Source organism: Oncorhynchus gorbuscha, linkage group LG21, assembly GCF_021184085.1.
Source record: "Oncorhynchus gorbuscha isolate QuinsamMale2020 ecotype Even-year linkage group LG21, OgorEven_v1.0, whole genome shotgun sequence".
NCBI classification, from domain to species: Eukaryota; Metazoa; Chordata; class Actinopteri; order Salmoniformes; family Salmonidae; genus Oncorhynchus; species Oncorhynchus gorbuscha.
The window spans coordinates 14,799,947-14,872,035 of NC_060193.1; the positions used below are offsets into that span (position 1 = coordinate 14,799,947).

General features: G+C 42.5%; 3 protein-coding genes across 3 annotated transcripts; 1 reads left to right on the forward strand and 2 right to left on the reverse strand.

Moving 5' to 3' along the window:
* Positions 1-4,335: 4,335 nt before the first annotated feature.
* LOC124008886 (fucolectin-4-like) lies at positions 4,336-5,086 on the reverse strand. Its single transcript, XM_046320482.1, has 2 exons — positions 5,071-5,086; positions 4,336-4,753 (listed from the first exon to the last, which is right to left on the reverse strand). The coding sequence occupies exons 1-2, from the start codon at positions 5,084-5,086 to the stop codon at positions 4,410-4,412; spliced, it is 360 nt and encodes a 119-aa protein (XP_046176438.1). The 3' UTR covers positions 4,336-4,409.
* An 8,972-nt stretch (positions 5,087-14,058) lies between these two features.
* LOC124007639 lies at positions 14,059-36,910 on the forward strand. Its single transcript, XM_046318300.1, has 6 exons — positions 14,059-14,474; positions 16,521-16,703; positions 16,990-17,079; positions 17,208-17,388; positions 17,600-17,683; positions 36,678-36,910. Exons 1-6 carry the CDS (start codon positions 14,334-14,336, stop codon positions 36,734-36,736), a joined length of 738 nt encoding a protein of 245 aa, XP_046174256.1. The 5' UTR covers positions 14,059-14,333; the 3' UTR covers positions 36,737-36,910.
* Positions 36,911-57,611: 20,701 nt separating this feature from the next.
* LOC124007637 (putative ferric-chelate reductase 1) lies at positions 57,612-62,778 on the reverse strand. Its single transcript, XM_046318299.1, has 7 exons — positions 62,639-62,778; positions 60,546-60,814; positions 60,093-60,284; positions 59,858-59,953; positions 59,367-59,508; positions 59,023-59,187; positions 57,612-58,683 (listed from the first exon to the last, which is right to left on the reverse strand). Exons 2-7 carry the CDS (start codon positions 60,810-60,812, stop codon positions 58,640-58,642), a joined length of 906 nt encoding a protein of 301 aa, XP_046174255.1. The 5' UTR covers positions 60,813-60,814; positions 62,639-62,778; the 3' UTR covers positions 57,612-58,639.
* Between the last annotated feature and the right edge of the window lie 9,311 nt (positions 62,779-72,089).

Consider the following 72,089-nt stretch of genomic DNA (forward strand, 5'->3'; position numbering starts at 1 on the left):
AGCTGCCAGTCTGCATGGAGCAGCCAGAGCTGCCAGTCTGCATGGAGCAGCCAGAGCTGCCAGTCTGCATAGAGCAGCCAGAGCTGCCAGTCTGCATAGAGCAGCCAGAGCTGCCAGTCTGTATGGAGCAGCCAGAGCTGCCAGTCTGTATGGAGCAGCCAGAGCTGCCAGTCTACATGGAGCAGCCAGAGCTGCCAGTCTGCATGGAGCAGCCAGAGCAGCTAGATCCGCCAGTCAGCCATGATCTTCCAGTCAACCAGACTCTTCCAGATCTGCCAGTCAACCAGACTCTTCCAGAACTGCCAGTCAACCAGACTCTTCCAGATCCGCCAGCCAGCCAGGATCTGCCGGAGCCAACTACCTGCCTGAGCTTCCTCTCAGTACTGAGCTTCCTCTCAGTCCCGGGCTTCCCCTCAGTCCCGGGCTTCCCCTCAGTCCCGGGCTTCCCCTCAGTCCCGAGCTTCCCCTCAGTCCCGAGCTTCCCCTCAGTCCCGAGCTTCCACCTCAGTCCCGAGTTGCCCCTCAGTCCAGTGGGGTCCTTGGTGAGGGTTATTAGGCCAAGGTCGGCGGCGAGGGTCGCCAATCAAAGGACGCGTTACAGGGGGACTAAGACTTGGTTGAAGTGGGGTCCACGTCCCGAGCCGGAGCCGCCACCGTGGACAGACGCCCACCCGGACCCTCCCCTATGGGTTCGGCCGGGAGTCCGCACCTTGGGGGGGGGGGGGGGGGTTCTGTCACACCTTGGTCTTAGTATTTTGTGTTTTCGTTATATATTTGGTCAGGCCAGGGTGTGGAATGGGTTTATTTTGTTGTGTTTCGTATTGGGGTTTTGTAGGCATTGGGATTGCGGCTGAGTAGGGGTGTCTAGCATAGGCTTGGCTGCCTGAGGTGGTTCTCAATCAGAGTCAGGTGATTCATATTTAGGTAGCCTAGGTTTCACTGTGTGTTTTGTGGGTGATTGTTCCTGTCTCTGTGTTTGTTGTCACAAGATAGGCTGTATAGGTTTTCACGTTCCGTTTGTTGTTTTGTAGATTTAGTTATGTCATGTATCGTTCATTATTTCATTAAAGAACATGAGTAACCACCACGCCGCATTTTGGTCCACTTCTCTTTCAACAGACGAACGCCGGTACAGGAGAATGATTTATTTCAGCTTTAATTTCTTTCATCACATTACCAGTGGGTCTGAAGTTAACATACACTCAATTAGTATTTGGTAACATTGCCTTTAAATTGTTTAACTTGGGTCAAACGTTTCAGGTAGCCTTCCACAAGCTTCCCAAAATAAGTTGGGTGAATTTTGGCCCATTCCTCCAGACAGAGCTGGTGTAACTGAGTCAGGTTTGTCGGCCTCCTTGCTCGCACATACTTTTTCAGTTCTGACCACACATTTCCTATAGGATTGAGGTCAGGGCTTTGATGGCCACTCCAATAGATTGAGTTTGTTGTCCGTAAGCCATTTTGCCACAACTTTGGATGTATGCTTGCGGTCATTGTCCATTTGGAAGACCCATTTGCAACCAAGTCACTTTAATACTGATGTATTGAGATGTTGCTTCAATATATCCACATTATTGTCCTCCCTGATGATGCCATCTATTTTGTGAAGTGCACCAGGCCCTCCTGCAGCAAAGCACCCCCACAACATGATGCTGCCACCCCAGTGATTCACGGTTGTAATGGTGTTCTTGGGCTTGCAACCCTCCCCCTTTTTCCTCCAAACATAATGATGGTCATTATGGCCAAACAGTTCTATTTTTGTTTCATCAAACCTGAGGACATTTCTCCAAAAGGTGTGGTCTTTGTCCCTTCTCCTTTACCCAAATCCAGATAGCAGATGTTCTGAAAGAGCTGCAAAACCCGGACCCGTACAAATCAGCTGGGCTTGACAATCTGGACCCTCTCTTTCTGAAACTATCCACCACCATTGTCACAATCCCTATTACCAGCCTGTTCAACCTCTCTTTCATATCGTCTGAGATCCCCAAGGACTGGAAAGCTGCCGCAGTCATCCCCCTCTTCAAAAGGGGAGACACCCTGGACCCAAACTCTTACAGACCTATATTCATACTGCCCTGCCTATCTAAGGTCTTCGAAAGCCAAGTCAACAAACAGGCCACTGACCATCTCGAATCCCACCATACCTTCTCCGCTGTGCAATCTGGTTTCCAAGCCGGGTGCACCTCAGCCACACTCAAGGTACCAAACGATATCATAACCGCCATCGATAAAAGACAGTACTGTGCAGCCGTCTTCATCGACCTGGCCAAGGCTTTCGACTCTGTCAATCACCATATTCTTATCGGAAGACTCAGTAGCCTCGGTTTTTCTAATGACTGCCTTGCCTGGTTCACCAATTACTTTGCAGACAGAGTTCAGTGTGTCAAATCGGAGGGCATGTTGTCCGGTCCTCTGGCAGTCTCTATGGGGGTGCCACAGGGTTCAATTCTCGGGCCGACTCTTTTCTCTGTATATATCAATGATGTTGCTCTTGCTACTGGCGATTCCCTGATCCACGACACCATTCTGTATACTTCTGGCCCTTCCTTGGACACTGTACTATCTAACCTCCAAACGAGCTTCAATGCCATACAACACTCCTTCCGTGGCCTCCAACTGCTCTTAAACACTAGTAAAACCAAATGCATGCTTTTCAACCATTCGCTGTCTGCACCCGCACGCCCGACTAGCGTCACCACCCTCCTTCCAGACTCATATCAACCATCTCCAATCTAAAATCAAATCTAGAGTCGGATTTCTATTCTGCAACAAAGCCTCCTTCACTCACGCCGTCAAACTTACCCTAGTAAAACTGACTATCCTACCGATCCTCGACTTCGGCGATGTCATCTACAAAATAGCTTCCAATACTCTACTCAGCAAACTTGATGCAGTTTATCACAGTGCCATCCGTTTTGGTACTAAAGCACCTTATACCACCCAACACTGCGACCTGTATGCTCTAGTCGGCTGGCCCTCGCTATATATTCGTCGCCAGACCCACTGGCTCCAGCTCATCTACAAGTCCATGCTAGGTAAAGCTCCGCCTTATCTCAGTTCACTGGTCACGATGGCAACACCCACCCGTAGCACGCGCTCCAGCAGGTGTATCTCAATGATCATCCTTAAAGCCAACACCTTATTTGGCCGCCTTTCCTTCCAGTTCTCTGCTGCCTGTGACTGGAACGAATTGCAAAAATCGCTGAAGTTGGAGACTTATCTCCCTCACCAATTTCAAACATCTGCTATCTGAGCAGCTAACCGATCGCTGCAGCTGTACATAGTCTATTGGTAAACAGCCCACCCAATTGACCTACCTCCTCCCCATACTGTTTATATTTATTTAGTTTTCTGCTCATTTGCACACCAGTATCTCTACCCTTACATGACCATCTGATCATTTATCACGCCAGTGTTAATCTGCAAAATTGTAATTATTCGCCTACCTCATGCCTTTTTGCACACAATGTATATATATTTTTTCTACTGTGTTATTGACTTGTTACTTGTTTACTCCATGTGTAACTCTGTGTCGTTGTCTGTTCACACTGCTATGCTTTATCTTGGCCAGGTCGCAAACCATAGTCTGGCTTTTTTATAGCGGTTTTGGAGCAGTGGCTTCTTCCTTGCTGAGCGGCCTTTCAGGTTATGTCGATATAGGACTCGTTCTACTGTGGATATAGATACTTTTGTACCCGTTTCCTCCATCATTTTCACAAGGTCCTTTGCTGTTGTTCTGGGATTGATTTGCATTTTTCACACCAAAGTACGTTAATTTCTAGGAGACAGAACGCGTCTCCTTCCTGAGCGGTGTGACGGCTGCGTGGTCCCATGGTGTTTATACTTGCATACTATTGTTTGTACAGATGAACGTGGTACCTTCAGGCGTTTGGATATTGCTCCCAGGGATTAACCAGACTTGTGGAGGTCTAGCCTCGTTATTGTTATTCTTATTGAGTTATTAGTGTGCAAAGCTGTCATCACGGCATAAAATATATTTGGATTTGTTCAATAGTTATTACTATTTCATAGTTTTGATGTCTTCACTATTATGCAACAATGTAGAAAACAGTCCAAATAAAGCCTGGAATGAGTAGGTGTGTCCAAACTCTTGACTGGTACTGTATGTAATGTATTGTCATAAACAATAACATTTTAAAGGCTAATAAGGCTGTTCATTGGTTCTAGGAAAAACCGTGCAAAGGTAAAAGGGTTCTCACTTCAAATTTTTCTTCCACTTTGACATTAGAGTAGGGTTTTCCAAACTCTGTCCTGGGCAGGTGTTCATAAAGTTTTGTACACTCAGTGCGTTTCACATACAGCCACTGAATAGCTACAGAAGCACGGATGAAGACCAATGTATCCAATACCTTCAAGACAGGACATAAAAGTGTACAGATGTCTAGGTATCACCTGGGGTTGTTGATGCCAGTGTTCTCCAGTGAGTTACCAATACGGATCTCAGCACCAGCAAGTCTCTCAGGAACAACATCTCCTCTGTTGGTGATGGTGACAGCTGTCACTCTGTACAGATCCAGCAGGTCCACTCTCCACCAGGGGTTGGTGATGGTGACAGCTGTCACTCTGTACAGATCCAGCAGGTCCACTCTCCACCAGGGGTTGGTCTCCTGTTCAGTGGGTGTGCAGGATATTTTGTGAGAGTTTGAGTCTCTGTTGCCATCAATGGCATTGTTAGCCTGGCCATGCCCATACAGTGATGACTGGGTGGCCACTCCTTTCACCTCGACATTTACTACAGGGATAAAGAACAAAAACATTTTAACACAGAAATGTCAAATGAAATCACAAAAATCACACGTGACACGACATATGGTTCATTTAATCCTGGTTGAACCTTTGCTAATAATCTTACAGTGTTCACATTTAACATTGTCACGTCTACTCCCGCTCCACGTCGCTGGTTCACTAACCACCGGTCCAGGAAAGCCATCATTTAGGCACACCTGGACTTCATCACTTCACCCTGACGACTCCCCTTTTATTTAGCCCTCAGTTGTCATCAGTCATGAGGTGTTGTTTTTTCATGTCCGCGGTCAGTACGCTTCTCACGTTCGTTCCTTTGCATCCGTTCATTGTCAAATTCACCTTCCGCACCTGCTTTCTGACTCCCGCTGTGTACGTTACAAACATATTGTAGATATGTCAACTTCCTATTTCCCAATGACAACCTATAATATCCTTAATAATATCATATGAAAAAGTTTTCAATCTATTGGGATTTAAAATAATAATGTATAATAAAACAATATGACAATAAAATAGACTGTTGTATATCACCTGTTGAAGCGCTGGCCATCCGGGCTAGCGACACAACACCTGTGAATAAGTAATCATTTGCAGACATCAAAATCATCTTACTAGCTTCACCATACAGTACGTCATTTTGCACAATTGATAACAGTAGTTGCAGAGGCACTATAGTGACCCAGAGGTGTGATTACCAACTGTTGCTATGTAATGTAAAAACAGGACAATAGTAGGAAAAAAGTAATTAATAGTAATAATAATAAAAATGATTATAAGGATAAGTGATAATCATCCTCAGTGAACCAGTATCTGGGCAGAGGAGGAATATCATGTTAGAATACGTTCATCCGAATACGTAGTTTTGCTGAACAAATATCATAATTTACATTGCCCTGTGTAGGGTGCAGTCTTTCGCATGGGACATTAAACAGGTGTTCTGACTCTCTGTGGTCACTAAAGATCCCATGGCACTTATAAGAGTAGGGGTGTTGACCCTGGTGTCCTGACTAAATTCCCAATCTGGCCACCTAATCATACCCAGCTTCCAATTGGCTCATTCATCACCCCTCCTCTCCCTTGTAACTATTCTCCAGGTTGTTGCTGTAAATGAGAATGCATTCTCAGTCAACTTATCTAGTAAAATAAATAAATAAAAATATATACACCTGCAAGCACACATGCATGTCCAAAGGCCTGCCCACATTCACAACCACTCCTGCACCCAAAGCAATACAGTTTAAACAAGCTAAGGAAAAACAGCAACATTGGTAGTAGAGGTCAACCGACTCTGATTTTTCAACACCGATACCGATTATTGGAGGGCCAAAAAAAGCCTGATACCGATTAATTGACCGATTTTATATATATATATATATATTTGTAATAATGACAATTACAACAATACTGAATGAACAATGACAACTTTTATTTTAACTTAATATAATACATCAATAAAATCAATTGTCTCAGATAAATAATGAAACATGTTCAATTTGGTTTAAATAATGCAAAAACAAAGTGTTGGAGAAGAAAGTAAAAGTGCAATATGAGCCATGTAAAAAAGCTAACGTTTAAGTTCCTTGCTCAGAACATTAGAACATATGAAAGCTGGTGGTTCCTTTTAACATGAGTCTTCAATATTCCCAGGTAAGAAGTTTTAGGATGTAGTTATTATAGGACTAATTCTCTCTATACCATTTGTATTTCATATACCTTTGACTATTGGATGTTCTAATAGGTACTTTAGTATTGCCAGCCTAATCTCGGGAGTTGAAGCATTGCGAAGAGCTGCTGGCAAACGCAGTAAAGTGCTGTTTGAATGAATGCTTACCAAGCCTGCTGCTGCCTACCACCGCTCAGTCAGACTGCTCGATCAAATCATAGACTTAATTATAATAACACACAGAAATACAAGCCTTAGGTCATTAATATGGTCAAATCCGGAAACTATCATTTCGAAAACAAAGCGTTTATTCTTTCAGTGAAATACAGAACCGTCCCGCTGCATAAACCCTGACTCTGTTGCACAGAACGCAAGAGAAGTGACACAATTTCCCTAGTTTAAAAAAAGTAATGTTAGCAGGCAATATTAACTAAATATGCAGGTTTAAAAAGATATACTTGTGTATTGATTTTAAGAACGGCGTTGATGTTTATGGTTAGGTACATTGGTGCAATGACAGTGTTTTTTTTCGCAAATGCGCTTGTTAAATCACCCGTTTGGCAAAGTAGGCTGTGATTCAATGATAAATTAACAGGCACTGCATTGATATGTAACGCAGGACAAGCAAGATAAACTAGTAATATCATCAACCATGTGCAGTTAACTAGTGATTATGTTAAGATTGATTGTTTTTTATAAGATACGTTTAATGCTAGCTAGCGCCAAACCTGGCCCTAACCCTAACAAGTTGCTGCACATGAACAGAGTTGCAATTGTTAGTTGATTGACATTGCATTTTACACCCTAACTAGTTTTAGGGTGAGCCTCTGGAGCTACACAGTGCCTCTCTATGGCCGTCTGCTGCTATAGACAATCCACACTGTTTCAGGACCTGAGAGGGCAGAGAGAGAGAAGAGAGGCAACTTGGTTTCTAAACCATATAGGGGAGGAAATTTGGCATAGAGAGTACGGTGAAATATTCAGAGTCCTGGAAAAAACATATTCCAAAGGCTAGAAAATAAGAAGAAGGTGAAGAATGAAATAAAAAATATAAAGAAAAGGTATACTTGTGTCACGTTCTGACCTTAGTTCTTTTATTATGTCTTTGTTTTAGTATGGTCAGGGCATGAGTTGGGTGGGTTGTCTTTTATTATGTCTTTGTTTTAGTATGGTCAGGGCGTGAGTTGGGTGGGTTGTCTTTTATTATGTCTTTGTTTTAGTATGGTCAGGGCGTGAGTTGGGTGGGTTGTCTATGTACCTTTTTCTATGTTTTGGGATTTCTGTGTTTGGCCTGGTGTAGTTCTCAATCAGAGGCAGCTGTCAATCGTTGTCCCTGATTGAGAACCATACTTAGATAGCCTGGTTTCACTGTTGGGTTGTAGGTGATTATTTTCTGTGTCAGTGTTTGTGCCACACGGAACTGTTTCGGTATTTCACGTTGTTATTTTGTAGTTTAGTGTTCATGTAAATAAAGTATCGTTATGGACACTTACGACGCTGCACACTGGTCCGATATCTCTTACTCCTTGTCAGAAGAAGAGGACGAGCGTTACAATTTGGTGGGAGGAGATTATATTCTGTTGCAATACAATTCAAGAGTGGAGTTACTTTGCTTCTGGATTCTGATCATAAATCATAATGAGGAAACATTTAATTAGAGCTTTCTTGTTGTGGGTTTTCCAAATGTGTTGCATGATTTGTCACTGCCGTGTCAACAGACTTGACGACAAAGGGAATCTATGTGTCAGTGTCCTACCATTTGGTTGTTTACTTGGTTCTTCTATTAGATAAAAATGTAAAACCAACCAGACTTGACTCAGAGTCAGACTGGAATTCTTCCTGCGTAAGGTATGTCAAAAGTAAATAAAACTATATTTGGAAACAATGCAGCTTTTATTGCTTCATAGTGCAGGACCTACATTAAGATCCATATATAACACCTTACTGTAGGACCTCCTTGGTTAAATATGTCTTCAACAGCTACATGAAACATTTTGCAAGATAAACAACAATCTACTGTGATATTTTAACATGAACATTTGTCATGACACAGCTAAGGAACCTTGCCAAAGAGCACTCAAAAACATGTCAAACAAGTGTGTGTGTGTGTGTGTGTGTGTGTGTGTGTGTGTGTGTGTGTGTGTGTGTGTGTGTGTGTGTGTGTGTGTGTGTGTGTGTGTGTGTGTGTGTGTGTGTGTGTGTGTGTGTGTGTGTGTGGTGTGTGTGTGACATTAGGTCACAAGGAAGTGGAGTTCTTGATAAGTAGATGAAGACAGGTATTTATTTTTGTTACCATGACGTGGGACCTGATATATTTGGTCTCTGTGTGCCAAGCTCTGATTCACACTCGGTTGTACATCACGTCCTTGAAACAGTTCAATTCAACACTCGTCTAGCTGAAGTTAAATCAACCTGGTAAGCCATGGTTTATCTTTTCATGAACTACTTTCACTACTAACTATTTAACAGGCCTATGTTAATCACACTAACAATTTAATTGTCAGTCACTAGTGAATGGAGGGAAGTGTTGCAGGAGAAAATAGTAGGATGATGATTTACTGGGAAAGATGGGTTGATCTGTGACTGTCTGAAGGTTGGAATTAATGAGTGTTGAAAATAAATACATAGACACATGAACAGTATAAATGTTTAAGCTCCACCAATCAGGGTGAGAATGTGTGTTTAGTTATATATGTTTTGTGTTTTGGTTTCACTGTCTGAGAGGTGTGTGCTGGTCGTCGTGGTTATGGTATCAGGAATCAAGGTAAAACCCAAGTGCAGACGGTGTGAAGTAACAATGTTTATCGTAACACTGAAATCTAGAAGAAAAAGAAATGCACACCTATTTAGGCGAGGTGCTGGCTAGCAGAGTAGAAAACTTGAAAATAAAAGAGAGCTGCACACTCTAGGAGCTCAGATGCAAAAACTTAATTACCAACGTTTCGACAGCCAAGCTGTCCTCATCAGGGTACGATCACAAACATCGCGGGATGACTCGTCCGCACAGTGCCAAAAGACACAGGTGTCTGCAATCATGGGACAGACAAACGACAGGTCAAAGGAAGGCAGGGGTCGATAATCCAGGGCAGGAGCAAGGTACAGGACGGCAGACAGGCTAAGAGTCAGGGACAGGCAGGAGCAAGGTACAGGACGGCAGACAGGCTAAGAGTCAGGGACAGGCAGGAGCAAGGTACAGGACGGCAGACAGGCTAAGAGTCAGGGACAGGCAGGAGCAAGGTACAGGACGGCAGACAGGCTAAGAGTCAGGGACAGGCAGGAGCAAGGTACAGGACGGCAGACAGGCTAAGAGTCAGGGACAGGCAGGAGCAAGGTACAGGACGGCAGACAGGCTAAGAGTCAGGGACAGGCTGGAGCAAGGTACAGGACGGCAGACAGGCTAAGAGTCAGGGACAGGCAGGAGCAAGGTACAGGACGGCAGACAGGCTAAGAGTCAGGGACAGGCAGGAGCAAGGTACAGGACGGCAGACAGGCTAAGAGTCAGGGACAGGCAGAGGTAAGGCGGGTGGGTACAGGGTCAGGACAGGCAAAGGTCAAAAACCAGGAGGACGAGAAAAAGAGAGGCTAGGAAAAGACAGGAGCTGACAGGACAAACGATGGTAAGCTTAAACAAACGAGACGAACTGGCAGAGACAGACAGGACACACAGGTATAAATTCACAAGGGATAATGGGGAAGACGAGCAACACCTGGAGGGGGTGGACATATGGTGAAACTGATCAGGGCGTGACATATGGGTGCGCTCGCTTCCATACCAGCCTGGGCATCAGGCAGGGCTTGGTCCTACCTGCCCTGGAAAATCCCTTTGGGCAGGGGGCTTCGCCATGCTGGCATCCCACTGACCAGAGCACCCACTGATGCGAGCACCCATTCACATTGTCTTTGTTATGTATTTTTGTTGTTTTAATAGCAATAATTGTAATCGTCCTCAGTAACATTAGAAATGAGGGTTTAAGACGTCATGCTAGAGATAGATAATAAATAGACTAATACATCATTTGGCATCAAACAATTCACCTGAATACTTGTCTTTTTTTGGGATGAAGTTCTATTGAACAAGACTGGATATTTGTTTCAATGTCTTCTAACATGGAGGCTCATGTATGCTCGTATATTAAGATAATTCCAGGGGGTTTTCCCTACCTTTATTTGTTAACATTATAGATTGGTTATTTCAACGTAATTATTATTACAGTGTAATTATGACTAGTTATATAGTTGTTGCTACTGTTAAACGTTCTGTATGAACAAGAGAGCTTTAATGACAAAAGGTCAGAGTTTATATTTCCACAGGTGTTTGAGTTCCATTGTCTGTACTGCCCGGGAAACATTACCTATATACTGTATGTTTGTAGTAACAAAACGGCTATAATCTCATTAGAAATATTATCATTTATAGACGTGTCTTTGTAAATGGATTCATTTATCCTATGTTTTCTTCCTCCTATTGTTTGCTCTCTACCTCTCTCTCTCACACACACACACACACACACACACACACACACACACACACACACACACACACACACACACACACACACACACACACACACACACACACACACACACACACACACACACATCTGCTATACAGAGAAATGATGGGTTTTCTCTGCCTTTTCCTCTCTCTGACTGCTTTACAAGTGGAGGCTTTCAGTGGGGGAGGATCTTCCATTGCTTCTCAGTGTGGTTTAATGCTACCTGGTAATGGTTTTCATGGCAGCACAGGGCAGAGCTCTTCCTCACCATACACTGTCACTGTCAACCAGACCACCTACCAGCCAGGAGACACCATCAAAGGTGAGTCACCGAGATGGTGGAAACACACTATTGGGCTTACCCAATACATACCGTATTGGCTCAGACGAAGGAATGGAGTGGGAACAGTAATCTGTCTGGACATTTCTAATATTTTGTGTGTAAATTTAAATAAACATTTTAACAGGGCTTAGTGTTACTTTTTATTGTTACCTTTTATTTTTAGTCTACTTGGTAAATAGTTTGTTCTTCTTGAACTGCATTGTTGGTTAAGGGCTTGTAAGTAAGCATGTCATGGTAAAGTCTACACTTGTTGTATTCGGCGCAAGTGATTTTATTTGAGATAGACCATTTACCAGAATTGACCAGAATTGACCTTTGGCACTCTGTCCCTACTCAGACGTAAACTTTTCACATAGCATATTCCAGCACAGTTAATATGACAATACAAGATTGCTAAGAGGCAGGGAATCATGACTTAGTCCAAGGACATGTCATCCAGAGATTCAGCACTCAATTTCCCTTTCTTCCTTTCTCTCTTTCTCAGTGACTCTGTCAGGAACCTTCACCTATAAAGGGTTTCTTCTGGAGGCCCATGAGGAAGGACAGAACAAGGCTGTGGGAACATTCTCTCTCGGCAGTGGAACTGGGATCGTTCTTGTGCCTTGCAATGGGATCGCAGTGAGTTACTGTTAGGGTTGTAAAATTCCTTAAACTTCCCCAGTTGGAGGATTCCCACCCTGATCCTACCCTCCTGAATCATAAGATCCTCCAACTGAGATTTCTGGAAAACCTGGAACATTTTGGGAGAGTTTCTGGAATTTTGTAACCCTAGTTACAATACAGCACAGGACATTCTGTCCATATTCTTCACTGTTACCAATTTACCCACTGATTTATTGGACTATATTGACTCATCAATATGTCAAATGAAACTGATTTGAGCCCAATAATAGGAGAGATTTTACTGGTCCGGCTACACAGTGCTGAAAGAGTTGCAAAGATTCCGGTAACTTCCCAAAATTCCAAGGTTTTCCAGAAATCTAGTTGGTGGATTCCAGATTTACTGCTTCAAACCTGGGCATTTTGGGCAAGTTACCGTAATTTTCCAACCTTAAACAAGAGTTTGTTAACTTTACGTACTATATCTAGAACCACCAATAAGAAATTAATCAGTGCCCTACCTGCCATTAAATATACCAAGATCTGTAACGGTTTTATAGGTGTGAAGGAGAGTCGGACCAAAATGTAGATTGCGATCCATGTTTAATGAACAACATAAACACGAATAAACACAAACACTACAAAAACAAAGAACGTAAATAACAAAACCGAAACAGCCTATACTTGTGTCAATTAACACAGGAACAAAGACACTAAGGACAATCACCCATAACAAACTCAAAGAATATGGCTGCCTAAATATGGTTCCCAATCAGAGACAACGATAAACACCTGCCTCTGATTGAGAACCACTCCAGACAGCCATAGACTTTGCTAGATCACCCCACTAGCTACAATCCCAATATATACACACCACATACAAAAACCCATGCCACACCCTGGCCTGATCCAATACATGAAGATAAACACAAAATACTTCGACCAGGGCGTGACAAGATTATTATCCTCTATTGATTGACTTTACTGTTTGTTTTATTGTTAGGCCTCTGGAGTGAGTCAAAGCAACAATCTACCTAGATCATCAGTAACAGTCACCTGGACAGCACCATCCACATCCTCATTGGGAAACATCATAGTCAAGTGAGTCTCTACTACAGTTGAACAATTACAGTAACTTTCCCCAAATTCCCAGGTTCTCCAGAAATCCTGGTTGGAAGTTACTGGAATTTGCAAACCAAAGTCCCTGCTAAAACCATCACAAACACGACACAGTTCTTTTTTACATGATTTTTCTGTAGGACGCAACTGAAATAACATATATTTTGCCAAAAATGTTTGCAGAGGTGCCATGCCTATTGAAAGCACGACGGTACTATATAGCTATTTGTAGTATTAAAAACATTTCGGTGCATTATCCAACGGCACAGACAACAGTTCAGCATCTAGATTTCATTTACCTTTGGTTGTGTTGTCGAAATGACCTTACGTTGATGCTCTGGATAAGAGCGTCTGCTAAATGATTTAAATGTAAATGTAAATGACTTCCTCCAAACCCATTCGATTTTTCTATGGTGATTCAGTGTCATCACAGATATTTGGGGTTGAAATGACGAGAAACAACGTTGATTAAACTAGTTTTACCCAGTGATGAGCCTCTAAATGTTTGCTCTGGGTTGCAAAATTCCAGAAACTTTCCCAAAACTCCCAGGTTTTCCAGAAATGGATGATCTGCAGAATCAGGATGGAATGAGCACTGGGAATCCTACAACCATGGGATTTTGAAAAACATGGGTCATTTGAGAACAGTGCAGGAATTTTGTGTGCAGTCTAATATTGGTACTATTATCCGTCTTCCTCTTCAAGGTCAACATTTATGCAGACCTCCAGTGTATTTTGGATTGCAGTGCCTAGTGTGACTGTAAACCGAGCTCAAGCAACTACAGGCCATCCTACAACAACTACAGCTCCTCCTACAACAACTACAGCTCCTCCTACAACAACTACAGCTCCTCCTACAACAACTACAGCTCCTCCTACAACAACTACTGATCCTACTACAACAACTACTGATCCTCCTACAACAACTACAGCTCCTCCTACAACAACTACAGCTCCTCCTACAACAACTACAGCTCCTCCTACAACAACTACAGCTCCTCCTACAACAACTACAGCTCCTCCTACAACAACTACAGCTCCTCCTACAACAACTACTGATCCTCCTACAACAACTACTGATCCTCCTACAACAACTACTGATCCTACTACAACTACTGATCCTACTACAACAACTACTGATCCTACTACAACAACTACTGATCCTACTACAACAACTACTGATCCTACTACAACAACTACTGATCCTACTACAACAACAACTATTGCTCAACTAAATCTCCAACCACTGCTCCTACTACAACAACTACAGCTCCCACTACAACAACTACAGCTCCTAACACAACATCTACTGGACCTATCCCAAACAGCTCTGAACAGCACAACTATGACTCCTACTGCTACATCTGCTACTCCAAGTCCTACTCCTATGCCTCCTACTGCTACATCTGCTACTCCTAGTTCTACTCCTCTGACTCCTAATATGTCAACAACTCCAACTACTGCTACAACTCCTCTTAGACTTACGGTAATGTCCTCAGACACAAGTATAGATACATAGGACTTGTACTATTTTAATTCAATTTAGCAGGCATTGTTGAGTGTTGCGCTAAGTGTTGCGCTAGTGTTGCGCTAGCTCTCAACATGAAATTAAACTTTTTCTTGTTGAGAGCTAGCGCAACACTAGCGCAACACTTAGCGCAAATTAAACAGGACCACTTTATCTTTGTCACACAGGGACGAAAATGTTGTGCTTAAAGCCAAGGTTGTAACGAGTCGGCATGTATTTGAATCGTGACTCTGTGTCGCGTGAGAGGACGCAGGACAGAATATTCTGTCATCAGTAGTATGAAGTGGTGCCAATTTTGTACTGTCACTAAGTGCTGAGATTTTCCTGTTCAGGCTGTATGTCCAGGTTTAGTCAAGGCCCAAAGTGTATATAGTCAAAACCCCCAAAAATCTGTATACAGTTCCTTCGGAAAGTATTTGGACCCCTTGATTTAAAAAAAACATTTTGTTACATTACAGCCTTATTCTAAAATGTATTAAATCGTTTTTTCCCTCGTCAATCTACACACAATACCCCATAATGACAAAGCAACAACAGGTTTTTAGAAATGTTCGTTAATTTATACAGGTAAAATAAAATGGAAATATCACATTTACATAAGTATGCAGACCCTTTACACAGTATTTTGTTGAATCACCTTTGGCAGCGATTACAGCCTCAAGTCTTCTTTGGGTATGACGCTACAAGCTTAGCACACCTGTATTTGGGGAGTTTCTCCTCATTCTTCTCTGCAGATCCTCTCAAGCTCTGTCAGGTTGGATGTGGAGTGTTACTACACAGTTGGATGTGGATTGTTACTGCACAGGTCTGTCTGTCTGGGCCACACAAGGACATTCAGAGCCACTCCTGCGTTGTCTTGGCTGTGTGCTTAGGGTTGTTATCCTGTTGGAAGGTGATCCTTCAACCACAGACTGAGGTCCTGAGCTCTTTGGAGCAGGATTTCATCAAGGATCTCTCTGTACTTTGTTCCTCTTTGCCTCGATCATGACTAGTCTCACAGTCCCTGCCGCTGAAAAACATCCCCCAGCATGATGCTGCCACCACCATGCTTCACCGTAGGGATGGTGCCAGGTTTCCTCCAGACGTGACGCTTGGAATTCAGGCCAAAGTGTTAAATTTTCGTTTCATCAGACCAGAGAATCTTGTTTCTCATGGCCTGAGTCATTAGGTGCTTTTTGGCAAACTCCAAGTGGGATGTATTGTGTATTTTACTGAGGATTGGCTTCCGTCTAGCCACTCTACAGTAAAGGCCTGATTGGTGGAGTGCTGCAAAGATGGTTGTCCTTCTGGAAGGTTCTCCCATGTCCACAGAGTAACTCCAGAGATCTGTCAGAATGACCATCGGGATCTTGGCCATCTCCATGACCGAGGACTTTCTACCCCTGTTGCTCATTTTGGCCATACGGCCAGCTCTAGGAAGAGTTTTGGTGGTTCTAAACTTCTTCCATTTAAGAATGATGGAGGCCACTGTGCTCTAGGGACCTACAATGCTGGAGAAATGTTGTGGTACCCTTCCCTAGATCTGTGCCTCGACACAATCCTGTCTCTGAGCACTTTGAACTCATGGCTTGGTTTTATCTCTGACATGCGCTGTCAACAGTTGGACCTTATGTAGACAGACGTGTTCCTTTCCAAATCATCCAATCAATTGAATTTACCACATGTGGACTCCAATCGAGTTGTAGAAACATCTCAAGGATGATCAAGGGAAGCAGGATGCCCCCAAGCTCAATCTCGAGTCTCATATCAAACGGTTTGAAAACTTTCTTTAGCAAGGTATTTCTGTTTCTAATTTGTAATAAATGTACAAAACAACAACAACACTGTTTTTGCTTTGCCATTAGGTGGTAGATTGATGAGGGGAAAAAAATATTGAGTAAAATTTAGAACAAGGCTGTAACGTAGCCAAATTTGGAAAAAGGCAAGGGGTTTGAGTATTTTTCCAATGCACTGTATGTATATACAGTGTATATATAATATTTTTGATTTATTTTTTACGCACAGAGTTTGAGAGAAAGAAAGCGCTACTCTAGACCAATGGGCTGCGATGTTAGAGATGACCCCAGGAAATGCACCTACATCTCTGTCACAACCTACCCTCCTTTCATAGTGGAGATTAGTGCACCTGCAGACACACCTAAGGGGTACCTGGGAATCATCACTGAAATGCTAACTAATCAAATCAAGGTAACACAACACATCCAGATTTCCTTATATACTTTTATTCGAAGGACAGCAATGAAGTGGTAAAGTTTAAGCAAGTATGTTTAGGGATTGGTTAAATAAAGGCAAGTAAATCTAATTTGTTAATCTTAGGATGGGATTCAAACCAGTGACCTTGTGTATGGCAACCCATATCAACCTTTTATAAATCAGATACTTATACATTACAGGAACCTCTCCATTCATCACCAAAACATACTTCATTAATTACAACAACAAAAAATGATGAATATTGTTGATATTTTTTCAGTTTGAATCAGTGATTGTGGTGTACGAAAGTGGAACATTTACTGTTCAAAACGCCTTTTACAATGGAGCCACATTTCTCAACAAAACACTAGTAAGTTTAAGTCTCTAGTGATATTACAAATTACATATACAGAGGATTACTTCTACTCGGGAGCACATGACAGTCCTGTTTGAACTTCCATTATTTAATAGTTTGATTATTTCATACTTTTCTTTCAGGTGGAGGTAACGGACAAAGAACTTGCTTATGATCCTTATATAAAAATACTTCAATTGAACTTCATCATCCCTGATAATTTGACTCCACTTTTGCTCAAAACCTTGACCCTAACACCCAGATGTGTAATAGATGCTGGTCTTCAAAAAGTGTTCTTTGTCCGAGGATCTGTTGAGGATAATGGTAAGATTCAGGAGTGCGTCTTCTTAAATAAATGCTTTTATGTCTACCATAAAATGCTATTTAAAATGTACAGTTGTTGACTATGCTGACACAGCTGTTTTGCATATTGTAAGAGAGCTTGTACACACACACACACACACACACACCACACACACCTAGGAAAGAGGAAGTGTTCTGTAACTTTGCAAAATGTGTTGTTCTTCTCCTGCAGGTGATCTTGGCTCTCCCTCCATCACACTTTTGACAGGCCTCTCCAGTCAGGTTTCATCAAGCTGTAGGAAACCCCTTTTTCACGGTGAGTGAAGTCGACTTTTGGTCATTTATCAATTACTGTGGTCATTGTACACTGTGGTCATTGTGGACTGTGGTCATTGTGGACTGTGGTCATTGTGGTCTGTGGTCATTGTGGTCTGTGGTCATTGTGGACTGTGGTCATTGTGGACTGTGGTCATTGTGGACTGTGGTCATTGTGCAGTGTGGTCATTGTGCAGTGTTGTCATTGTGCATTGTGATCATTGCACACTGTGGTCGTTGTGTAGTGTGGACATTGTGCAGTGTGGTCATTGTGGACTGTGGACATTGTGGACTGTGGTAATTGTGCAGTGTGGACATGTAGACTGTGGTCGTTGTGCAGTGTGGACATTGTAGACTGTGGTCATTGTGCAGTGTGGACATTGTAGACTGTGGTCATTGTGCAGTGTGGTCATTGTGCAGTGTGGACATTGTAGACTGTGGTCATTGTGCAGTGTGGACATTGTAGACTGTGGACATTGTGCAGTGTGGTCATTGTGGACTGTGGACATTGTGGACTGTGGTCATTGTGGACTGTGGTCATTGTGGACTGTGGACATTGTGGACTGTGGACATTGTGGACTGCGGTCATTGTACACTGTGGTCATTGTGCACTGTGGTCATTGTGCACTGTGGTCATTGTGCACTGTGGTCATTGAACACTATGGTCATTGTGCACTGTGGTCATTGTGGACTTTGTTGGCTGTGGTCATTGTACACTGTGGTCATTGTGGACTGTGGTCATTGTGGACTGTGGTCATTGTGGACTGTGGTCAATGTGGACTGTGGTCAATGTGGACTGTGGTCATTGTGGACTGTGGTCATTGTGGACTGTGGTCATTGTGGACTGTGGTCATTGTGGACTGTGGTTATTGTGGACTGTGGTCATTGTGGACTGTGGTCAATGTGGAGTTTGGTAATTGTTCAGTGTGGTCATTGTGGTCATTGTGGACTGTGGTCAATGTGGACTGTGGTCAATGTAGAGTTTGGTAATTGTTCAGTGTGGTCATTGTGGACTGTGGTCTGTGGTCATTGTGGATTGTGGACTGTGGTCATTGTGGACTGTGGTCATTGTATACTTTGTTGGCTGTGGTCATTGTGGACTGTGGTCATTGTGGACTGTGGTCATTTTGGACTGTGGTCATTGTACACTGTGGTCAATGTGGACTGTGGTCAATGTGGAGTTTGGTAATTGTTCACTGTGGTCATTGTGGACTGTGGTCATTGTGGACTGTGGTCATTGTGGACTGTGGTCATTGTGGACTGTGGTCAATGTGGAGTTTAGTAATTGTTCAGTGTGGTCATTGTGGACTGTGGTCATTGTGCTGTGTGACGTGATTGTGCTGTGTGACATCATTGTGCTGTGGTCATTGTGCTGTGTGACGTGATTGTGCTGTGTGACATCATTGTACACTGTGGTCATTGTACACTGTGGTCACTGTGGACTGTGGTCATTGTACACTGTGGTCACTGTGGACTGTGGTCATTGTGGACTGTGGTCATTGTACACTGTGGTCACTGTGGACTGTGGTCATTGTACACTGTGGTCATTGTACACTGTGGTCACTGTGGACTGTGGTCATTGTACACTGTGGTCACTGTGGACTGTGGTCACTGTGGACTGTGGTCATTGTACACTGTGGTCACTGTGGACTGTGGTCATTGTACACTGTGGTCATTGTGGACTGTGGTCACTGTGGACTGTGGTCATTGTACACTGTGGTCATTGTACACTGTGGTCATTGTACACTGTGGTCACTGTGGACTGTGGTCACTGTGGACTGTGGTCATTGTGCTGTGTGGTCAATGTACACTGTGGTCATTGTGGACTGTGGTAATTTAGGACTGTGGTAATTTAGGACTGTGGTCATTGTGCACTGTGGTTATTGAACACTGTTCATTGTGGACTGTGGTTATTGTGGACTGTGGTTATTGTGGACTGTGGTTATTGTGGACTGTGGACTGTGGTTATTGTGGACTGTGGTTATTGGGGTTATTGTGGTTATTGTGGACTGTGGTTATTGTGGACTGTGGTTATTGTGGTTATTGTGGACTGTGGTTATTGTGGACTGTGGTTATTGAACACTGTTCATTGTGGACTGTGGTTATTGTGGACTGTGGTTATTGTGGACTGTGGTTATTGTGCACTGTGGTTATTGTGCACTGTGGTTATTGAACACTGTTCATTGTGGACTGTGGTTATTGAACACTGTTCATTGTGGACTGTGGTTATTGAACACTGTTCATTGTGGACTGTGGTTATTGAACACTGTTCATTGTGGACTGTGGTTATTGAACACTGTTCATTGTGGACTGTGGTTATTGTGGACTGTGGTTATTGTGGACTGTGGTTATTGAACACTGTTCATTGTGGACTGTGGTTATTGAACACTGTTCATTGTGGACTGTGGTTATTGTGGACTGTGGTTATTGTGCACTGTGGTTATTGAACACTGTTCATTGTGGACTGTGGTTATTGTGGACTGTGGTTATTGTGGACTGTGGTCATTGTGCACTGTGGTTATTGAACACTGTTCATTGTGGACTGTGGTTATTGTGGACTGTGGTTATTGTGGACTGTGGTTATTGAACACTGTTCATTGTGGACTGTGGTTATTGTGGACTGTGGTTATTGTGGACTGTGGTTATTGAACACTGTTCATTGTGGACTGTGGTTATTGTGGACTGTGGTTATTGTGGACTGTGGTTATTGTGGACTGTGGTTATTGTGCACTGTGGTTATTGTGGACTGTGGTTATTGTGGACTGTGGTTATTGTGGACTGTGGTTATTGTGCACTGTGGTTATTGTGGACTGTGGTTATTGTGGACTGTGGTTATTGTGGACTGTGGTTATTGTGGACTGTGGTCATTGTGCACTGTGGTTATTGAACACTGTTCATTGTGGACTGTGGTTATTGTGGACTGTGGTTATTGTGCACTGTGGTTATTGAACACTGTTCATTGTGGACTGTGGTTATTGTGGACTGTGGTTATTGTGGACTGTGGTTATTGTGCACTGTGGTTATTGTGGACTGTGGTTATTGTGGACTGTGGTTATTGTGGACTGTGGTTATTGTGGACTGTGGTTATTGAACACTGTTCATTGTGGACTGTGGTTATTGTGGACTGTGGTTATTGTGGACTGTGGTTATTGAACACTGTTCATTGTGGACTGTGGTTATTGTGGACTGTGGTTATTGTGGACTGTGGTTATTGTGCACTGTGGTTATTGTGGACTGTGGTTATTGTGGACTGTGGTTATTGTGGACTGTGGTTATTGTGGACTGTGGTCATTGTGCACTGTGGTTATTGAACACTGTTCATTGTGGACTGTGGTTATTGAACACTGTTCATTGTGGACTGTGGTTATTGTGGACTGTGGTTATTGTGGACTGTGGTTATTGTGGACTGTGGTTATTGTGCACTGTGGTTATTGTGGACTGTGGTTATTGTGGACTGTGGTTATTGTGGACTGTGGTTATTGTGCACTGTGGTTATTGAACACTGTTCATTGTGGACTGTGGTTATTGTGGACTGTGGTTATTGTGGACTGTGGTTATTGTGCACTGTGGTTATTGAACACTGGTTATTGTGGACTGTGGTTATTGTGGACTGTGGTCATTGTGGACTGTGGTTATTGAACACTGTGGTCATTGTGGACTGTGGTTATTGTGGACTGTGGTTATTGTGGACTGTGGTTATTGTGGACTGTGGTTATTGTGGACTGTGGTTATTGTGCACTGTGGTTATTGTGCACTGTGGTTATTGAACACTGTTCATTGTGGACTGTGGACATTGTGGACTTATTGTGGACTGTGGTTATTGTGGACTGTGGTTATTGTGAACACTGTGGTTATTGTGGACTGTGGTTATTGTGGACTGTGGTTATTGTGGACTGTGGTCATTGTGCACTGTGGTTATTGAACACTGTTCATTGTGGACTGTGGTTATTGAACACTGTTCATTGTGGACTGTGGTTATTGTGGACTGTGGTTATTGTGGACTGTGGTCATTGTGCACTGTGGTTATTGAACACTGTTCATTGTGGACTGTGGTTATTGAACACTGTTCATTGTGGACTGTGGTTATTGTGGACTGTGGTCATTGTGCACTGTGGTTATTGAACACGGTTCATTGTGGACTGTGGTTATTGTGGACTGTGGTTATTGTGGACTGTGGTTATTGAACACTGTTCATTGTGGACTGTGGTTATTGTGGACTGTGGTTATTGTGGACTGTGGACTGTGGTTATTGTGGACTGTGGTTATTGTGGACTGTGGTTATTGTGGACTGTGGTTATTGTGGACTGTGGTTATTGTGGTTATTGTGGACTGTGGTTATTGTGGACTGTGGTTATTGAGGACTGTGGTCATTGTGGACTGTGGTTATTGAACACTGTTCATTGTGGACTGTGGTTATTGTGGACTGTGGTTATTGTGGACTGTGGTTATTGTGGACTGTGGACTGTGGTTATTGTGGACTGTGGTTATTGTGGACTGTGGTTATTGTGGACTGTGGTTATTGTGGACTGTGGTTATTGTGGACTGTGGTTATTGTGGACTGTGGTTATTGAACACTGTTCATTGTGGACTGTGGTTATTGTGGACTGTGGTTATTGTGGACTGTGGTTATTGTGGACTGTGGTTATTGTGGACTGTGGTCATTGTGCACTGTGGTTATTGAACACTGTTCATTGTGGACTGTGGTTATTGAACACTGTTCATTGTGGACTGTGGTTATTGAACACTGTTCATTGTGGACTGTGGTTATTGAACACTGTTCATTGTGGACTGTGGTTATTGTGGACTGTGGTTATTGTGGACTGTGGTTATTGAACACTGGATTGTGGACTGTTATTGTGGACTGTGGTTATTGTGGACTGTGGTTATTGTGGACTGTGGTTATTGAACACTGTGGTTATTGTGGACTGTGGTTATTGTGGACTGTGGTTATTGTGGACTGTGGTTATTGTGCACTGTGGTTATTGAACACTGTTCATTGTGGACTGTGGTTATTGTGGACTGTGGTTATTGTGGACTGTGGTTATTGTGGACTGTGGTTATTGTGGACTGTTCATTGTGGACTGTGGTTATTGTGGACTGTGGTTATTGTGGACTGTGGTTACTCACTGTGAACACTGTTCATTGTGGACTGTGGTTATTGTGGACTGTGGTTATTGTGGACTGTGGTTATTGTGGACTGTGGTTATTGTGGACTGTGGTTATTGTGGACTGTGGTTATTGAACACTGGTTATTGTGGACTGTGGTTATTGTGGACTGTGGTTATTGTGGACTGTGGTTATTGTGGACTGTGTTCATTGTGGACTGTGGTTATTGTGGACTGTGGTTATTGTGCACTGTGGTTATTGAACACTGTGGTTATTGTGGACTGTGGTTATTGTTCATTGTGGACTGTGGTTATTGTGGACTGTGGTTATTTGGACTGTGGTGGCACTGTGGTTATTGTGGACTGTGGTTATTGTGGACTGTGGTTATTGTGGACTGTGGTTATTGTGGACTGTGGTTATTGTGGACTGTGGTTATTGTGGACTGTTGTGGACTGTGGTTATTGTGCACTGTGGTTATTGAACACTGTTCATTGTGGACTGTGGTTATTGAACACTGTTTATTGTGGACTGTGGTTATTGTGGACTGTGGTTATTGTGGACTGTGGTCATTGTGCACTGTGGTTATTGAACACTGTTCATTGTGGACTGTGGTTATTGAACACTGTTCATTGTGGACTGTGGTTATTGTGGACTGTGGTTATTGTGGACTGTGGTTATTGTGCACTGTGGTTATTGAACACTGTTCATTGTGGACTGTGGTTATTGTGGACTGTGGTTATTGTGGACTGTGGTTATTGAACACTGTTCATTGTGGACTGTGGTTATTGTTATTGTGGACTGTGGTTATTGTAAACACTGTTATTGTGGACTGTGGTTATTGTGGACTGTGGTTATTGTGGACTGTGGTTATTGTGGACTGTGGTGAACACTGTTCATTGTGGACTGTGGTTATTGTGGACTGTGGTTATTGTGGACTGTGGTTATTGTGGACTGTGGTTACTGTGGTGAACACTGTTCATTGTGGACTGTGGTTATTGAACACTGTTCATTGTGGACTGTGGTTATTGTGGACTGTGGTTATTGTGGACTGTGGTTATTGTGGACTGTGGTTATTGTGGACTGTGGTATTGTGCACTGTGGTTATTGAACACTGTTCATTGTGGACTGTGGTTATTGTGGACTGTGGTTATTGTGGACTGTGGTTATTGAACACTGTTCATTGTGGACTGTGGTTATTGTGGACTGTGGTTATTGTGGACTGTGGTTATTGTGGACTGTGGTTATTGTGGACTGTGGTTATTGTGGACTGTGGTTATTGTGGACTGTGGTTATTGTGGACTGTGGTTATTGTGGACTGTGGTTATTGTGGACTGTGGTTATTGAACACTGTTCATTGTGGACTGTGGTTATTGAACACTGTTCATTGTGGACTGTGGTTATTGTGGACTGTGGTTATTGTGGACTGTGGTGGACTGTGGTTATTGTGTGCACTGTGGTTATTGTGGACTGTGGTTATTGTGGACTGTGGTTATTGTGGACTGTGGTTACACTGTTCATTGTGGACTGTGGTTATTGAACACTGTTCATTGTGGACTGTGGTTATTGTGGACTGTGGTTATTGTGGACTGTGGTTATTGTGCACTGTGGTTATTGAACACTGTTCATTGTGGACTGTGGTTATTGAACACTGTTCATTGTGGACTGTGGTTATTGTGGACTGTGGTCATTGTGCACTGTGGTTATTGTGGACTGTGGTTATTGTGCACTGTGGTTATTGTGGACTGTGGTTATTGTGGACTGTGGTTATTGTGCACTGTGGTCATTGACTGTGGTTATTGTGGACTGGACTGTGGTTATTGAACACTGTTCATTGTGGACTGTGGTTATTGTGGACTGTGGTTATTTACTTGTGGACTGTGGTTATTGTGGACTGTGGTTATTGTGCACTGTGGTTATTGTGGACTGTGGTTATTGTGGACTGTGGTTATTGAACACTGTTATTGTGGACTGTGGTTATTGTGGACTGTGGTTGGACTGTGGTCATTGTGCACTGTGGTTATTGAACACTGTTCATTGTGGACTGTGGTTATTGAACACTGTTCATTGTGGACTGTGGTTATTGTGGACTGTGTTCATTGTGGACTGTGGTTATTGAACACTGTTCATTGTGGACTGTGGTTATTGTGGACTGTGGTTATTGTGCACTGTGGTTATTGAACACTGTTCATTGTGGACTGTGGTTATTGTGGACTGTGGTTATTGTGGACTGTGGTTATGTGTTATTGTGGACTGTTCATTGTGGACTGTGGTTATTGTGGACTGTGGACTTATTGTGGACTGTGCACTGTTATTGTGGACTGTGGTTATTGTGGACTGTGGTTATTGTGGACTGTGGTTATTGTGCACTGTGGTTATTGTGCACTGTGGTTATTGTGGACTGTGGTTATTGTGGACTGTGGTTATTGTGGACTGTGGTTATTGTGGACTGTGGTTATTGTGCACTGTGGTTATTGTGGACTGTGGTTATTGTGCACTGTGGTTATTGAACACTGTTCATTGTGGACTGTGGTTATTGAACACTGTTCATTGTGGACTGTGGTTATTGTGGACTGTGGTTATTGTGGACTGTGGTTATTGTGGACTGTGGTTATTGTGGACTGTGGTTATTGTGGACTGTGGTTATTGTGGACTGTGGTTATTGTGGACTGTGGTTATTGTGGACACTGTTCATTGTGGACTGTGGTTATTGTGGACTGTGGTTATTGTCATTGTGCACTGTGGTTATTGAACACTGTTCATTGTGGACTGTGGTTACTGTGGAACACTGTTCATTGTGGACTGTGGTTACTTGTGGACTGTGGTCATTGTGGACTGTGGTTATTGAACACTGTTCATTGTGGACTGTGGTTATTGAACACTGTTGGACATTGTGGACTGTGGTTATTGAACACTGTTCATTGTGGACTGTGGTTATTGGTTATTGTGGACTGTGGTTATTGTGGACTGTGGTTATTGTGCACTGTGGTGAACACTGTTCATTGTGGACTGTGGTTATTGTGGACTGTGGTCATTTACTGTGGTTATTGAACACTGTGGTCATTGTGCACTGTGGTTATTGAACACTGTTCATTGTGGACTGTGGTTATTGTGGACTGTGGTTATTGTGGACTGTGGTTATTGTGGACTGTGGTTATTGTGGACTGTGGTTATTGAACACTGTTCATTGTGGACTGTGGTTATTGTGGACTGTGGTTATTGTGGACTGTGGGTGTGCACTGTGGTTATTGGACACTGTTCATTGTGGACTGTGGTTATTGTGGACTGTGGTTATTGTGGACTGTGGTTATTGAACACATTGTGGACTGTGGTTATTGTGGTTGTGGTTATTTGGACTGTGGTTATTGAACACTGTGGTTATTGTGGACTGTGGTTATTGTGGACTGTGGTTATTGTGGACTGTGGTTATTGTGGACTGTGGTTATTGTGGACTGTGGTTATTGTGGACTGTGGTTATTGTGACTGTGGTCATTGTGACTGGTTATTGTGGACTGTGGTTATTGTGCACTGTGGTTATTGAACACTGTTCATTGTGGACTGTGGTTATTGAACACTGTTCATTGTGGACTGTGGTTATTGTGGACTGTGGTTATTGTGGACTGTGGTTATTGTGGACTGTGGTCATTGTGCACTGTGGTTATTGTGGACTGTTCATTGTGGACTGTGGTTATTGTGGACTGTGGTTATTGTGGACTGTGGTTGTGCACTGTGGGACTGTGGTTATTGTGGACTGTGGTTATTGTGGACTGTGGTTATTGTTCATTGACTGTGGTTATTGAACACTGTGGTTATTGTGGACTGTGGTTATTGTGGACTGTGGTTATTGTGAACACTGTTATTGTGGACTGTGGTTATTGGACTGGACTGTGGTTATTGTGGACTGTGGTTATTGTGGACTGTGGGTTGAACATTGTGGACTGTGGTGGACTGTGTTATTGTGGACTGTGGTTATTGTGGACTGTGGTTATTGTGGACTGTGGTTATTGTGGACTGTGGTTATTGTGCACTGTGGTTATTGAACACTGTTCATTGTGGACTGTGGTTATTGTGGACTGTGGTTATTGTGGACTGTGGTTATTGTGGACTGTGGTTATTGTGGACTGTGGTTATTGTGGACTGTGGTTATTGTGGACTGTGGTTATTGTGGACTGTGGTTATTGTGGACTGTGGTTATTGTGGACTGTGGTTATTGTGGACTGTGGTTATTGTGGACTGTGGTTATTGTGGACTGTGGTCATTGTGGACTGTGGTTATTGAACACTGTTCATTGTGGACTGTGGTTATTGAACACTGTTCATTGTGGACTGTGGTTATTGTGGACTGTGGTTATTGTGGACTGTGGTTATTGTGGACTGTGGTCATTGTGGACTGTGGTTATTGTGGACTGTGGTTATTGTGGACTGTGGTTATTGTGGACTGTGGTTATTGTGGACTGTGGTTATTGTGGACTGTGGTTATTGTGGACTGTGGTTATTGTGGACTGTGGTTATTGTGGACTGTGGTTATTGTGGACTGTGGTTATTGTGGACTGTGGTTATTGTGGACTGTGGTTATTGTGGACTGTGGTTATTGAACACTGTTCTTATTGTGGACTGTGGTTATTGTGGACTGTGGTTATTGTGGACTGTGGTTATTGTGGACTGTGGTTATTGTGGACTGTGGTTATTGTGGACTGTGGTTATTGTGGACTGTGGTTATTGTGGACTGTGGTTATTGTGCACTGTGGTTATTGTGCACTGTGGTTATTGAACACTGTTCATTGTGGACTGTGGTTATTGTGGACTGTGGTTATTGTGGACTGTGGTTATTGTGGACTGTTCATTGTGGACTGTGGTTATTGTGGACTGTGGTTATTGTGGACTGTGGTTATTGTGGACTGTGGTTATTGTGGACTGTGGTTATTGTGGACTGTGGTTATTGTGGACTGTGGTTATTGTGACTGTGGTTATTGTGGACTGTGGTTATTGTGGACTGTGGTGGACTGTGGTTATTGTGGACTGTGGTTATTGTGGACTGTGGTTATTGTGTGGTTATTGTGGACTGTGGTTATTGTGCACTGTGGTTATTGTGGACTGTGGTTATTGTGGACTGTGGTTATTGTGGACTGTGGTTATTGTGGACTGTTCATTGTTGTGGACTGTGGTTATTGAACACTGTTCATTGTGGACTGTGGTTATTGTGGACTGTGGTTATTGTGTGGACTGTGGTTATTGTGCACTGTGGTTATTGAACACTGTTCATTGTGGACTGTGGTTATTGAACACTGTTCATTGTGGGTGGTTACTGTGGACTGTATTGTGGACTGTGGTTATTGTGGACTGTGGTTATTGTGGACTGTGGACTTGGTTGTGGACACTGTTATTGTGGACTGTGGTTATTGTGGACTGTGGTTATTGTGGACTGTGGTTATTGAACACTGTTCATTGTGGACTGTGGTTATTGAACACTGTTTATTGTGGACTGTGGTTATTGTGGACTGTGGTTATTGTGGACTGTGGTTATTGAACACTGTTCATTGTGGACTGTGGTTATTGAACACTGTTCATTGTGGACTGTGGTTATTGTGGACTGTGGTTATTGTGGACTGTGGTTATTGTGCACTGTGGTTATTGAACACTGTTCATTGTGGACTGTGGTTATTGTGGACTGTGGTTATTGTGGACTGTGGTTATTGTGCACTGTGGTTATTGTGCACTGTGGTTATTGAACACTGTTCATTGTGGACTGTGGTTATTGTGGACTGTGGTTATTGTGGACTGTGGTCATTGTGCACTGTGGTTATTGAACACTGTTCATTGTGGACTGTGGTTATTGTGGACTGTGGTTATTGTGGACTGTGGTTATTGTGCACTGTGGTTATTGAACACTGTTCATTGTGGACTGTGGTTATTGTGGACTGTGGTTATTGTGGACTGTGGTTATTGTGGACTGTGGTTATTGTGGACTGTGGTTATTGTGGACTGTGGTTATTGTGGACTGTGGTTATTGTGGACTGTGGTTATTGTGGACTGTGGTTATTGTGGACTGTGGTTATTGTGGACTGTGGTTATTGTGGACTGTGGTTGTGGTTATTGTGTGGACTGTGGTTATTGTGGACTGTGGTCATTGTGGACTGTGGTTATTGTGGACTGTGGTTATTGTGGACTGTGGGACTGTGGTTATTGTGGACTGTGGTTTGTGGACTGTGGTTATTGTGGACTGTGGTTATTGTGGACTGTGGTTATTGTGGACTGTGGTTATTGTGGACTGTGGTTATTGTGGACTGTGGTTATTGTGGACTGTGGTTATTGTGGACTGTGGTTATTGTGGACTGTGGTTATTGTGGACTGTGGTTATTGTGGACTGTGGTTATTGAACACTGTTCATTGTGGACTGTGGTTATTGTGGACTGTGGTTATTGTGGACTGTGGTTATTGTGGACTGTGGTTATTGTGGACTGTGGTTATTTACTGTGTGGACTGTGGTTATTGTGGACTGTGGTTATTGTGGACTGTGGTTATTGTGGACTGTGGTTATTGTGGACTGTGGTTATTGTGGACTGTGGTTATTGTGGACTGTGGTTATTGTGGACTGTGGTTATTGTGGACTGTGGTTACTGTGTGGACTGTGGTTATTGTGGACTGTGGTTATTGTGGACTGTGGTTATTGTGGACTGTGGTTATTGTGGACTGTGGTTATTGTGGACTGTGGTTATTGTGGACTGTGGTTATTGTGGACTGTGGTTATTGTGGACTGTGGTTATTGTGGACTGTGGTTATTGTGGACTGTGGTTATTGTGGACTGTGGTTATTGTGGACTGTGGTTATTGTGGACTGTGGTTATTGTGGACTGTGGTTATTGTGGACTGTGGTTATTGTGGACTGTGGTTATTGTGGACTGTGGTTATTGTGGACTGTGGTTATTGTGGACTGTGGTTATATTGTGGACTGGTTGGTGGACTGTGGTTATTGTGGACTGTGGTCATTGTGGACTGTGGTTATTACTGTTCATTGTGGACTGTGGTTATTGTGGACTGTGGTTATTGTGGACTGTGGTCATTGTGGACTGTGGTTATTGTGGACTGTGGTTATTGTGGACTGTGGTTATTGTGGTTATTGTGGACTGTGGTTATTGTGGACTGTGGTTATTGTGGACTGTGGTTATTGTGGACTGTGGTTATTGTGGACTGTGGTTATTGTGGACTGACTGGTTATTGTGGACTGTGGTTATTGTGGACTGTGGTTGGTCTGTGGTTATTGTGGACTGTGGTTATTGTGGACTGTGGTTATTGTGGACTGTGGTTATTGAACACTGTGGTTATTGTGGACTGTGGTTATTGTGGTCATTGGTCATTGTGGACTGTGGTCATTGTGGACTGTGGTTATTGTGGACTGTGGTTATTGAACACTGTGGTTATTGTGGACTGTGGTTATTGTGGACTGTGGTTATTGTGGATTGTGGTTATTGAACACTGTGGTCATTGTTCACTGTGGTTATTGTGTAGTTTGGTCATTGTCCTGTGTGGTCATTGTACAGTGTGGTCATTGTACAGTGTGGTCATTGTACAGTGTGGTCATTGTCCTGTGTGGTCATTGTCCTGTGTGGTCATTTGGTCATTGTCCTGTGTGGTCATTGTCCTGTGTGGTCATTTTACGCTGTGGTCATTTCGCTGTGTGGTCATTTCGCTGTGTGGTCATTGTGCTGTTTGGTCATTGTGCTGTGTCGTCAATGCGCTTTGTGGTCATTGTACACTTGTCATTGTAGACTGTGGTTTTTGTAGACTATGGTCTTTTTAAACTGTGGTTTTGTATGCTGAGTTAATGGCACACTGTGGTCATTGTGCTGTTTGGTCATTGTGTTGTGTGGTCATTATGCAGTGTGGCCATTCATTGTGCAGTGTTGTCATTGTACACAGTGTGGTATTGTGGACTTCAGTTGTTGTACACTGTGGTCATTGAGCAGTGTGGTCACTATGCTGTGTGGTCATTGACCAGAGTACAATGTGAACTGTGGTCACTGTGGACTGTGGTCACTGTGGACTGTGGTCACTGTACACTGTGGTCACTGTGGACTGTGGTCATTGTACACTGTGGTCATTGTACACTGTGGTCACTGTGGACTGTGGTCACTGTGGACTGTGGTCATTGTGCACTGTGGTCATTGTGCACTGTGGTCATTGTGCACTGTGGTCATTGTGCACTGTGGTCATTGTGCACTGTGGTCATTGTGGACTGTGGTTATTGAACACTGTGTTAATTGTGGACTGTGGTTATTGTGGACTGGTTATTGTGGACTGTGGTTATTTTGGACTGTGGTTATTGAACACTGTGTTCATTGTGGACTGTGGTTATTGAACACTGTGTTCATTGTGGACTGTGGTTATTGAACACTGTGTTCATTGTGGACTGTGTTCATTGTGGACTGTGGTTATTGTGGACTGTGGTTATTGTGGACTGTGGTTATTGTGGACTGTGGTTATTGTGGACTGTGGTCATTGTGCACTGTGGTCATTGTGCACTGTGGTCATTGTGGACTGTGGTTATTGAACACTGTGTTAATTGTGGACTGTGGTTATTGTGGACTGGTTATTGTGGACTGTGGTCATTGTGCACTGTGGTCACTGTGGACTGTGGTCATTGTACACTGTGGTCATTGTACACTGTGGTCACTGTGGACTGTGGTCACTGTGGACTGTGGTCACTGTGGACTGTGGTCATTGTGCACTGTGGTCATTGTGCACTGTGGTCATTGTGCACTGTGGTCATTGTGCACTGTGGTCATTGTGCACTGTGGTCATTGAACACTGTGTTAATTGTGGACTGTGGTTATTGTGGACTGGTTATTGTGGACTGTGGTCATTGTGCACTGTGGTTATTTTGGACTGTGGTTATTGAACACTGTGTTCATTGTGGACTGTGGTTATTGAACACTGTGTTCATTGTGGACTGTGTTCATTGTGGACTGTGGTTATTGTGGACTGTGGTTATTGTGGACTGTGTTTATTGTGGACTGTGGTTATTGTGGACTGTGGTTATTGTGGACTGTGGTTATTGTGGACTGTGGTTATTGTGGACTGTGGTTATTGTGGACTGTGGTTATTGTGGACTGTGGTTATTGTGGACTGTGGTTATTGTGGACTGTGGTTATTGTGGACTGTGTTCATTGTGGACTGTGTTCATTGTGGACTGTGTTCATTGTGGACTGTGTTCATTGTGGACTGTGGTTATTGTGGACTGTGGTTATTGTGGACTGTGGTTATTGTGGACTGTGGTTATTGTGGACTGTGGTTATTGTGGACTGTGGTCATTGTGGACTGTGGTTATTGAACACTGTGGTTATTGAACACTGTGGTGATTGTGGTTATTGTGGATTGTGGTTATTGAACACTGTGGTCATTGTTCACTGTGGTTATTGTGTAGTTTGGTCATTGTCCTTTGTGGTCATTGTCCTGTGTTGTCATTTTACACTGTGGTCATTCCGCTGTGTGGTCATTGTGCTGTTTGGTCATTGTACTGTGTCGTTAATGCGCTTTGTGGTCATTGTACACTTGTCATTGTAGACTGTGGTTTTTGTAGACTGTGATCTTTTTAAACTGTGGTTTTGTATGCTGACTTAATGGCACACTGTGGTCATTGTGCTGTTTGGTCATTGTGTTGTGTGGTCATTATGCAGTGTGGTCATTCATTGTGCAGTGTTGTCATTATACACAGTGTGGTATTGTGGACTTCAGTCGTTGTACACTGTGGTCATTGAGCAGTGTGGTCACTATGCTGTGTGGTCATTGTACTCTGGTCAATGTGAACTGTGGTCAATGTGGAGTGTGGTCATTGTTCAGTGTGGTCATTGTGGACTGTGGTCATTGTGGACTGTGGCTATTGTGCTGTGTGGTAATTGTACACTGGTCATTGTGGACTGGTCATTGTACACTGTGGTCACTGTGGACTGTGGTCATTGTACACTGTGGTCACTGTGGACTGTGGTCATTGTGCTGTGTGATCAATGTGGACTGCGGTCATTGTACACTGTGGTCATTGTGGACTGTGGTCATTGTGGACTGTGGTCATTGTGGACTGTGGTCATTGTGGACTGTGGTCATTGTGGACTGTGGTCATTGTGGACTGAGGTCATTGTGGACTGAGGTCATTGTGGACTGAGGTCATTGTGGACTGAGGTCATTGTGGACTGAGGTCATTGTGGACTGAGGTCATTGTGGACTGAGTGTTCTTTGTAGACTGTGTGTTCTTTGTAGACTGTGTGTTCTTTGTAGACTGTGTGTTCTTTGTAGACTTTGCGGTCACTGTGCAGTGTGGTCATTGTGCTGTGTGGTCATTGTGCTGTGTGGTCACTGTGCAGTGTGGTCATTGTGCATTGTGGTTATCGTTCAATGTTGTCGTTGTGTAGTGTGGTCATTGAACACTGTGGTCATTGTGGACTGTGGTCATTGTAGACCGTGTGTTCTTTGTAGACCGTGTGTTCTTTGTAGACTTTGGTCATTGTGCTGTGCGGTCACTGTGCAGTGTGGTCATTGTGCTGTGTGGTCACTGTGCAGTGTGGTCACTGTGCATTGTTGTTATCGTTCAATGTTGTCGTTGTGTAGTGTGGTCATTGAACACTGTAGTCATTGAACACTGTGGTCATTGTGCACTGTGGTCAATGTGCACTGTGGTCAATGTGGACTGTGGTCACTGTGGACCTTGGTCATTGTGCTGTGTGGTCAATGTACACTGTGGTCATTGTGGACTGTGGTCATTGTGGACTGTGGTCATTGTGCACTGTGGTCATTGTGCACTGTGGTCATTGTGCACTGTGGTCATTGTGCACTGTGGTCATTGTGCACTGTGGTCATTGTGGACTGTGGTCATTGTGCACTGTGGTCATTGTGTAGTGTGGTCATTGAACACTGTGGTCATTGTGGACTGTGGTCATTGAACACTGTGGTCATTGTGGACTGTGGTCATTGTGGACTGTGGTCATTGTGGACTGTGGTCATTGTGGACTGTGGTCATTGTGCACTGTGGTCAATGTGGACTGTGGTCACTGTGGACCTTGGTCATTGTGCATTGTGGTTATCGTTCAATGTTGTCGTTGTGTAGTGTGGTCATTGTTCACTGTGGTTATTGTGTAGTTTGGTCATTGTCCTTTGTGGTCATTGTCCAGTGTGGTCATTTTACACTGTGGTCATTGTCCTTTGTGGTCCTTGTCCTGTGTGGTCATTTTACACTGTGGTCATTGTACAGTGTGGTCATTTTACACTGTGGTCATTGTACAGTGTGGTCATTTTACACTGTGGTCATTGTACAGTGTGGTCATTTTTACACTGTGGTCATTGTACAGTGTGGTCATTTTTACACTGTGGTCATTGTACAGTGTGGTCATTTTACACTGTGGTCATTGTGCTGTTTGGTCATTGTGCTGTGTCGTCAATGCGCTTTGTGGTCATTGTAGACTGTGGTTTTTGTAGACTATGGTCTTTTTAAACTGTGGTTTTGTATGCTGAGTTAATGGCACACTGTGGTCATTGTGCTGTTTGGTCATTGTGTTGTGTGGTCATTATGCAGTGTGGTCATTCATTGTGCAGTGTTGTCATTGTACACAGTGTGGTATTGTGGACTTCAGTCGTTGTACACTGTGGTCATTGAGCAGTGTGGTCACTATGCTGTGTGGTCATTGTACTCTGTGGTCATTGTGCAGTGTGGTCATTGTAGACTGTGTTCTTTGTAGGCTTTGGTCATTGTGCTGTGTGGTCACTGTACAATGTGGTCACTGTGCAGTGTGGTCATTGTGTTGTGTGGTCACTGTGCTGTGTGGTCATTGTAGACTGTGTTCTTTGTAGACTTTGGTCATTGTGCTGTGTGGTCACTGTACAATGTGGTCACTGTGCAGTGTGGTCATTGTGTTGTGTGGTCACTGTGCTGTGTGGTCATTGTAGACTGTGTGTTCTTTGTAGACTTTGGTCATTGTGCTATGCGGTCATTGTGCTGTGTGGTCATTGTACAATGTGGTCACTGTGCAGTGTGGTCATTGTGTTGTGTGGTCACTGTGCAGTGTGGTCATTGTGCATTGTGGTTATCGTTCAATGTTGTCGTTGTGTAGTGTGGTCATTGAACACTGTGGTCATTGTGGACTGTGGTCATTGAACACTGTGGTCATTGTGGACTGTGGTCATTGTGCTGTGTGGTCATTGTGCTGTGTGGTCAATGTACACTGTGGTCATTGTGGACTGTGGTCATTGTACACTGGTCATTGTACACTGGTCATTGTACACTGTGGTCATTGTGGACTGTGGTCAGTGTGGACTGTGGTCATTGTGGACTGTGGTCATTGTGGACTGTGGTCATTTTGGACTGTGTTCATTGTGGACTGTGTTCATTGTGGACTGTGTTCATTGTGGACTGTGTTCATTGTGGACTGTGTTCATTGTGCACTGTGGTCATTGTGCACTGTGGTCATTGTGCACTGTGGACTGTGGTTATTGTGGACTGTGGTTATTGTGGACTGTGGTTATTGTGGACTGTGGTTATTGTGGACTGTGGTTATTGTGGACTGTGGTTATTGTGTAGTTTGGTCATTGTCCTTTGTGGTCATTGTCCTGTGTTGTCATTTTACACTGTTCATTTCGCTGTGTGGTCATTGTGCTGTTTGGTCATTGTGCTGTGTCGTCAATGCGCTTTGTGGTCATTGTACACTTGTCATTGTAGACTGTGGTTTTTGTAGACTGTGGTTTTTGTAGACTGTGGTTTTTGTAGACTGTGATCTTTTTAAACTGTGGTTTTGTATGCTGACTTAATGGCACACTGTGGTCATTGTGTTGTGTGGTCATTGCAGTGTGGTCATTCATTGTGCAGTGTTGTCATTGTACACAGTGTGGTATTGTGGACTTCAGTCTTTGTACACTGTGGTCATTGAGCTCTGTGGTCATTGTACTCTGTGGTCAATGTGAACTGTGGTCATTGTGCTGTGTGGTCACTGTGCAGTGTGGTCATTGTGTTGTGTGGTCACTGTGCAGTGTGGTCATTGTGCATTGTGGTTATCATTCAATGTTGTCGTTGTGTAGTGTGGTCATTGAACACTGTGGTCAATGTGGACTGTGGTCACTGGACTGTGGTCACTGTACACTATGGTCATTGTGGACTGTGGTCAATGAACACTGTGGTCATTGTGGACTGTGGTCAATGAACACTGTGGTCATTGTGGACTGTGTTCATTGTGGACTGTGGTCATTGTACACTGTGGTCATTGTACACTGTGGTCATTGTACACTGTGGTCATTGTACACTGTGGTCGTTATGGACTGTGGTCATTGGGGACTGTGGTCAATGTGTACTGTGGTCGTTGTGGACTGTGATCATTGTACCGTGTCTTAATTGTGCAGTGTTGTTATTGTGCAGTTTTGTCCTTTTACACTGTGGGCATTGTACACTGTGGGCATTGTACACTGTGGGCATTGTGCAGTGTGGTCATTGTGCAGTGTGGTCATTGTGCAGTGTGGTCATTGTGCAGTGTGGTCATTGTGCAGTGTGGTCATTGTACACTGTGGTCATTTTACACTGTGGCATTGTGGGCTGTGGTCATTGTGCTGTGTGATCATTGTGCTGTGTGATCATTGTGCTGTGTGGTCATTGTGGACTGTGGTCATTGTGGACTGTGGTCAGCGTACACTGTGGTCAGCGTACACTGTGGTCAGCATACACTGTGGTCATTGTGGGCTGTGGTCATTGTGCAGTGTGATCATTGTGCTGTGTGATCATTGTACAGTGTGGTCAATGTGGACTGTGGTCTGTACGATATAATGCTTTTGAGGCTCTTGACCACTTGACTCAACCAGTAGGTGTCAGTGTTGAAATGTCCTTTTGAAAAATAACCATACATTTCTTGTTTGTTTGTTTTTCCAGGCCTGTTGATGACGTTGGTCTGTTGGAACCTCTTCAACCTTCTGCCTTTAATCTGCTGAACTACCAAATGAGGACTTCCAAGTTCACCATTTTATTGATTTGCCTATTTTTGTTCAATAACACTGTATTTTGTAATATACTGTAGTCGTGCATATTTATTCATATATACAGTGGGGCAAAAAAGTATTTAATGTCCTGGAAACATAACATGTACAAAAGTGGAAACACAAATGAACAGAAACACAAATGAACAGAAATATAAACGGACAGCGTGAAACTCAAAAAGCCAACAAAAAATACACTCAAACAAGGAAACAGGAGAACAAGCCCGCACGAAACAGAAGCGGGCTGAACAGACTATATATAACCCTATCCTAACAACCAAACTAGAAACAGGTGCTACCAATTAGACAAAACTAAACGAACACAGAACAACAGATCGGCGATAGCTAGTAGACCGGCGACGACGACCGCCGAGCGCCACCCGAACAAGAAGGGGAGTCACCTTCGGTAATATTCGTGACAATGTGTGTATCTTTTCTCCTGTGAATAATAATTTGTTTAACGTTTATTTCATATTATTTGTTGAAATGTACCTAATATAGAGTGTAAAACTATATCAATCCAATCCCAGTATTTAATTGTCAATGCTAATGTAAATACGTTAATGAATGTTTTTGTGTCCTGAAAATATGATTTATTAAGATATTTTACACATGTTCTGTATCTGATCCGTAAGGGTATTCACTCCACTAGGAGCTGAAAGTACAAGTTAAGTTCTCCAAGTATTTGATATGGAACTGAGCGTTGGGTTTTGAATGCCTCTAGAAAACCTTAAGCCAGAGAAGTGAAGAAATGTGTACTCTTATGCAATAACACTGTCCACATATATTTTGAATAGAATGTATGCTCCCTTACCTTATATTTCGGTATTTATTTGGCTGTGTTTACACAGACATTGATGGTAACACATTTACAGGTAGACCAGAGAAGCCTTATCCTTGATTGGCAGATGAATCGCAATGCTGATTAGAAGCACCTGCTTCTCACCGCTTACTCACCTGTCTTCCCTATAATTCATGTATTTTTATTTTTTTATTTATCTGTTATTTTACCAGGTAAGTTGACTGAGAACACATTCTCATTTGCAGCAACGACCTGGGGAATAGTTACAGGGGAGAGGAGGGGATGAATGAGCCAATATACTGTTTCTGGTTGAAAAAGTTGTGAACCCTACACACTGTAGAAGGCTGTTAAGCCTAAACTGCATGCTATCATGTTGTAGTAAAATAAATAACAATATATAGAAAATGAACTAAGCTTTATGCTTTTTGAATGCGGACCCATCACACTTTCTAAGTGAAGAGGTGTAAAATGAGCTTTTCTGTTCATATTTTTATGAATAGAGATGTACGTAACATTGAAAATATGCTTCATGATTTTGTGGAATAGCATAGCCAGGGTTGGGAATGAGGAGGACCCATGGTTGTAGACAGATATAACTTGATTTAGAGTAAATCAAATCAAATGTATTGGTCACTTGCACATATTTAGCAGATGTTAAGGCGGATGTAGCGAAATGCTTGTGTTCCTAACTCCAACAGTACAGTAGTATCTAACAATTCACAACAATCCACACAAATTAAATATTAAATATTAGAATGACCAATGTCAGTGTGGCATTGACTAAATTCTTTAGAATAGAATACAGTGTATGCATTTGAGATGAGTAAAGCAGTATGTAAACATTATTAAAGTGACTAGTGTTCCATTACTAAAGTGGCCAATGATTCCATGTCTATGTATATAGGGCAGCAGCCTCTAAGGTGCAGGATTGAGTAAGTGGGTGGTAGCCGGCTAGTGATGGCTATTTAACGGTCTGATGGCCTTGAGATAGAATCTGTTTTTCAGTCTCGTGGTCCCAGCGTTGATGCACCTGTACTGACCTCGCCTTCAGGATGGAAGTGGGATGAACAAGCCGTGGCTCGTTTATTTGATGTCCTTGATGATATTTTTGGCCTTCCTGTGACATCGGGTGATGTAGGTGTCCTGGAGGGCAGGTAGGGTGATGAACTGGGCAGACCGTGCCACCCTCTGGATAACCCTGCGGTTGCGGGCAGTGCAGTTGCCGTACTAAGCGGTGATACAGCCTGACAGGATACTCTCAAATGTTCATCTGTAAAAGTTTCAGAGGGTCTTAGGGGCCAAGTCAAAATTTTTCAGCCTCCTGAGGTTGAAGAGGCGCTGTTGCGCCTTCTTCACCACAGTGTCTGTGTGGGTAGACACACTCAGATTGTCAGGGATGTGTACACTAAGGAACTTGAAGCTTTCCACCTTCTCCAATGCGGTCCCGTCGATGTGGATGGGGTATGCTCCCTCTGCTGTTTCCTAAAGTCCACGATCAGCTCCTTCATATTGTTGAAAGGTTATTTTCCTGACACCACTCCGCCAGGGCCCTCACCTCCTCCCTGTAGGCTGTCTCGTCATTGTTGGTAATTAGGCCTACTACTGTTGTGTCGTCTGCAAACTTGATGATTGAGTTGGAGGCGTTCGTGGCTACGCAGCCAAGGGTGAACAGGGAGTACAGGAGGGGGCTGAGCACACACCCTTGTGGGGACCCTGTGTTGTGGATCAGCGAAGTGGAGGTGTGGTTTCTTACCTTCCCCACCTGGGGGCTGCCTGTCAGGAAGTCCAGGACCCAGTTGCAAAGGGCAGGGTTCAGACCCAGGGCCGCGAGCTTAATGATGAGCTTGGAGGTACTATGGTGTTGATTGCTGAGCTATAGTCAATGAACAGCATTCTGACGCAGGTTTTCCTCTTTTCCAGATGGGATAGGGTAATTTGCAGACACACCTTTTCAGAGCAACTAGATTTACGTGCCTTGCTTAATTAAGGACACGTCGACAGATTATCCAGTGGAGTCATCATTGTGCGTACACACACACACACACACAGACCTTAGAGATCCTTTTTATTCTCTATTTTGGTTAGGTCAGGGTGTGACTAGGGTGGGTAGTCTAGTTTTTTTATTTCTATGTTGGCCTGGTATGGTTCCCAATCAGAGTCACCTGTCTTTTGTTGTCTCTGATTGGGGATCCTATTTAGGCAGCCTTTTACCCACTGTTTTTTTGTGGGATCTTGTTTTTGTGTCATATTTCATTTTCTTCTGTATTGTTTTTTGGTGAGGTTAATATTTATTAAACATGTGGAACTCTAAGTACGCTGCACCTTGGTCCATTCATTCAGATGATCGTGACACACTGATTGGTATTTTGATCAGCTATGAATAACATCCGATGTGAAAAGATCTGATGTTATTGTTCAAAAGACCAATTATTTTACAAAATATCAGAAATTGTCTCCCTGTCTAAATGCAGCCTTTAAGACATAATCTACGGCCCACTGGGCAGTTCTCTGGTTGAACCAACGTTTTCATGTTATTTCAATTAAATGACTTTGTTCCGACATGGAATCCAGCAACACTCCAACATCACTGTAAATTAAAATGGCTGGTTTCTATGTTTTGTGGTCAACAAGGTAGATGAAGGTCTGTGTTGATGTTGGAGTGTTGCTGGAGATGATGAATGGGAAGTGTGTTTCTTTAAGAAATAAGAATCTGGTTAAAAAAATGTCCTCCATATACTTCTATCCCCATAGAAACGTACAATGTTCACATATGATTGGGGTGGTGCTGGAGAATATGTATACGAATTTGAATTGATTGCATTTTTCCTCTAAATCACTGGGTCCATTCTGTTGGTTAATGTCTTACTACCCTCAACTAGAAGGTGTTTCATTAAGTATTGTAACGGCGTTCTTCGTTTGTTGAAAGAGAGTCGGACCGAAATGCAGCGTTGTGGTTACTCATGTCTTTAATGAATGAATCGCGGTACATGAAATAACTGATACAAATACAAAACAACAAAACGGAACGTGAAACCTAATTACAGCCTATCTGGTGAAACTACACAGAGACAGGCTACCTAAATACGGTTCCCCATCAGAGACAACAAGAATCACCTGACTCTGATTGAGAACCGCCTCAGGCAGCCAAGCCTATACTAGACACACCCCTAATCAACCACAATCACAATACCTACAAAAAAAACAATACGACAATACAATAACCCCATGTCACACCCTGGCCTGAACAAATAATTAAAGAAAACACAAAATACTAAGACCAAGGCGTGACAGACCCCCCCCCCCCCTAAGGTGCGGACTCCCGGACGCACCTCAAAACCATAGGGTGGGTCCGGGTGGGCGTCTGTCCATGGTGGCGGTTCCGGCTCGGGACGTGGACCCCACTCCATTAAAGTCATAGTTCCTCCCCTTCGCGTCCTGGTATAATCCACCCTCGCCGCCGACCATGGCCTAATAGTCCTCACCCAGAACCCCACTGAACTGAGGAGCAGCTCGTGACTGAGGGGCAGCTCGTGACTGAGGGGCAGCTCGGGACTGAGGGGCAGCTCGGGACTGAGGGGCAGCTCGGGACTGAGGGGCAGCCCAGTACTGAGATGAAGCTCAGGCAGGTAGTAGGCTCCGGTAGATCCTGGCTGGCTGGCGGATCTGGAAGATTCTGGTTGACTAGCAGATCTGGAAGAGACTGGTTGACTGGCAGATCTGGAAGAATCTGGGTGACTGGCAGATCTAGAAGATCATGGCTGACTGGCGGATCTAGCTGCTCCTTGCAGACTGACCGCTCTGGCTGCTTCATGCAGACTGACAGGTCCTTGCAGACTGACAGCTCTGGCTGCTTCATGCAGACTGACAGCTCTGGCTGCTTCATGCAGACTGACAGCTCTGGCTGCTCCGAACAGACAGGAGACTCCAGCAGCGCTGTAGAGGAGGAAGGCTCTGACAGCGCTGAACAGACAGGAGACTCCAGCAGCGCTGTAGAGGAGGAAGGCTCTGATAGCGCTGAACAGGCGGGAGACTCCGACAGCACAGGAGAGGCGAGGCACACTGTAGGCCTGATGCGTGGTGCTGGCACTGGTGATACTGGAGCGAGGACACGCACAGGAAGCCTGGTGCGGGGAGCTGCTACCGGAGGACTGGTGTGTGGAGGTGGCTCTGGATAGACCGGACCGTGCAGGTGCACTGGAGCTCTTGAGCACCGAGCCTGCCCAACCTTACCTGGCTCGATGCCCACTCTAGCCCGGCAAATACGAAGGGCTGGTATGAACCGCACCGGGCTATGCACCCGCACTGGAAACACTGTGCGCTCCATAGCATAACACGGTGCCTGCCCGGTCTCTCTAGCCCCCCGGTAAGCACAGGGAGTTTGCGTAGGTCTCCTATGTATGGCATAGCCATACTCCCTGTAATCCCCCCCCCCAATAATTTTTTGGGGCTGCTTTTCGGGCTTCCTTGCCAACCGTGTTCCCTCGTATCGTCGGCTCCTATCTCCGGCTGCCTCTGCTCTCCTAAGTGCCTCCACCTGTTCCCATGGGAGGCGATCTCTTCCGGCCAATATCTCCTCCCAAGTGTAACAACCTTTACCATCCAACACGTCTTCCCATGTCCATTCTCCGAATAATTCATCCTCCTTTTGCTGCTCCTGCTGTCGCTGCCTGTTACCACGCCACTATCCCAATGCCTACAAAAAAACAATACGACAATACAATAAACCCATGTCACACCCTGGCCTGAACAAATAATTAAAGAAAACACAAAATACTAAGACCAAGGCGTGACAAGTATGTGGAAAAACATGATTGCATATTTAAGCATATAACTTCAGATCTGACATAGTCCTTTGTTCTGTTACCAGATTGAGTTCATAATTGCACCCTATTCCCTACACAGTGAAAAAAGGCCTCTTTGTAGGGAGAGGGTGTCATTTGGGGACGCATCCTGACCAAGGTAAGGAGGCAGAATTCCTGAGGGCATGTTGCTTCACATTCAGACCTGCATTACAGCATCATCACACCTAGTACACCTAGCAGGATCAGAAGAGCTATGGAAGAGGGAGAGTGAGAGAGGAGAGGAAATTATATAACCGTTCATATTGGTTGTCTACTGTAAATAATATGGGATTATATTCGATTAGTTAATATGGTAAACCAAATAACTTCCATAAATTACAACGTTATAAATGGTCGTACATGTTTATACATGTTTTATAAGTTACTCATAATTATGTATTCATAAATTGCTTTTAATGCTTATCAATTATTAAGAGAGAGAGAGTAAAGAAAGAGATACGTTTAGAGAGGGAAAGTAGTGATAATTAGTTTGGAGGGAAAACTGAGTGATAAGAAATGTATTGTTCCTTTTTCTAGTCAGAGACTCTGTGAGACCGAGTGAGACATGTAGCCTAGGCAACTCACCGTGAGAGCTGTGACGGTGATGTTGACAACAGGTACCACAGCCTGTCAGATAATTGTTGTGTTGGGTGCCATGGTACCATTGGCTGATAGTTACGATCGGAGCATTGTTACGTTGGGTTCCGTAGCTGCATTAGCTGCCATTGTGCCGTCCGGGGCCGTTGTGGAATTCTGGGTCTGGGCTCCCATCACCATGTACGCCATTACCATGACGACTGCAAACATCAGTCTGCTGCTATTGTCCATTCCTGATAGAGTAACTGAGATCCAGATGGTTAGGATATACTACTATTCCTACTACTAATAATGTATTTGTTAAAGATGGATACAATTAAATATTTACAAATGTAATCATCAATAGTCAGATGCATTGCACTATCATGCTTATACTTCATATACTTCAATGGGAATATGAAACTATCGTACCAGCGTGAATAAATACATTACAATATCTGTGAATAAACATAGGCCTTATATTATTGAGGTAATTGGTCATACATTCATGGTGGTGTAATAGACAACAAAACACTGAATAGTTAACGGGGAACTTTGTTGAAATAAAATACACCATAATTTTATTCACATTACTTAAATAAAATTACTTTAAAGTACTACTTGCATAAATTCCTCAATAAAATAACGTTATTTTTACTCCATACATTTTCCCTGACAACCAGAAGTACTCGTTACATTTTGAATGCTTAGCAAGAAAATAGTTCAATTCATGCAGTTATCAAGAGAACATCCTTGGTCATCCCTATTGCCTCTGATCTGGCGGACCACTTAAACACAAATGTTTAGTTCGTAAATAACGTCTGAATGTTGGAGTGTGCACGTGTCTATCCATAAAGAAGTAAAAAACACAATTTTGCCATCTGGTTTAATATAAGGAATTTTAAATTATTTCTAGTTTTATTTTTGATACCTAAGTATATTTTAGCAAATATATTCATTTTTGATAGTTATGTATATTTCAAAACAAATACTTTTAGACTTTTACTCAATTTGTATTTTATTGGGAGACTTTCTATTAACTTCTTAGTGATCCCTTGGCACGCCAATCTCGTTAACGGGATTGATTTGACAACACCCAGTGAAATAGGAGCGCGCCAAATTCAAAACCACAAATACTCATAATTATAATTAATAAATCATGCAAGTGTTATACATCGGATTAAAGATGAACTTCTTGTTAATCCAACCACAGTTTTCAAAAAGGCTTTACGGCAAAAGCAAACCATGCTATTATCTGAGGACAGCACCCCATCAAACAAACACATGAAAATCACATTTCAACCTGCCAGGCGCGACAAAGTCAGAAATAACAATATAATTCATGCCTTTCCTTTGAAGATCTTCTGTTGGCACTCCAATATGTCCATTAACCTCTTGCTCCTACTCGACACGCAGGCGTCCCATCTAGACATCTGGAAATGCAAATGCGCTACGCTAAATGCTAATAGCACTCGTTAAAACTCAAACGTTCATTAAAATACACATGCAGGGTACTGAATTACAGCTACACTCGTTGTGAATCCAGGCAACAAGTCAGATTTTTAAAATGCTTTTCGGCGAAAGCATGAAAAGATATTATCTGATAGCATGTAACACCCCAAAAGACCCGCAGGGGACGTAAACAAAATAATTAGCATAGTCTGCGCTACAAAAAACGCACAAATAAAATATAAAACATTCATTACCTTTGACCATCTTCTTTGTTGGCACTCCTAGATGTCCCATAAACATCACTATTGGGTCTTTTTTTCCGATTAAATCGGTCCATATATAGCCTAGATATCGATCTATGAAGACTGTGACCAAGGAAAGAAATAGCGTTTTATAACGTAACGTCATTTTTTTAATTAAAAAAGTCGACGATAAACTTTCACAAAACACTTCGAAATACTTTTGTCATGCAACTTTAGGTATTAGTAAACGTTAATAAGCGATCAAATTGATCAGGAGGCGATGTATATTCTATAGCTGTACGTCTGGAAATAATGTCCGGGTAAATCTCAACCAAAATATCCGGTCGGAGACCGGAAGAAAGGCGCTACCTTGTGTCCGTTTGACCAAGAAACAAATCGTAGGCAAATGACAAGACTGTTGACATCGTGTGGAAGCTGTAGGTATTGCAACCTCGGCCCCATTTAATGTGGTTCACATTCAACAATGGGTTCTAGTGGCGCATGGATATATTTTAGCATTTTCAGTGATCAGATTTTCCTGCGCTTTTCGATGAAACGCATGTTCTGTTATAGTCACAGCCGTGATTCAACCAGTTTTATAAACGTCTGAGTGTTTTCTATCCACACATACTAATCATATGCATATGCTATATTCCTGGCATGAGTAGCAGGGCGCTGAAATGTTGCACGATTTTTAACAAAAAGCTGCGAAAATTCGCAGCCTCCCTAAGATAGTTAGTAGTAAAAGTAGTTCATTCAAATATGGCTTATCGGGTTGATTTAACTTCAGCTTGACGAGTGTTGAATTGAACTGTGATATACAGTGTTGATAGGATGTGATATACAACCGAGGAGTCTTCATAGATCGATATCTAGGCTATATATGGACCGATTTAATCGAGAAAAGACCCAAAATGATGTTTATGGGACATCTAGGAGTGCCAAGAAAGAAGCTTGTCAAAGGTAATGAATGTTTTTAATATTTTATTTCTGCGTTTTGGGTAGCGCTGGCTACGGCAAAATCTGGCGTTTTAGATGAAGTTCCAGTACTTTGTGGTGCATGCTATCAGATAATAGCTTCTCATGCTTTCGCCGAAAAGCATTTTATAAATCTGACTCGGTAGCTAGATTCACAACGAGTGTAGCTTTAATTCAGTACATTGTATGTGTATTTTAATGAAAGTTTGAGTTTTATCAAAAACTATACGTGGCGCACTTGAAATTTCCGCTGATTTGATCCCCACAGCGGGAGCACGTCCCTAACAAGTTTTAACAGGCCTATGTTAATAACATTAACAAATAATTGTCAGTCACTAGTGAATGGAGGGAAGTGTTGCAGGAGAAAATGGTAGGATGTTGATTTACTGGGAAAGATGGGTTGATCTGTGACTGTCTGAAGGTTGGAGTTAATGAGTGTTGGAATAAATACATAGACACATGAACAGTATAAATGTTTGAGCTCCATCAATCAGGGTGAGAATGTGTGTTTAGTTATACAGTGGGGCAAAAAGGTATTTAGTCAGCCACCAATTGTGCAAGTTCTCCCACTTAAAAAGATGAGAGGCCTGTAATTTTCATCATAGGTACACTTCAACTATGACAGACAAAATGAGGGGTAAAAAATCCAGAAAATCACATTGTAGGATTTTTTATAAATTTATTTGCAAATTATGGTGGAAAATAAGTATTTAGTCACCTACAAACAAGCAAGATTTCTGGCTCTCACAGACATGTAACTTCTTCTTTAAGAGGCTCCTCTGTCCTCCACTCGTTACCCTTATTAATGGCACCTGTTTGAACTTGTTATCAGTATAAAAGACACCTGTCCACAACCTCAAACAGTCACACCCCAAACTCCACTATGGCCAAGACCAAAGAGCTGTCAAAGGACACCAGAAACAAAATTGTAGACCTGCACCAGGCTGGGGAGACTGAATCTGCAATAGGTATGCAGCCTGGTTTGAAGAAATCAACTGTGGGAGCGATTATTAGGAAATGGAAGACATACAAGACCACTGATAATCTACCTCGATCTGGGGCTCCATGCAAGATCTCACCCTGTGGGGTCAAAATGATCACAAGAACGGTGAGCAAAAATCCCAGAACCACACGGGGGGACCTAGTGAATGACCTGCAGAGAGCTGGGACCAAAGTAACAAAGCCTACCATCAGTAACACACTACTCTGCCAGGGACTCAAATCCTGCAGTGCCAGACATGTCTCCCTGCTTAAGCCAGTACATGTCCAGGCCCATCTGAAGTTTGCTAGAGAGCATTTGGATGATCCAGAAGAAGATTGGGAGAATGTCATATGGTCAGATGAAACCAAAATATAACTTTTTGGTAAAAACTCAACTCGTTGTGTTTGGAGGACAAAGAATGCTGAATTGCATCCAAAGAACACCATACCTACTGTGAAGCATGGGGGTGAATTAACGGGGCCATGTTTCGTGAGATTTTGAGTGAAAACCTTCCATTAGCAAGGGCATTGAAGATGAAACGTGGCTGGGTCTTTCAGCATGACATGATCCCAAACACACCGCTCGGGCAACGAAGGAGTGGCTTCGTAAGAAGCATTTCAAGGTCCTGGAGTGGCCTAGCCAGTCTCCAGATCTCAACCCCATAGAAACCTTTCGAGGGAGTTGAAAGTCCGTGTTGCCCAGCAACAGCCCCAAAACATCACTGCTCCAGAGGAGATCTGTATGGAGGACTGGGCCAAAATACCAGCAACAGTGTGTGAAAACCTTGTGAAGACTTAACGAAAACGCTTGACCTCTGTCATTGCCAACTAAGGGTATATAACAAAGTACTGAGAAACTTTTGTTATTGACCAAATACTTATTTTCCACCATAATTTGCAAATAAATTCATTAAAAATCCTACAATGTGATTTTCCTGATTTTTTTTTTTCTCTCACTTTGTCTGTCATAGTTGAAGTGTACCTATGATAAAAAATTACAGGCCTCTCTCATCTTTTTAAGTGGGAGAACTGGCACAATTCGTGGCTGACTAAATACTTTTTTGCCCACTGTATATGTTTTATATGTTGGTTTCACGGTCTGAGAAGTGTGTGTGCTGGTCGTGGTGGTTATGGTATCAGGAATCAAGGTATGACCCAAGTGCAGATGGTGTGAAGTAACAATGCTTATCATAACACTGGGACAGGCAAACGACAGGTCAAGGAAGGCAGGGGTCGATAATCCAGAGCAGGAGCAAGGTACAGGACGGCAGGCAGGCTCAGGGTCAGGGACAGGCAGAGAGGTCAGGCGGGCAGGTACAGGGTCAGGACAGGCAAAGGTCAAACACCAGGAGGACGCAAAAAAAGAGAAGCTGGGAAAACACAGGAGCTGACAGGACAAACGCTGGTAAACTTGAACAAAAAGACGAACTGGAAAAGACACAGAAAACACAGGTATAAATACACAATGGATAATGGGGAAGACGAGCAACACCTAGAGGGGGTGGAGACAAGCACAAGACAGGTGAAACTGATCAGGGCGTGACATATGTGTGCGTTCGCTTGCATACCAGCCTGGGCATCAGGCAGGGCTTGGTCCTTCCCGCCCTGGAAAATCTGTTTGGGCAGGGGGCTTCGCCATGCTGGCATCCCACTGACCAGAGCACCCACTGATGCGAGCACCCATTCACATTGTCTTTGTAATGTATTTTTGTTGTTTTAATAGCAATAATAGTAATTGTCCTCAGTAACGTTAGAAATTAGGGTTTAAGAAGTCATGCTAGAGATAGATAATAAATAGACTAATACATCATTTGGCACCAAACAATTCACCTGAATACTTGTCTTTTTTTGGATTAAGTTCCATTGAACAAGACTGGATATTTGTTTCAATGTCTTCTAACATGGAGGCTCATGTATGCTCTTCTATACAGAGAAATGGTGGGGTTTCTCTGCCTTCTCCTCTCTCTGACTGCTTTACAAGTGGAGGGTTTCAGTGGGGGAGGATCTTCCATTGCTTCTCAGTGTGGCTCAATGCTACCTGGTAATAGTTTTCATGGCAGCACAGGGCAGAGCTCTTCCTCACCATACACTGTCACTGTCAACCAGACCACCTACCAGCCAGGAGACACCATACAAGGTGAGTCACCGAGATGGTGGAAACACACTATTGGGCTTACCCAATACATACCGTATTGGCTCAAACGAAGGAATGGAGTGGGAACAGTAATCTGTCTGGACATTTCTAATACACAACCCATTGTATTCCTTGAGGCCCCAGCAATTTTATTAAAATGTTGTGAGAAAATGTAAACAAACATTTTAACAGGGCTTATTGTGTTACTTTTTGTTGTTACTTATTTTTAGTCTACTTGGTAAATATTTTCTTCTTCTTGAACTGCACTGTTGGTTAAGGGCTTGTAAGTAAGCGTGTCACAGTAAAGTCTACACTTGTATTCGGCGCATGTTACAAATAAAGTTAGATTTTATTTGAGATAGACCATTTACCAGAATTGCCCTTTGGCAATCCGTCCCTGCTCAGGCATTAACTTTTCACATAGCATATTCCAGCACAGTTAACGTGACACTATAAGATTGCTAAGAGGCAGGGAATCATGACTTAGTCCAAGGACATGTCGTCCAGCGTTTTAGCACTCAATTTCCCTTTCTTTCTCCTTCTCTCTCCCTTTTTCAATTTATCTCCATTTCACTCACTCCCTTTCTACCTCTCTCTCTTTCTCAGTGACTCTGTCAGGAACCTTCACCTATAAAGGGTTTCTTCTGGAGGCCCATGAGGAAGGACAGAACAAGGCTGTGGGAATGTTCTCTCTCGACAGTGGAACTGGGATCGTTCTTGTGTCTTGCAATGGGATCGCAGTGAGTTACTGTTAGGGTTGTATAATTCCTGAAACTTTCCCAGTTGGAGGATTCCCACCCTGCTCCTACCCTCCTGAATCATGAGATCCTTCAACTGAGATTTCTGGAAAACCTGGGACATTTTGGGAGAGTTTCTGGAATTTTGTAGCCCTAGTTACAATACAGCACAGGACATTCTGTCCATATTCTTCACTGTTACCAATTTACCCACTGATTTATTGGACTATATTGACTCATCAATATGTCAAATGAAACTGACTTGAGCCCAATAATAGGAGAGATTTACTGGTACGGCTACACAGTGCTGAAAAGTAGGGTTGCAAAAATTCCGGTAACTTCCCAAAATTCCAAGGTTTTCCAAAAATCTAGTTGGTGGATTCCAGATTTACTGCTTAAAACCTGGGTATTTTGGGCAAGTTACAGTCATTTTCCAACCTTAATAAGAGTTTGTTACCTTTATGTACTATAGCTAGAACCACCAAAAAGAATTGATCCGTGTCTTACCTTACATCAATGTACCAAGATCATTATCCTCTATTGATTGACTTACTGGTTGTTTTATTGTTAGGCCGCTGGGGTGAGTCAAAGCATCAATCTACCTAGATCATCAATAACAGTCACCTGGACAGCACCATCCACATCCTCGTTGGGCAACATCATAGTCAAGTGAGTCTCTACTAGAGTTGAACAATTACAGTAACTTTCCCCAAATTCCCAGGTTCTCCAGAAATCCTGGTTGGAAGTTACTGGCGTTTGGCAACCAAAGTCTCTGCTAAAACCATCACAAACACGACACAGTTCTTTTTTACATGATTTTTCTGTAGGACGCAACTGAAATAACATATATTTTGCCAAAAATGTTTGCAGAGGTGCCATGCCTATTGAAAGCACAACGGTACTATATAGCTATTTGTAGTATAAAAATATTTTGGTGCATTATCCAACGGCACAGACAACAGTTCAGCATCTAGATTTAATTTACCTTTGGTTGTGTTGTCGAAATGACCTTACGTTGATGACTTCCTCCAAACCCATTCGATTTTCTATGGTGATTCAGTGTCATCACATAGATATTTGGGGTTGAAATGACGAGAAACAACGTTGATTAAACTAGTTTTACCCAGTGATGAGCCTCTAAATGTTTGCTCTGGGTTGCAAAATTCCAGAAACTTTCCCAAAACTCCCAGGTTTTCCAGAAATGGAAGATCTGCAGAATCAGGATGGAATGAGCACTGGGAATACTAAAACCATGGGATTTTACAAGTACTACTTCAACAACTACTCCTCCTCCTACAACAACTACAGTTCCTACTACAACAACTACAGCTCCTAATACAACAACTACTGCTCCTACAACAACTACTGTTCCTACAACAACCACTGCTGATACTACGACAACTCCTGCTCCTACAACAACTACTGTTCCTACAACAACTACTGCTGATACTACGACAACTTCTGCTCCTACAACAACTACTGCTCCTACAACAACTACTGCTGATACTATGATACTACGACAACTACTGCTCCTACAACAACTACTGCTCCTACAACAACTTCTGCTCCTACAACAACTACTGCTCCTACAACAACTACTGCTGCTGATACTACGTCAACTCCTGCTCCTACAACAACTACTGCTCCTACAACAACTACTGCTGATACTATGATACTACGACAACTACTGCTCCTACAACAACTACTGCTGATACTATGATACTACAACAACTACTGCTCCTACAACAACTACTGCTCCTACAACAACTACTGCTCCTACAACAACTACTGCTGATACTATGATACTACGACAACTACTGCTCCTACAACAACTACTGCTGATACTATGATACTACAACAACTCCTGCTCCTACAACAACTACTGCTCCTACAACAACTACTGCTGATACTATGATACTACGACAACTACTGCTCCTACGTCAACTACTGCTCCTACAACAACTACTGCTGATACTATGATACTACAACAACTACTGCTCCTACAATAACTACTGCTGATACTACGTCAACTCCTGCTCCTACAACAACTACTGCTCCTACAACAACTACTGCTAATACTACGACAACTACTGCTCCTACAACAACTACAGATCCTACTCCAACAACGACAAATCCTACTACAACAACTGCAGCTCCGAATACAACAACTGTAGATCCTGCCACAACATCTACTGCTCCTACTAAGGCAACCACAGCTCCAACTACAACAGCTACAGATCCTAATACAACAACTACAGTTACTAATACAACAACTACAGCTTCTACTACAACAACCACATCTCCTAATACAGCAACACTTGCCATTACTACAACAACTACAGTTCCTGATACAACAACCACATCTCCTAATACAACAACTACAGCTCCTACTACAACAACTACAGATTATAATTCAACAACTACAGCTCCTACTACAACAACTACAGCTCCTACTATGACGACCACAGCTCCTACTACAACAACTACAGCTCCTACTACAACAACTACAGATTATAATTCAACAACTACAGCTCCTACTAAGGCAGCCACAGCTTCTACTACAACAAATTCTGCTCCAACTACAACAACTACAGATTCTAATTCAACAACTACAGCACCTAATATAACAACTACAGATTCTAATTCAACAACTACAGCACCTAATATAACAACTACAGCTCCTAATACAACAACTACTGCTCCTACAACAACTACAACTCCTTCTACAACAACTTCTGCTCCTCCTTCAACAACTACAGCTCCTAATGCAACTACCTCTCCTACTACAATGACTACTGCTTCTACTACAATGACTACTGCTTCTACTACAATGACTACTGCTTCTACTACAACAACAACTGCTCCTACTATAACATCTACAGCTCCTTCTACAACAACTACTGCTCCTACTATAACAGCGGCTGCCTCAAATACAACTGCTACTCCTCTACAACATCAAATCGTGAACCTATCCCAAACAGCTCTGAACAGCACTACTAATCCGCCTACTGCTACATCTGCTACTCCTAGTCCTACTACTATGCGTCCTACTGCTACATCTGCTACTCCTAGTCCTACTACTATGGCTCCTACTGCTACATCTGCTACTCCTAGTCCTACTACTATGCCTCCTACTGCTACATCTGCTACTCCTAGTCCTACTACTATGGCTCCTACTGCTACATCTGCTATTCCTAGTCCTACTACTCTGCCTCCTACTGCTACATCTGCTACTCCTAGTCCTACTACTATGCCTCCTACTGCTACATCTGCTACTCCTAGTCCTACTACTATGCCTCCTACTGCTACATCTGCTACTCCTAGTCCTACTACTATGGCTCCTACTGCTACATCTGCTACTCCTAGTCCTACTACTATGGCTCCTACTGCTACATCTGCTACTCCTAGTCCTACTACTATGATTCCTAATACATCCACACCTGAATCTACTACTACAATTCCTCTTGGACAAAGTAATGTCCTCAGACACAAGTATAAATACATAATACTTGTACTATTTTAACTTAATTCAGCAGTCAATTTTCACAGCGGTTTTTAAACATGATCATCATGATCCATTAAAGCAAATATAACAAAGTACTTAATACAAATATAGACATCATATTCTCTTTCTACAGACATGCATACAACATTGTGTAAGGTAACATAAAGTCTAACACTTTTAATTACCCACAATCCTCTAACGTCACGTGACAAGTTATTGAGACAACCTTTCTGAAAATGAAATGGCTTTAAAAACCTTTCCGATGTCAAGTCCCCTAAATAGGGGACTAGTAGTAGTTGTGGACCGGTTCCGAATGCCACTTTTGTGAGCACAAGTGCTCTGTGAACAATGACATGTCATGCAAACTTAGTTCTGCTCACTGATTGGACACTGTATGGTGAGCTGTATGAAAGAAGATTGACTCAATCTCTTACAATGCAACTAAGTTCGAAGCAATTTTGGGGGGTACGTGACACAGAGAGAAACACCGATGTAACATTGGTGCAAGCAACATACATTTAGTCCAGGTTGCTTCATGTGACATCGGCTTTATGCTCAGTGAAACAGCTGAGTCTCACCATTCAGTTGCTGCTGCCTGCGAGAAGGTGAGATGGAGAGTTTGCAATCGGAAACCTTATTTGCATAAGAGGTGAACTGTCACATTTTCTGGCCTATCCAGACAAAGGATCGATTTCCTCTGGCTACTAGCATCGGAGCCCCACTTGCAATCAGGCATATAAAAGGGCGGAGACTAGGGAATACAGCAATATCGATCTCAGATTTACTGTTCTCAACACAAAAAAGTTTCATTTCGTAGAAATTAAACAAGACCACTTTGTCATTGGCACACAGGGACGAAAATGTTGTGCTTAAAGGCAAGGTTGTAACAAGTTGGCATGCATTTGAATCGTGACTCACTGAGGACGCAGGACAGAATATTCTGTCATCAGTAGTATAAAATGGTGCCAATGTTGCACTGTCACTAAGTTAAAAATTTTTTGACAGTTATTAGAAAGGTGAAATGAATTAATAAGTTGTTTAGAATTTGATTGCTACTATGTTTAGAACACATTTACATTACTTCAAGCCCAATTTATACACTTTTGTTGAATAGGAAAATGATTGAATATGATATTTATTATTTTTGTCACGTTCTGACCCTAGTTCCTTTGTTTTGTCTTTGTTTTAGTATGGTCAGGGTGTGAGTTGGGGTGGGCAGTCTATGTTCTTTTTTCTATGATTTGGGATTTCTGTGTTTGTCCTGGTATGGTTCTCAATCAGAGGCAGCTGTCAATCGTTGTCCCTGATTGAGAACCATACTTCGGTAGCCTGTTTTCACCTTTGAGTTGTGGGTTGATTCTTTTCTGTTCAGTGTCTTTTGTATTCACCATTCAGGACTGTTTAGTTTCGTTCTCATTATTTTGTTTTGTGTTCATGATAATAAATCATCAATATGGACACTTACCACGCTGCGCATTGGTCCTCACCTTCTTCCACCAACAACGGCCTTTACAATTTTCATATTACTTGTACTATGTAATTGTTCTTGCGCAAGTATAAACACCATGGGACCACGCAGTCTTCATACCGCTCAGGATCAAGATGCGTTCTGTCTCCTAGAGATGAACCTACTTTGGTGCGAAAAGTGCAAATCAATCCCAGAACAACAGCAAAGGACCTTGTGAAGATGCTGGAGGAAATGGGTACAAAAGTATCTATATCCACAGTAAATCAAGTCCTACACCAACGTAACCTGATAGGCCGCTCAGCAAGGAAGAAGCCACTGCTCTAAAACCGCCGTAAAAAAGCCAGACTACGGTTTGCAACTGCACATGGGGACAAAGATTGTCCTTTTTGGAGACTTGTCCACTGGTATGATGAAAAAAATAGAAATGTTTAGACATAATGACCATCGTTATTTTTGGAGGAATAAGGGGACGGCTTGCAAGCCGAAGAAAACCATCCCAACCGTGAAGCACAGGGGTGGCAGCATCATGTTGTGGGTGTGCTTTGCTGCAGGAGGGCCTGGTGCACTTCACAAAATAGATGGAATCATGAGGAAAGGAACATTATGTGGATATATTGAAGCATCTCAAGACATTAGTCAGGAAGTTAAAGCTTGGTCACAAATGAGTCTTCCAAATGGACAGTGAGCCCAAATATACATCCAAAGTTGTGGCAAAATGGCTTAATTAAGTACAACAGAGTCAAGGTATTGGAGTGGCCATCTGAAAGCCCTGACCTCAATCCTATAGCAAATGTGTTTGCAGAACTGAAAAAGCGTGTGCGAGCAAGGAGGCCTACAAACCTGACTCAGTTACACCAGCTCTGTCAGGAGGAATGGGCCAAAATTCACACAACTTATTGTGGGAAGCTTGTGGAAGGCTACCCGACACGTTTGACCCAAGTTAAACAATTTAAAGTCAATGCTACCAAATACTAATTGAGTGTATGTAAACTTCTGACCCACTGGGAATGTGATGAAAGAAATAAAAGCTGTAATAAATCAATCAATTTTTCTGACTTTTCACATTCTTAAAATAAAGTGGTGATCCTAACTGACTGAAGACAGGGAATTTTTACTAGGATTAAATGTCAGGAATTGTGAAAAACTGAGGTTAATGTATTTGGCTAAGGTGTATGTAATCTTCCAACTTCATCTGTTTAAGTGCCTGTTTTCCACACAGTGTTTGAAACAAAGAAAGCACCTAAGGGCTGCGATGTTAGAGATGACTCCATGAACTGCACCTACATCTCTGTCACAACCAGCCCACCTTACATAGTGGAGATTAGTGCACCTGCAGAGACACTTAAGTGGTACCTGGGGATCATCAGTGAAATGCTAACTCATCAAATCAAGGTTACACAACACATCCAGTTTTACTTATATCATTTTATTCAAAGGACAGCAATGAAGTGGTAAAGTTTAAGCAAGTATGTTTAGGGATTGGTTAAATAAAGGCAAGTAATTACAATTTGTTAATGTTAGGATGGGATTCAAACCAGTGACCTTGTGTAAGGCAACCCATATCAACCTTGCAAGAGTGCTCGTACACAAGTGTGCAAGTGGTCAATGTGGTCAATGTGGACTGTGGTCATTGTGGACTGTAGTCATTGTACACTGTGATCATTGTGGACTGTGGTCATTGTACAGTATGGTCATTGTACACTGTGGTCATTGTGGACTGTGGCCATTGTACACTGTGGTCATTGTACACTGTGGCCATTGTACACTGTGGCCATTGTACACTGTGGCCATTGTGGACTGTGGTCATTGTACACTTTGGTCAATGTGGACTGTGGTCATTGTACACTGTGGTCATTGTGGACTGTGGCCATTGTACACTGTGGTCATTGTACACTGTGGCCATTGTACACTGTGGTCATTGTGGACTGTGGCCATTGTACACTGTGGCCATTGTGGACTGTGGTCATTGTACACTTTGGTCAATGTGGACTGTGGTCATTGTACACTTTGGTCAATGTGGACTGTGGTCATTGTACACTGTGGTCATTGTACACTGTGGCCATTGTACACTGTGGCCATTGTACACTGTGGCCATTGTGGACTGTGGTCATTGTACACTGTGGTCATTGTGGACTGTGGTCATTGTACACTTTGGTCAATGTGGACTGTGGTCATTGTACACTGTAGTCATTGTGGACTGTAGTCATTGTACACTGTAGTCATTGTGGATTGTGGTCATTGTAAACTGTGGTCATTGTGGACTGTAGTCCTTGTACACTGTAGTCATTGTGGACTGTGGTCATTGTACACGTTGGTCAATGTGGACTGTGGTCATTGTACACTGTAGTCATTGTGGACTGTGGTCATTGTAAACTGTGGTCATTGTGGACTGTGGTCATTGTACACTGTAGTCATTGTGGACTGTGGTCATTGTAAACTGTGGTCATTGTGGACTGTAGTCATTGTAAACTGTGGTCATTGTGGACTGTGGTCATTGTGGACTGTGGTCATTGTAAACTGTGGTCATTGTGGACTGTGGTCATTGTGGACTGTGGTCATTGTAAACTGTGGTCATTGTGGACTGTGGTCATTGTGGACTTGCGGTTGGACAGGTCCACTGCTTTATTACTGAGCAGGACAAAATTTGGACGACCCAGTATTCCTGAGGGAGGAGAACAACGAGAGAGAAAGAGTTGAAGACGGACCCCGAGGTCAGTTTAGCATTTCCTCCAGTAATTGTTAAGGTGAGGATTGGGGTAGGGAGAGCTGATCCTAGATCTGTACCTAAGGGAAACTTCACCAGGAGCGTGTATGGATTTCATGTGGCTTGAAAAAAGGTTTACATTAAATGATAGCCATTTAGCAGACATTGTTATACGGAACAACTAGATTTAAGTGTCTTGCCTAATTGAGGACACATCAGATTCTTCATCTTGTCGGATCAGGGATTCAAACCAGCAACCTTTTTAGTTACTGGCTCAAACGCTCTTAACCGCTTGGCTACCTGCGGCCCTAGTTGAGCGGTGTCAGATTTTGCGTGTATGTTAAAAGTTTTCGGTTTTTAGTGTCAATAGATTCAATAAAAATATGCCCATGAAAGATAATAAAACATGATTGTATTGCAAATATTTAATTTAAAAGGGTAGTCAGGTAGAACAGTTCACCATCCAGTGGCTTCATAGTGTACACACACACACACACAAACACACACACACACACACAAATTGGTCTTCTGATCAGCTCTGAAAAATAACTGATGTTATTGTTCATAAGACCAAATATTGGAAAAAGTATAAACTTGTCTGCCTGTCTAAATGCAGCCTTTATGACTAAATCTACGGCCCACTGGGCAAACCCTGGTTTAAGCACTGTTTCCATGTTAGTTCAATGAAATGACTTTGAACCGATGTGGAACGCAGTAGATGTTGAATTGACGTCTGTCCCAAGCGTTTGTATGAGTGTGGACTCTCATCACTACACAAATATTTACACAAAGTCACTCTCACTCACACACATCCACTAAGAAACACAGACAAACGTAAGTCTTCCTTCATAACAGGACATCAGCAAATACAGAATTATAAAACGACTTCCTCTGTCACAAATAAATTAGTTACATGCAGGGGATGACATGGGGGTATACAGTACAAATATGGAGGATCTGTTTCTACACCCAATTATTTCTTAAAGGGACAGTTCATCTTCATCTCCAGCAATACTCCAACATCAACATATATTAAAATGGCGGCTTCTATGTTTCGTAGTCAACAAGATAGAAGTTAAGTGTTGATGTTGGGAATGTTGCTGGAGATGATGAATGAATTTGAATGAACGGTATTGTCTATCAACACAATATGTTAGTACTTGGCCTTGTATCACTGGGTTCATTCTGTTGGTTAATGTCTTACTACCCACAACTAGGTGTTTTATTGAGTATGTGGAAAAACATGATTGCATATAACTTCAGATGGTCCTTTGTTCTGTTACCAGATTGAGTCCAGAATTGCACCCTATTCCCTACATAGTGAAGGTACAGTAGTATTTAGGGAATAGGGTGCCATTTAGGGATGCAGCCTTGCCAAGGTGAGAAAGGGAAGGAGACAGGATTCCTGACTGCATGGTGCTTCACCTTCAGACCTGCATTACAGCATCATCATACCTAGTACACCTAGCAGGATCAGAAGAGCTATGGAGGCGAGAGAGAAGTAGTAGAGAAACAGAGAGAGAGAGAGAGAGAGAGAGAGAGAGAGAGAGAGAGAGAGAGGGGGGAAATGATATAGCCTTTCATATTGGTTGTCTACTCTAGGTAATATGGGATTATATTAGTTACTACGGTAACACTTTATAATAACTTCCATGAATTACGTTATGAATAGTCATATACATGCGTAATAAATAATTATACATGTATTCATCAATTGCTTTCAATGCTTAAGTGAATAATGAAACATTCTTTATAAATAGTTGAATACTTAATCATGTTATTATTACAAAGTGTTAGTGGCGCTTCTTCTGTGGTTATTACCTTGAGACAGGGTGTGCTGCAGGCCGAAGGCGTGGCTGGAGGTGGTGGAGGGAGCAGCAGTAGTGGTGCTGATGTTGTTCAAAGAGTTGGTCACAGCATTTTGGGGGTTGGACAGGTCCACTGCTTTACTACTGAGCAGGACAACATTTGGACGACCCAGTATTCCTGAGGGAGGAGAACAACGAGAGAGAAAGAGTTGAAGACGGACTCCTATATGCTGTTCCGAGGTCAGTTTAGCATTTCCTCCAGTAATTGTTAAGGTGAGGATTGGGGTAGGGGGAGCTGATCCTAGATCTGTACCTAAGGGAAACTTCACCAGGAGCGTGTATGGATGAGTGCCTCACCGTTAATAAAGGATCCATTGAAGATGGAGAGGAAGTAGCTGGTGTCGATGGTCCGGGTGGCCGTAGCTTTGGGGACAGTAGCAGAGAAGGTGCACTGGATGGTCTGACCGTTGACTGAGCCCTTCACAGAGTTCACAGGCAGCTACCCAACACAACGGTTTTACCACAATTACCATTAGTCAAATGTCAGTAGGCCTACAGTGTAGTATTAGTCAGGTACCCTGTTACTCTCCCAGACACTGTCCAAAATGGCACCCAAGTGTATATGCAGGGAATAAGAGTCAGAATTGAGATCATATCCAACATCTATGACCACCAAGAATATATGGAATTCATATGGAATACTCATACTTTTGTTCTCTATCTTGTCTAACTCAACTCACTGATTGAATATAGTTAACTTCCTGAATTTGCCTGGAATCAAACCACACCCTGAAAATTATTCCAGAAAGTCACAAATGAAACACTGTGTTCTGATTGGGCCAACTCACTGTGTTGGTGGTCAGATTTCCTTTGTCGAGGAGAGCGGTGAAGAAATTCACGTTGCTGTTGTTGTTGGCGCACACATAGATGGTGGCGTTACCATCCTGTAGAGGAGCGAGAGGATGAATTCAAATAAACCATCATTTAAAAAGTATTCACTTTAGCCATTTCTTCCCAATGTCAATGACCCAACACCAACTCCCTTGTTTTGTAAATAGTAATTCTGAAGGCAGTTTTCCATACCTGTGTGGAAGTTTTGGACAAGCCTACTGCGATGTAGCCACTGGACACTCCTCGTAGCTGGAAGGAGAAAGTCTGTCCCGAGGACTGCTGGGTGGAGACGAAGAAACAGGACCCAGCCATGGCCGGATCACAGTTTTCTGGCTGAGCAGCACAGAGCTGAGTCTTTCCACATTCTGCCATTGAGATGTTTACCTGTGTATGAAGAGTTCATCATTAGTTGCTGTCATTTCTTTGGAAATAGTGTGGCATATGAGTGCAAATGAAATTCCCAAACAGGCACTTTGCTAAATCTGCTTACAGTTTCCATGGCAGTGTGTGAAGTTTATCAGAGAGAGAGAGAGAGAGAGAGAGATCATTCATTGAAAGGAAAAACTGAGAGATTGAGAAGAAATGTGTGCTTCCTTTTTCTCGGCTCTGGGAGACCGAGTGAGACATATAGTTTAGGCAACTCACCGTGAGAGCTGTGACGGTAGTGTTGACAACAGGTACCACAGCCGTCGGAGACATTGTTGTGTTGGTTGCCATGGTACCATTGATTGTGATGTTGACGCCCGGGGAATGTGTTGTGCTAAGGTTCGTTGTTATGTTGGGTCCTGTAGTAGTAACATTAGCTGCCATAGTGACGTTCGGGGCCACTGTGGAGTTCTGGGTCTGGGCTCCCATCACCATGTACGCCATTACCATGACGACTGCGAACATCAGTCTGCTGCTATAGTCCATTCCTGATAGAGGAATGGAGATCCAGATGGTTAGGATGTACTCCTACTACTACTAATAATGTATTTGTTAAAGATCAATACAATTAAATATTTACAAATGTAATCATCAACAGTCAGATGCATTGCACTATCATGCTTATACTTCATATACATGCTCGCACATGTTGTCGATGATACAAGCTTATTTCAAAAGCTTTGAGTTGTATCAATGGGAATATGAAACTATCGTACCAGCGTGAATAAATAGATTTAAAATACCTGTGAATAAACATAGGCCTAATATTATTGTGGCAATTGGTCATTCATTCATGGTGGTGTACTAGACAGCAAAACATTGCATAGTGAATGGGTAACACTGTTGAATTAAAATAGACCAGAATTGTTTTATTTTCAATATTATTTGGCAGTGGTGTAAAGTACTTAAATACAACTAGTTTAAAGTACTAATTAAGTCGTTTTGCGGGGAATCTGTACTTTACTATTTATATATAATCCAGGCACTTGTCATCTCCCGTCTGGATTACTGCAACTCGCTGTTGGCTGGGCTCCCTGCCTGTGCCATTAAACCCCTTCAACTCATCCAGAACGCCGCAGCCCGTCTGGTGTTCAACCTTCCCAAGTTCTCTCACGTCACCCCGCTCCTCCGTTCTCTCCACTGGCTTCCAGTTGAAGCTCGCATCCGCTACAAGACCATGGTGCTTGCCTACGGAGCTGTGAGGGGAACGGCACCTCAGTACCTCCAGGCTCTGATCAGGCCCTACACCCAAACAAGGGCACTGCGTTCATCCACCTCTGGCCTGCTCGCCTCCCTACCACTGAGGAAGTACAGCTCCCGCTCAGCCCAGTCAAAACTGTTCGCTGCTCTGGCCCCCCCAATGGTGGAACAAACTCCCTCACGACGCCAGGACAGCGGAGTCAATCACCACCTTCCGGAGACACCTGAAACCCCACCTCTTTAAGGAATACCTAGGATAGGATAAGTAATCCCTCTCACCCCCCCCCCTTTAAGATTTAGATGCACTATTGTAAAGTGACTGTTCCACTGGATGTCATAAGGTGAATGCACCAATTTGTAAGTCGCTCTGGATAAGAGCGTCTGCTAAATGACTTAAATGTAAATGTAATGTAAATGTAATATTTTTCACAAATTTTACTTCACTAGCCTAAATTAATAAATAAAATTGTATTTTTACTCCATACATTTTCCCTGACACCCCAAAATAAATGTTGAATGCTTAGCAGGACATGAAAATGATCCAATTCACGCACTTATCAAGAGAACATTCTTTGTTGTCCCTACTGCCTCTGATCTGGCCGACTCACAAAACACAAATGCTTCGTATGTAAATTATGTCCGAGTGTACCCCTGGCTATCCACAAATATATTTTAAAAAACAAGACAATTTTACCATCTGGTTTGCTTAAAATAAGGAATTTGAAATTATTTGTTTTACTACGTATATTTTAGTAAATACATACTTAAGTATATTTAAAACCAAATACTTTTAGACTTTTACTGTGACTTTTCTATTAAGGTATCTTTACTTTTAGTCAAATATGTCAATTGGGTACTTTTTCCACCACTGTTAATTAGTAGATCCCTTAATTAAATTAGACAAAAACCAACGTCCGTATTCCAAAAAGTGTATAATTTATGATCTGATAGTGTAGGCTAACCATTAATCAAGGCAATAGCTGAAAATAATAACCATTATGTCATTGTTGAAAATGCCATCATGCAGTGAAACTTTAAAAAAAAACGTTAAAAACAAATACATCGAGTTTGTTTTTATAGTCATCAGCAGATAAAAGAGATGGAAACGTTACCTGTAATTTCGTGACTTGAAGGTTTCTTGAAGGAAAATAGCGTCGTGGTTCTCCTTGAACAAGTTGTCCTTAGCGTGACTGCAAGGTGAGCGGGAGGAGATGCTCTCAACAAGTGTCTTTGTGTCGATGTCACAGCTGAGCTCTCTCTCGCTATTTAAAACAGCACTCGCGAGGGGAGGGACAACATATGGAGAAACCTGTCTCTCTCCTCCGTTTTTTTTGTTGGGGGGGAGGGGGGGGTTCACAATAGCATGCAGGTACGTGTGACACGTACCTAGGCTCCCGGGGGAGGGGTGAACTGGCGACGACACTCAATGGAAAGAATGATGTTTTTAAGCCTACTCCTGACCTCCGACAATAGATTGTGTCCAGTCATTGCTGCCTTTTCCCAAAGACCCATCTTCCTGGCTCCAATTGCTTCCATTCACTTATATCTGTATTAAATATGCTGGCGACTACAGGCAATACTATTTGCAAAATATAATTTAGGACTAAATATAATCCACATTTAAAGTCAAACGACATTTAATCATTTTCTTTTGACTTATTCTGTGATTCTTCCCGGGGTCATAACATGGCATCATTCACACCTGTCCAACTCAAGTAACACGTGATTCTTTCTCTGTCTGTTTGATCAAGCTGAGTTGAGCCTCACACAGTGGATCAGGGCAGGCAGTGTTTTGAATTCAATCTTGATTGCGTCAAGTTGCCCAAAGGGTTAGATACGAGTTTTGATGAATTAAAAAAATGACACACTAGCTATAGTTAAAATTGAAAAATGTTTGTCAGTTGTTGTCAGGACATAGCCATTAACAACGAAAGGTCACTGTTACAGACAATGGAGCCGATAACTGCAATGAGATTGATTGTCGGTAACACACACACACACACACACACACACACACACACACACACACACACACACACACACACACACACACACACACACACACACACACACACAGAGAACTCGTTTTTAAAGGGACAGTGCACATGAATAGTAATTTATGTAAAAGTGCTTGTTTTAGTCAGACGGCTAATTTTCAACTGCAGTCCATGGGCAGATTAGTAAAAACATTTAAATGACAATACAGACAATGAGCACATGCATACGTACATGCTTACAAACTAACTAATGTTATGACTTTTAATCTGCTGTTGTGACATTAGTTGTGTTACGTGTACAGTTTCCCAAAAATACTGATGCGTATATAGACATACCATAGTGTAATCTAACTCACCACAGACCATGCACATAAACACAGACAAACAACACACACATGACTACTTCCTGATTAAGTAGTGTGTTATTAGACGTGATTGATAATGCGTGACGGTATGACTGATAAAGTGTGATGGTATGACTGATAAAGTGTGATGGGATGACTGATAAAGTGTGATGGGATGACTGATAAAGTGTGATGGGATGACTGATAAAGTGTGATGGGATGACTGATAAAGTGTGATGGGATGACTGATAAAGTGTGATGGTATGACTGATAAAGTGTGATGGGATGACTGATAAAGTGTGATGGGATGACTGATAAAGTGTGATGGGATGACTGATAAAGTGTGATGGGATGACTGATAAAGTGTGATGGGATGACTGATAAAGTGTGATGGTATGACTGATAAAGTGTGATGGTATGACTGATAAAGTGTGATGGTATGACTGATCAAGTGTGATGGTATGACTGTGTGTAATAGTGTGACTGATAATGCGTGACGGTATGACTGATAAAGTGTGATGGTATGACTGATAAAGTGTAATGGAATGAGTGTTTGATAGTATGACTCATAAAGTGTGATGGTTTGACGGTGTGTGATAGTATGACTGATAAAGTGTGATGGGATGACTGATAAAGTGTGATGGGATGACTGATAAAGTGTGATGGGATGACTGATAAAGTGTGATGGGATGACTGATAAAGTGTGATGGGATGACTGATAAAGTGTGATGGGATGACTGATAAAGTGTGATGGGATGACTGATAAAGTGTGATGGTATGACTGATAAAGTGTGATGGTATGACTGATAAAGTGTGATGGTATGACTGATCAAGTGTGATGGTATGACTGTGTGTAATAGTGTGACTGATAATGCGTGACGGTATGACTGATAAAGTGTGATGGTATGACTGATAAAGTGTAATGGAATGAGTGTTTGATAGTATGACTCATAAAGTGTGATGGTTTGACGGTGTGTGATAGTATGACTGATAAAGTGTGATGGTATGAGAGAGCTGTGAGGTAATGGTTATGAATTAAGCAGATAGGAATGGGGAGAGGAAATAAGGTTAGATCAGAAGTCAAATAGGGAGTGAAGTACTGCGTAATAACAGTCCATACAACAAGAACCCAAGGCCTAGTTCAGATACATTCCTGAGAGGGTTGGGTTTGTTCAATCAATGTGGTGGAACACACAGACTCCTCTCCTCTCTTCTTCCCCTCCCCTCCTCCTCTTCTCACTTACACAATTCCATACAGATTGACGATGGAAGACGTGAAGGAATAAATCATTCAGGGCTGTAATAAACTTGGAAAACTGTGGAACGTTGGCAGATTTATATGACTCACACACACACCTGAAGTCTCATGATCTTGAAATGTATTGGCGAAACAAACGTGCACGCACACAGAAACACACGCCTTGGTTTTAAGACTGCTGACGGTTAAAGATGCCACACCTGATTTTATATGCCAGTATCTGGATCCTGTCCGGCTGGTTCAGGTACTCTGGCACTACTTTACTACTTAATAGGAAGACAACACCAAACTCACCTGCTGTTCTTAGCTGACAGACCACACCTACTGTTACATTTCCCAAGGCCCTAACATTCTATTGATACTGAAGACCTAAACTTTGACGAGACATGGCTAAAACACTGCTGCCTCTGCTTTTGCCTCTGTCTCAGAAAACAACTTCTCCATCCTTGTAGAAGGAAAGCTTTCAACTAAAGAGGTTTCTGGTGACATTTTACAATAAGATGAGATACTGTCAGCATAGCAGCATATTATGTCAACAACCATTTACATGTTTGTATATAAGGGGAAAGCCCTCATGCTCATCATATTGAGAAACTATCACGGATCGCCTATAGACTGTGTCCCAAATGGCACCGTATCCCATAACAGTGAGAGAAATGATGACGATAAAAAGATGGTGGGGGCTGTTTTATTAAACTTCAGTGTGGCAAGTCGGTTAGGGCGTCTTCTTTGTGCCTGACGCAAATCATTTTTACAACAATTGTTTACAGACAGATTATTTCACTTATAATTAATTCACTGTATCACACTTCCAGTGGGTAAGAGGTTGACTGTGACTTTAAACAGCTTGGAAAATTCAAGAAAATTATGTCATGGCTTTAGAAGCCTCTGATAGGCCAGTTGACATGATTTGAGTCGATTGGAGGTGTACGTGTGGATGTATTTAAAGGCCTAACTTCAAACTCAGTGCCTCTTTGCTTGACATCATTGGAAAATCAAATTAAATCAGTCAAGACCTCAGAAAAAAAAATGTAGACATCCACAAGTCTGGTTCACCCTTGGGAGCAATTTCCAAATGCCTGAAGGTACCACGTTCATCTGTACAAACAATAGTACGCAAGTATAAACACCATGTAACGATTCTCGTTGGTGAAAGGAGAGAAGGACCAAAATACAGAGTGGTAAGTGTTTGTCATATTTTAATTGAAAAAACTGAACACTACACAAAATAACAACGAAGACAAAGCAAAACAGTTCTGCCAGGTGAACAGACACTAAACAGAAATTAAACACCCACAACCAAAATGGGGAAAACAGGCTACCCAAGTATGATTCTCAATCAGAGACAACGAACGACACCTGCCTCTGATTGAGAACCATATTAGGCCAAACACATAGAAATATAACAACATAGAAAAAAGAAACTAGACTACCCACCCCATCTCACGCCCTGACCAACCTAACACAAAGACATAAAAAAGGAACTAAGGTCAGAACGTGACACACCATGGGACCAGGCAGCTGTCATACCGCTCAGGAAGGACACGCGTTCTGTCTCCTAGAGATGAACGCAATTTGGTGCAAAAAGTGCAAATCAATCCCAGAACAACAGCAAAGGACCTTGTGAAGATGCTGGAGGAAACGGGTACAAAAGTATCTATATCCACAGTAAAACGAGTCCTACATCAACATAACCTGAAAGGCCGCTCAGCAAGGAAGAATCCACTGCTCTAAATCCGCCGTAAAAAAGCCAGACTACGGTTTGCAACTGCACATGGGGACAATGATCATAGTTTTTGAAGAAGTGTCCTCTGGTCTGATGAAACAAAAATAGAACTGTTTGGCCATAATGACCATTGTAATATTTGGAGGAAAAAGGGGGAGACTTGCAAGTTGAAGAACACCATCCCAACCGTGAAGCACGGTGGTGGCAGCATCATGTTGTGGAGGTGCTCTGCTGCAGGAGGGACTGGTGCACTTCACGAAATAGATGGCATCACGAGGAAAGGAAAATTATGTGGATATATTGAAGCAACGTCTCAAGACATCAGTCAGGAAGTTAAAGCTTGTTCGCAAATGGGTCTTCCAAATGGACAATGACCCTACGCATACTTCCAAGATATTGGAGTGGCCATCACAAAGGCCTGAACTCAAACCTATAGAAAATTTGTGGGCAAAACTTTTTTTTTCACCTATTGTGTTAATGACTGTATGTTTGTTTATTCCATGTGTAACTCTGTGTTGTTGTTTGTGTCACACTGCTTTGCTTTATCTTGGCAAAGTCACAGTTGTAAATGAGAACTTGTTCTCAACTGGCCTACCTGGTTAAATAAAGGTGAAATAAATAAACTGGTATGCTGACAGGCAGGATAGAGCTTTGGCATTTCTTGGTGTGTTCATATAGTTTCTGTACAGGTCTGAATTAATTAATGTAATTCTTGGCCATCCAGCTTGGGTGGACCCAAAACTATTACAAGATTATTGTAAAAAAAAAACTATATAATAAACCAGTGTGTGTATGCCATAAGTTGGATATATTTTAGCCTGGTTCTTAACCAACTGCTGGATCACAAGTATTTCGTAAGAGTTGGTCAAAGCACAAACAGATCCGGCCACCAGGCTAAGGTGGATAGTAGTTGAGACAGAGGGGCTGGGTGTCTAGATCTTCTGATGCCCCACAAAAATACTGTCCCACCTGTTCAGCAACATGACAGGGGCCTTAACAATGAATCAAGTTTCACCACAACAATTAAAGGTGACCTAGTCCTCTCGCTCTCTCTCTCTCTCTCTCGCTCCCTCTCTCTCCCCTTCTCTCTTCATTTGAATGTTAATTTTCTGACGAAAGTCCCACAGGCCCAAGTACACAGACACACACACACACAACGTCAGCTTGTACAAGTAAATGCCAAACTAAAATAATACATATTGACTCTCTCTCTTCAATGAAGAGGAGTGTGCATTCCATTTGTTTAAACAGAATGGCAGCCTGAGGTGGTTTAACTGTCTAGCTGTTTGGAATGGGTGTAATTTTGATCCGAAACACCGTTTATTTTTCTCCAATCTCTTTGGTGCTATTTTCACAAGTATGTGGTGAATGTTCAAAACTCTAAGTACAAAACTCTAAACTGATAACTCTTGTAATGCTCTTATGTTCATAATCTTTGACTGTGCATTCATTGGGGTTTCACACATCTTTCACCCCTGGGTCATTCATGCAAAATCAACGTTTTCTGTGAAACACCATGAGAACGTTTCATTTAGTCACCAATACATCAGGCAATTATAGGCTCACCAGTTGTCATTTTAACTAACCATTAAATCCAATAGCAAAGGATACAAGATGCAATTGCCTAAAAACAGTTCGTGTTGAAGTGCTGAATAGAACGAATAGTAGAGGGTAAATCATTTACCCTCTGAATGGCACAGATATACAACCCATGCCTCACTTGTCTCAAGGCTTAAAAATCCTTCTTTAACCCGTCTCCTCCCCTTCATTTACAATGATTGAAGTGGATTTAACAAGTGACATCAATAAGGGATCATAGCTTTCACCTGGATTCACCTGGTCAGGCTACGTCTTGGAAAGAGCAGGTGTTCTTAAGGTTTTGTACCCTCAGCGTATATTCCAGAATGTAAATCTATGTGGATGTCATCGTCAATTTGCAACATTTCGTTCTAATGTTTTCAAGCATCACTCTCAATAAGGAAGCAGCACCACCAGTTAGTTACAGTATCAACCTTATTCACCAAGACCTGTCCCCATCTCACCTGGACAGTACTCCATCTCACATATTTGCTCATTTATCACTCTAGAGTAAATTCCTCTCATTGCTCTATGATAACTATTACAAAGGCATATTTGTCATTCCATCATCTCTTCCTATGTCAGTTAATTCTTTTGTCTGACAGGCCTCTGATAGTTTCTCGTATTAGCGATACAACGATTAGCCTCTGACGTGCCAACGACAAATGGTAATTACACCCTAGATTCTGTTGACAGTGAGCTTGTTGACGAGGTGACAGTTTGTGTTTGTTTGCGTCATTCTGATCATTCAGGTACCACCACTTCATTCCTATATCAGTCTGTCTGTCTGCTTGTCTGCATGTCTGCCTGTCTGACTTCTACATGTAATTAACTGTATTCCTGAGATCTACTCGTGGGTTCTTAAGTCAGGCTGTGCACCAGTGGTGTAGTGGAGGGTATACGCAGGTTTACGCTGGGCAGACCCCACTTATTTTTCAGTGGCTTTGCTGTACACCCACCTCTTCATCACCACGATGCGTATGAAAGTAGTGGAGTGGAGGTATACGCCATAAATATTAATAAGGATGATGGAACAGATCGGAATGGTTAGCTTAAAATGTTGAAAAGCTGTTTCTTTACAAAATATTAACAATATTCCTTCCCCGCCCCAGTTTCAATAAAAAGCTAAAGGATGGGGCTGGAGAAATGTAACCACTCTCAAAGTCATTCACAGAGCTTTGGATCTAAGGACTGACCATCGATGACATCAAAATGATAGTTCTAACCATGTTTTGAAGCTATATAGTGTTTGTTTGCATTTACATTGTTTCAAAATCATTGGAGTAAAACAAGCTTATATTTTGGGTTCTGATGTGGTATGGCAGCTGAACTAAGCTCATGACGCATTTATAAGCTCTATTCGTCAAGAATAAATGGGTAATAATATATTTAAAAGTCAAAAAATGGATGTAGCAACTGCTGATTGCCCCTTTAATGTCAATCCCTGTATTGGTGCCTTTTTTATCCATCTTTGCCATGACATGGGTACTGTGTCTACTGTATGTATAGGCTGTTCAAATGTATGCATCAAAATGATTGGAAACACCTTTCAATGTTTAATGAGATTAGAGATTACACCCATTGGGAGGAATCTTAGGCCATTCCTCCATACAGAATCTTTCCAGATCCTTGATATCCTTCATATGTGCCTATGGACTGCCCTCTTCAATTCAAAATACAGGTTTTCAATGGGGTTCAAGTCCCGAGACTGAGATGGCCATTGCAAAATGTAGATTTTGTGGTCAATTAACAATTTCTTTGTGGATTTTGATGTATGCTTGGGGTGTTATAATCTTGATGTAAGATCCACTTGCGGCCTAGTTTCAGCCTCCTGGCAGAGGCAACAGATCCACCACCATATTTTACAGTAGGTATGGGGTACTTTTCTGCTTATGCATCCTTATTTCGACACCAAACCTACCTCTAGTGGGCGTGGCCAAAGTGCTCTACTTTCATGTCATCCAACAAATGTAAACACCTGAAGTTTGCTAAACGACATTGGCACTTTGATTGGAACCGGTGCTCTGGTCAGATGACATGAACATAGAGCTCTGGGTGGCAAGTTTATTGTTCACATGCTTTCATTCAACCTCAACAAATAGAAGTGATATGAAAGGGAAAGGAGATACTGTATTGTCATTGGCTCTGATGATGTAGGTTACATATTTGTTTCAGAAAGGTAAGATATATAATGAACAAAAACATAAACACAATATGCAATAATTTTAGTTTTTACTGAGATACAGTTTTTATAAGGAAATCAGTCAATTGAAATAGTTTCATTAGGCACTAATCTATGGATTTCAAATGACTGGGAATACAGATACTCATCTGTTGGTCACAGATACCGTAAAAAGAAGTACGGGCGTGAAGCAGAAAACCAGTCAGTCAGTATCTGGTATGACCGCTATTCGCCTCATGCGGCTCCTTCCCATAGAGTTGGTCAGGCTATTGACGGTGGCCTGTGGAATGCTGTCCCACTCTCCAATGGCTCTGTGAAGTTGCTGGATATTGGTGAGAACTGGAACATGCTGTGGTACATGTTGATCCAGAACATTCCGTTTACATTTTTTGTTCAGTTCTGTAACTTCCTTGACAGGTTACAGTAATGTCTTATTCCTTTATTCATTTTTGTACATTTACATTATCCTGTACCTTTTGTTTCATCTCTCATTTGATCAGAAAAAAGTTTACACTACTGCAAATAAGTAGAAACTCATTGAAACTCTGTCTTCTGTCTTCTTCTGTTTGGCTGAGAGTGTCAGGTTATATTTACATTTACAGGTGATTTACGGTTAACATTTCATTGGTTGTAGCTTCAGTGCTGTTTCTATCTCATGTCACCAGAATCATGTGATAAACAATCACCGCCCAAGGAAAGTCATGTGATTTCCAACTCTCATGACATCATCATCCCATTAATGTTTTTGTCAATTAAACCAATTTCTGTCAAACCTGCTCCACCTGTAAGTTAGGTTTACCCTTCAGCTCTGAATATGAGTTAATCATTGGCACTGACCCAAGATGATGATGTTAAGGTGTGCCCTGCAAAGCAGGAATTGAGGGTTGTTAAAAGTTCTCTTTATTTAGATTTGGAGCAGGGGGCCTATATGTGTTTAATGTGTCCAGGGGGACTATATAGGATATATTAGGACATATTCTGTACAAGTTTATCCTCTAGTGCAGTGCTCTCTAACCGTTCCTGGAGAGCTGTCATCCTATAGGTTTTCAATCCAACCCAAGTTGAAACTAAACCAGTTCTGCTTATCAACCATCCAATTATTATAATCAGGTGTGCTAGATTACTGCTGTAGTGACAAACCTACAGGATGACAGCTCTCCAGGAACAGGGTTGGAGAGCCCTGCCCTAATGTAACATAGTAAACTGGTTGTTAAACAAAATATAATATACACAGAGTATACCAAACACGAGGAACACATCCCCTTTTGCCCTCAGAACAGCCTCAATGTGTCTGGACATGGACACTTCAAGGCTCTTGATACACACGGGAAACTGTTGAGCATGAAGAACCCAGCCTTGCACTTCTTGACACAAACCGGTGTGCCTGGCACCTCCCACCATACCCCGTTCAAAAGCACTTCAATCTTTTGTCTTGCCCATTCACCCTCTTTATGGCACACATACACAACCCATGCCTC

Excerpts from the sequence above, each read along its gene's own strand:
- LOC124007637 (XM_046318299.1), bottom strand. The coding sequence starts at position 60,812 with ATGGACTATAGCAGCAGACTGATGTTCGCAGTCGTCATGGTAATGGCG. Across the intron at positions 60,285-60,545 it reads CTACCGTCACAGCTCTCACG|GTAAACATCTCAATGGCAGA; the intron begins GTGAGTTGCCTA and ends CTTCATACACAG. Across the intron at positions 59,509-59,857 it reads GAAATCTGACCACCAACACA|CTGCCTGTGAACTCTGTGAA; the intron begins GTGAGTTGGCCC and ends TGTGTTGGGTAG.
- LOC124007639 (XM_046318300.1), top strand. The coding sequence starts at position 14,334 with ATGACTCCTACTGCTACATCTGCTACTCCAAGTCCTACTCCTATGCCT. Across the intron at positions 16,704-16,989 it reads TGCTAACTAATCAAATCAAG|TTTGAATCAGTGATTGTGGT; the intron begins GTAACACAACAC and ends ATATTTTTTCAG. Across the intron at positions 17,389-17,599 it reads AGGATCTGTTGAGGATAATG|GTGATCTTGGCTCTCCCTCC; the intron begins GTAAGATTCAGG and ends CTTCTCCTGCAG.